At 39.2% G+C, this 72089-nt stretch overlaps 1 protein-coding gene across 1 annotated transcript; it reads left to right on the top strand.

Annotated features, from left to right (window-relative positions):
• Nucleotides 1–38877: 38877 nt before the first annotated feature.
• On the top strand, nucleotides 38878–71601 carry c1ql4.S (complement component 1, q subcomponent-like 4 S homeolog). Its single transcript, NM_001096911.1, is given in 2 exon segments — nucleotides 38878–39801; nucleotides 71158–71601. Coding segments are annotated over 2 exon segments (735 nt in total). The 5' UTR covers nucleotides 38878–39246; the 3' UTR covers nucleotides 71338–71601.
• The last annotated feature ends 488 nt before the right edge of the window (nucleotides 71602–72089 follow it).

Below are 72089 nucleotides of genomic sequence, written 5' to 3'. Positions count from 1 at the left end.
TATGACCTCTGACTGGTGTCACAAAATTGAAAGTGATGCCATCATAAATCAAGCAGTGACATCATCCAAGGATGGGAAGGAGTTGAGAATAGAAGAGAAAAGGCCTATTTTAGGTCCCATCCCATACCTGATTCATTTACTGGCATCTGTGGGTGTAGCACTCTGTATCCTGGTCTAAGATTTATGCATCTACAGTCTAGATGACAACATATATATATATATATATATATATCTATATATATATATATAATGCCAGTTCAGGTCCTAGTGATCGGTAAACAGTACTGCAAAGCAGAACAACTTCAACCACATCCCTGATGCTAAGGAGGACAATGTAAGACAAAATATGTCTTGTACAGGTATGGGAGCTGTTATCCAGAATGCTTGGAATCTGGCTTTTACAGATGATTCCATAATCAGAAACTGCATACATTAAATCTGCTAATAATAATTTAAACATTAAATAAACCCATCAGGGTTGTTTTCCCACCAATAAGGATTCATTTATTATTTTATTTGGGATCAAGTACAATGTACTGTTTTGTTATTGCAGAGAAAAAAGAAATAAAATGTTTTATTTAATTAAAATGGAGTCTTAATTTGGAGCTTTCTGGATAATGGATCCTATACCTGTGCAATCTTTAATTTTCTCCTTCCCAGTGGGTAAAGTGTAAATCTAAAATGGAATGTTACAATTATGCATATCTGGAATGGAAAAAAGAGGCTGTTAGAAATAAGGTTTTCATTTACTATTTATTGGTTCTGAATACCTGACCAGGCAGTACGTACTAGGGATGCACCAAATCCAGAAATGTGTACATTAGCATTTGCACAAAAGAATTCAATGTGTGTGTGCACTCATAGGATTCCCATGCCAAAGCACACACATATAAGGCATGACAGGCATCGGATCAGCTTTTTTACCCACTGGCCACAAAGGCCCAGGCCTAGGGCAGCATAATTTAAGGGATGGCATGTCATTCGGCTGCAAGAATAATTTGCTTGATTCAAATAGCACTTGTAAGTAGATGCTAGCAATTCAGTACAAAGTAGGGATGCACTGAATCCAGGATTCGGTTCGGGATTGGGCCAAGATTTGGCCTTTTTTAGCAGGAATCAGCCGAATCCTTCTGCCTGGCTGAACTGAATCCTAATTTGATATGCAAAGTAAAAAATCTTTCCCCTTAGGATTCAAATTCAGTTCAGTATTCGGCCAAATCTTTTGCGAAGGATTCGGGGGTTTGGCGGAATCCAAAATAGTGGATTTGGTGCATCTTTAGTACAAAGTAAGGATAACATCTGCATAATCCTGTGGGAGGGGGCAATGGAGGATGCCGGACTCCGAGCTCCCACAGCGTAAATATGGCCCTGGGAAAACAACCCAGGTATATATATAATTTTAACTATTATACAGCAGTCCTGTGAGTGCTGGATTCTTCTTGAATGCTTGTGATAAACTACAACTCCTCACCCAGGTTCTCTTCCCTCTGGAGTATATTATATAAACTACAGTACTATTCAGACTTTACAGAGAAAATAAGCCAATTGCATTGCATAGCATAATTGTGAATAGAACTGGTTGATTCTCTTGATGCAGTTGAGTTGTACCTAACATGCACACGTGCTTCTGCCCAAGCCTGTTGGGCGTTATTTGTGGTGTTCACCATGCAAGTGATGCCTGTGCCTGATTCATTAGGTGTAAGTAGTGATGAGTGAAGCATGGATATACAGCAAAATTCTATATTTCACCATCTGCAAATATTTTCGCAAAACAATTTTGACAGCTCAGCCCACAGTCCCTGAAATGAACCTAGTTACTTTTGATCTCCTGCACTGAACAGCCAGAAAAAGATACAAAGTTTCTGAAATCTATTTAAAGGGATTCTGTCATGATTTTTATGGTGTAGCTTTTATTTCTAAATTACTGTTTACACTGCATATAATTCACTCTACAATATAAAATTTCATTTCGAACCAGCAAGTGTATTTTTTTAGTAGTAATATTGGTGTGTAGGCAGCCATCTCAGGTCATTTTGCCTGGTCATGTGCTTTCAGAAAGAGCCAGCACTTTAGGATGGAACTGCTTTCTGGCAGGCTGTTGTTTCTCCTACTCAGTGTAAATGAATGTATCTCAGTGGGACCTGGATTTTACTATTGAGTGCTATTCTTATATCTACCAGGGAGATTTATTTATTTAATTTTTTTTTCCCGTACATTTGTCCGGTTTGTTTTTGTGTTACTCTGCCTATATACTGCACATTTCATGTTTACATATTTATTGTGTATTTTTTAAGTGCCTTTTTGTGATATATACTAGCTGGAGCCACGTCTCGTCTCACTGTATATTCGTATACTGCAGAGATAACAATAAAGTTTACTTTGACTTTATCATGTGTCAGGATGCTGCGATCTGGTTACCTTTCCATTGTTCTGTTGATGGGCTGCTGGGGGGGTGATATCACTCCAACTTGCAGTGTAGCAGTAACGAGTGACTGAAGTTTATCAGAGCACAAGTCACATGACTGGGGGCAGCTGGGAAACTGACAATATGTCTAGCTCCATGTCAGATTTCAAAATGAAATCTAAAAAAATCTGTTTGCTCTTTTAAGAAACAGAGTGCAGTACAGAATTCTGTTGTACAGCACTATTAACTGATGCATTTTGAAAAAAATGTTTTCCCATGACAGTATCCCTTTAAATAATAGGCTCTTGGCACATTTGTAACCATTTAAGATAAGCAAAAGTTACTGAGAAACTGAGACTAGCAGCTTAAAGGGCAATTTCACCTTCATTAGCAAAACTGTAATAACATAAAAAATGACACTAAAATCTCCAGAGATGTGTTCGAACATTCCATAACCTGACACATTTTGTAAAATCGACATGGTATTTATGGGGTGTGACCATAAAATGGGTGTGGTCAGAGTAATTTTCGCCGCACAAAGCATTTTGTCCTTATTTCCATTTTTGAATTGTTGGGAGGTATGGCTCCAGGGTTTCCCTGTGTCAATAGGAGCAGCAGCCCATGATATGGTACGGAAGGCAGGAAAGCCTGATCTATAGGGAAGTGCAAGGAGGACATTTTGGTGCAAGTACCTTTAGTGTATGAGGTTTTAGGGGCAACTCACTGCGGACATATATTAACCCTTATGTTAATCTGGACTGCGGCAAGCCTTTCCCCATATTACTATATTAGTTCCTGGTGCATAGTGGTGATGAGAAGGGGCAGATAATGCAAAGAAATCTGTTGCAACCAGTTTTACCAACAAATGTAAATCTGGAATATCTCACCCCAACCCCATCACCTAACAGATGCCATCTTAGATAGTTAGAATAATTTGAATTTTGAGAGGTTTTGTTTTTGCAAACAACTGCCAAAAAGAGAAAACAACAAAGAAGAAACCAACACATGACTCCTGGCAATAGTGATGCTTCTGTAGAGAATGTCAGCAGCAGGGCTATTCCTATAATCATAATATGTGTAAATAAAGCACAGTAAGGTCAAACAGTAAAGTTTAATGGTTCCGACTAACACAGGGGGCAGTGTGGGTATGAGAAAGCAGCTGTGCTATTCTACGGCAGAGTTAGAGGGAAGCTATGGCTGCACAGGCTGTACTAAGTTTTATATCTGGGATGAATACAAGAAATTGAAAATCACAAGAAGGAATACTGTATGTGGGAGAAAGAAAAGAGAAGCAATTGGCTGTAGTTGTTTGCCAGTCTGATCTTCCCAGCTCTCTCACTCCGGCTGCCTCCTAATTGCCTGTGGAAGAGAATTGCATCTCCTCCTCTCAGAATGTCTTATAAATGCTGCCTGTCCACAGGATGGATGGCTGGAGGTGAAGGGGGCTCTGAGATAGATATCTTGTTAGTTCAATGAGATATATTATATATATATATATATATATATATATATATATATATATATATATATATATATATATATATATATATATATGAGGAACTTTCAATTCATACCTGTCACTATGATAATGAAGCAGATCACTGCTGGGGAGGATTAGAGAGCAGTTCATATTAGCTAAGCCCCAACAACTGCCAATGAGGGCTACTATACATAGCCAGGAATACACCCGCCTTACTACTATCATACAGTCTAAATGAGAGAATTGTCTCTCATATATATCTATATATATCTCTAGCTATGTGTTCTATCATCTATTTATTTATATCACTTTATCATCTATCCATCTATCTATGCATTTCTATTGATGTATTTATGTATTTTATCTATCATTTCTTATATATGTATGTTATATCTATGATCTATCTATCTATCTATCTATCTTATTATCTTCTTCTATTATTATTATCTATTTACTATCTACTATCTATCTATCTTCTTATCTATCTATCTATCTATCTATCTATCTATCTATCTATCATCTATCTATCTATCTATCTATCTATCTATCTATCTATCTATCTATCTATCTATCTTCTATCTCTTCTATTCTCTTACTCTATCCTCTCTCTATCTTCTATCTGTCTATCATCTATCTATCTATCTATTATCTATCTATACTAATGCATATCTATCTATCTATCATATCTATCTATCTATACTACTAATCTGTCTCTCACTATCATTATAAAGCTATAGGTGCTGAAGTGACTGAAACTAACTTAGTAGCCTTAAAGTAAGAAACACTAGAAAAGAAATAGGATAAAGGATCCTTAATAACTAATTTAAAAGTTATTTTCCTGAAGAAAAAGAGGTATTGTTTACTCAACTGAGATTTATTAATTAAAGAAAAATAGTAAAAACGCCTTCTCTCCACCGCTTATCCCAATATTAGTGTTGGCCCTGGAAACCCACACGGGGAGAAAGTAGAACACTGGGGACTGTGGTCTCAAAATTACCTTTCTATCTCAAAGAAGAGCTACTTACCGGTATTCCTTAAAAAAACACAAATCACCCAGTGCCATGCAGTAAAACGAGGTTTGGAGAGTTAAATGCAATATCGCAAAAGGCTTGTAGGTTGGGTATCCAACAAACTGTTTAAAAACAACAAAATAGGAATCAATTCCGTTGATGAGAGTTTTGCAAACGCGCAATTCACCTGGGCTTTGTCAAGACAAAACTGTTTTATTCCTATTTTGTTGTTTACAACAGTTGTTTACAACAGTTTGTTGGATACCAAACCTACAAGCATTTTGCTATACCGCATTACCGAACTATATTTATTAGTACATGGTAATTTGGGAATGGAATAATAGTTGCTTTCCTGCAGTTGATCAGTGAGTAACACTAATATTGGGATAAACGGTGGCGAGAAGAGGTTTTTACTATTTTTCTTTAATTAATAAAAGTAAGAAACACTAATAAAGCCTGGATCGGTACTCAACTCCACTGGCTTCACTCAGTCTTTGTCATTGATGACTTCATTTTATAAATCAACCCCACAACTTTAATAGGCTAGTACAAAAGAAGAATTGGCTCTGGTTAATTAATAGAATGCCGCTGGTGAAACCAAATGGCAACATCATTTTAGTCAGTCAGCCCTGCTATATTCACTTTGTTAAAACAGTAAAAGGACTTATTGACTCAGTCCCACAAAATAAACAAAATCCAATTGTGTGTTCTTTTGACACATCAATCTGTCAGGAACTAAATTGGCTGCACCAGGAAAATATGTTGGCTGGAAAGTGCACTATAATAGAAGTATATTAGTAAACTATAAGAAAAGTTATTTATTGGCTTATTTCACAGCATTAATCAATATAGCTTTCAATATATATATATATATATATATATATATATATATATATATATATATATATATATATATATATATATATATATATATATATATATATATATATAAACAGTCTATAGTGGTGCACTCTCAATATAGGCAACCGCCTGGGTGCTGGTTATAGCATAGCATAACAATCCAAAATTACAAACCGCACTCCAAGGTCTTGAAATGGTGAAAAAAGTGAAAAGTTTATTTCAACGTTTCGGCCCACCAACTCGGGCCGTCTTCAGGAAGTGAAAACCATACAACACAGGTGCCAAATTTATACATGTAAAATGGCGCCACCCTTGTGGATGTGACATCATCAGTAAGTGCCCTTGTTAATATATTGGACTATATGCATTAACATTATTAGCCATCAGTGACATATGAGTGCACATGTAGTTTGCTAGTGAGGGTATAGTGACCAGTGAGTAATGTTAAAAGATTAAAAACACTCTCCAGAGCAACACCTCGTTGCACTCTATCTGTACTGTACTGTACGTTTAGACTTACCCCAGTCAGAGACAGAGGAGGGCAAGCCCTTCAAATTTTCGCCCAGATTATGCTGTTCGCATGTCAGGTACAGTGACCGGTCCGTGGTACATATATCCCTTACGATAGACCCATTGTCCGCTGCTATCTCGCTGCTGATGCGTCGGTTGCCATCCGTACGGAGTCCCAAGGAGACGCACATAGCCCAAGTAAAAGCGCAAAGACAGGGACCGATGGCTGCTACACACTCCCTAGACGATGCAATAAAGGAGTGAGTTCCGCGATCCGATGGGTCACCATGGCAACCGACGCATCAGCAGCGAGATAGCAGCGGACAATGGGTCTATCGTAAGGGATATATGTACCACGGACCGGTCACTGTACCTGACATGCGAACAGCATAATCTGGGCGAAAGTTTGAAGGGCTTGCCCTCCTCTGTCTCTGACTGGGGTAAGTCTAAACGTACAGTACAGTACAGATAGAGTGCAACGAGGTGTTGCTCTGGAGAGTGTTTTTAATCTTTTAACATTACTCACTGGTCACTATACCCTCACTAGCAAACTACATGTGCACTCATATGTCACTGATGGCTAATAATGTTAATGCATATAGTCCAATATATTAACAAGGGCACTTACTGATGACGTCACATCCACAAGGGTGGCGCCATTTTACATGTATAAATTTGGCACCTGTGTTGTATGGTTTTCACTTCCTGAAGACGGCCCGAGTTGGTGGGCCGAAACGTTGAAATAAACTTTTCACTTTTTTCACCATTTCAAGACCTTGGAGTGCGGTTTGTAATTTTGGATATATATATATATATATATATATATATATATATATATATATATCTTGTTGTAGTGGACAGCACTCCGTTCCAAGTCCTTTGCCTGGGTGCTCGGTAAGACAGTATATAAAAAAAAAAAAGACCAGCAACACCAGGTTTTTTGTAAGTAGAAAAGTGTTATTGCATATGTAACCGACGTTACGTAACGTCGGTTACATATGCAATAACACTTTTCTACTTACAAAAAACCTGGTGTTGCTGGTCTTTTTTTATTTTATATATATATATATATATATATATATATATATATATATATAATTCTCCAATGAGTATCCGCACTCCAAGGCAATGTAGGATAGAGAGGGGTGCACGGTAATTTTTGCATACACCAATAGTTTCCAAACCAGCACTCCCTTTAGTGAAAAAACGTAATTTTTATTATTACATGGTATCTATTTCCAACGTTTCGGTCCCTGTTGGGACCTTTTTCTTCCTTGAAAAAGGTCCCAACAGGGACCGAAACGTTGGAAATAGATACCATGTAATAATAAAAATTACATTTTTCACTAAAGGAGTGCTGGTTTGGAAACTATTGGTGTATATATATATATATATATATATATATATATATATATATATATATATATATATGTTATATGCTCTCCTTATCTGATTTGCATAGAGTACAGCCTGTGGATAAAACAGTTAGGAACTAGGAGTGCTTGGTGAGATATGAAAGCTCTTCCTGTGGCATGAAGAAGTGAGTGGCACGGCATGCTTTTCTTTCTGTGACCATGAAATAGGCAATAAAAAGCATTCTCCATGTCACTGCAAATGTGTATATGACTGATGTGTGTTCTTTTCATATGTGCACTTGATGAGAAAGGAAGAAATATGTGTGAGTCCCTGGTAAAGTTATTGAAATATAGCGGCATGTGGTTTGGATGCTCCCAAGCTCGGAATATGATGAAAACAAAGTGCAGCCGTACCATTAAACAGTCTGCCCAATGCAAGTGATGTATAGTTACTGTTCCTGTGGCGTCAGGGTGTGGATTGACCCTCTGGGTACCAGACAAGTTTTAACTCTGGAATTTCCTTGGGCAATGCTTCATAACTAATTTGTGTCTTTTTGTTTAAATATGAGGAATATTTGCCAGGGTTACATGCATGTCTTTACTTAGAGCTGAGCTATAATAGGGGCTGTCTAAACGTTTGCCTGGGGTAAAATAACAAATAAGAAATTTCGTGTATAATTGCTAGATTCACCTTTTTTAACTAATTAACCCAGGGACATGCAACCTTCTGCCTCAACTGTTGTCTAACTTCTACCCTCTGCCTCCCACTGATCCTTCACCCCCTCCTGTACAATTTAATATTTCCCCTAGCCCGGCAGCCTGTCTGTCATGCACACTTCATTATATCGCCCATTCCAGACTCGCCAGTTCTCCCCCCTCAGCCCACTATTTCCTCTAACTCTAATAGGAGAAACTGCTCTTTTTCAAGAATATAGGACCTGTCACCATCTCCTTCTTCATGTTTGTTAGTATCTACATGCTGCCAGGTGACAGGAAAGTAAAGGGGGTGAAAAGATGTGTTCCTTTAGGGAAATGATACCCTGTCTCTTAAATTCTCAGCCTCAAGAGAACCTTTAACCACTGCAGTATCTGAATTCCTAAGTTTCTTTCTAGGCTCAAAGGAGGTAATTTATAAAACGGCACAACATCACTTCCTTTGGGAGTAGCATTGCTGTATTCTGAATGGTTCCAGTCCAGTCATATGCCATGGCTTAGTACATATATAGGCATAGTATATCAACTTCTTTGCTTGTGCCAGTACTTGGGCATTTACCTGGGCTAAACAAACAAATATGAAACATCCTTTTAAATGACGGATTTCCCCTTTTTTTTACTAATTACCTTTGGGTAACCATCGCTCCAAGACTGTCTTTAGTTCCGGACCTAAAGCATTATTCTTGTTCACTTTCTGGGACTTTATAAATGGGGTAATACCCTTTGCAACAAATAGCATTCAGCACTTGTAGAGATTGATGCCATGCCAATATGGATTTATTTAGAGATTAATGTTTAAACATTCTGCATTAATTCTAGAAATTGGGATGTTTATAACTAGTTAAAAAAAAACAGTAGGTATGCAGGGAGTCATTTTGAAAGCTGATCTCTAGGAAAGTCTATCGTTTTCAAAATTTGACCTCCAAATCATATGAGCTGAAGATTAAATGAGTTGAAAATTAATTAAATATAAAAATTACATTCTATGATTGAATATGGAACCTGAAACACTAATATAACAAATGTAATTAATAAAGTCTGAAAGGGGACTTTATCTAAGTGATTGCTTAATATATTATAAATGAGACTGAGCTGACAACTGACACAATATTAGCTAGCCTCGCGCTGCGCTGTGTTACATCTTTAAATGTTCTCTGTTTTCATATGAGTTTGCTTTATCCATGTAGGACATAGTTTGGGAGAATGGGGTTTGTTTTTTTATCATGGTAAAAATGCATATGACATTTGTTTAATAACTGCCCTATAGTTCCATAGAATGTTATTTTGTTTCAGTTTATTCCTAGGGACAAATGCAGAACCCAAGAATAGCTCCAGAACTGGATTTATTTAAACCCCTTTCTACTATAGGTATGAGATCCATTATCCGGAAAACCCGTTATCCAGAAAGCTTCAAATTACTGAAAGACTTCTCCCAAAGAACCCATTTTATGCAAATGATTACAATTTTTAAAAACTATTTATTGTAATAATAAAACAGTATCAAAGATATAATTATTCCTCACTGGAAGCAATATTGCCTCAATTGATTAAGGTATTTACATTTAAGGTTGTCAGTGTATCTGTCATGCCTCTTTACCTGGTGCACAATTGTACCTATTGACACTGGAGAACTCTGGAGTGGCTGCCACCTTGTTGCCACCAGGCCCAGATTTGTGGCAAGGCCACAAATGTCCGTGCCTAGGCTGGCAAATTTTAAAGGGCCACATGCTGCCCAGCTGCACCTTAGGGTTGCACGGCACGGGTATGCAGATCTAGGCACCCAGGAGATTTCCTGTGCGTCCCCTGCCATGTTAAATCAAAGCATGCGCATGTATGTTATCGGGGGTGGGGTGTTGGTGGGGGGAGTCAGCAGGGGCGGCCTCTGGGCGCAATGGGTAGAAATCCAGCCCTGGTTGCCACCCTGCATTCCGCACGTGTGCACTGCATTGTAGCTTCAGGGTTCTCACAGGGGGTCACTTCAGTAGACACTTAGGGGCAAATTTACTAAAGGGCGAAGTGGCTAACGCTAGTGAAAATTCGCCAGTGTGACGTCATTTTGCCACCGCCGATTTACTAACGCGTGCTGGCATAAATTCGCTCGAGAAATGGACCTACTCTAGCGCTACTTTGCACCCTTACACCAGGCGGAGTTGCACTATGGCGAAGGGACGTAACTATGATAATTCACTAATTTGCGCATTTTACTGAAAGTTACCTCTTGCGCCAGACTTGCCTTCGCCACCTCAGACCAGGCGAAGTGCAATAGAGTAGATAGGACTTGCTTCAAAAAAAGTTGATATTTTTTCTAAGTCCCAAAAAACGCTGGCGTCTTTTTACTTTTTTAAGTGTGATAGGCTAAAAAAGATTGTAAATTTTTTTTGGGGTACCCTCCTTCCCCCCTACATTTCCTAACATATGGCACCTAAACTATACAGTGGGCACATGAATAGGGCAAAATAAATTGTACTTTAACTTGGCGCCGTATGCAAATTAGGCATCGCTAGCGTAACTTGCTTGACGAACTAACGCTAGAGCAACTTCGCTACCTTTCGCCTCCCTGAGCGCAACTTCGGATTTTAGTGAATTAGTGGTGCCCTGGCGAAACTTCGCCTGGCGAAGTGCAGGGAAGGCGTCGCTAGCTCATTTTCAGCGCTTAGTGAATGTGCCCCATAGACTTGTGGCCAGCGAATTGGAAGCAAACTCTGTTTGAAAGTGTATTCCAGAAAGTGATACAACTTCCACTCTACTACATGCAAATTGTACCCTGTCTGCATCAAACTGCAAGTGCCATGACTCATCAGCTGTGAAATGCAACACAGTATAGTAAGGTTTGTATCCAAAATTGCACTTTGCACATGTATCCATGATCGCTTATAACAAATTTAGCAATTTTGGAGGAGAGCTAGAGATTGAATAAGAAAATCATATTTACAGTATGCACTCATATTATTTAGAATATAATTAATGTGTTTTTTTATGATCTATATGTTTAGAAGTTAATAACCAGTTATCATATCTGTTTTACTGTAGGAGTGATAACTGAACTTCATATCATTTGGCCATGGGTGTAACTACAGAGGAAGCAGACCCTGCAGCTGCAGGGGGGCCCATAAGAAATAGGGGTCCCATTAAGACCCAATTAATGAGCAATTTCAACATATATTTGTAAATCTAAAAATACCTAAAAATGTATTTGCTGTGGGGCCCAGTAACATCTAGATACACCACTGCATTAGACCCTGCTGAGTTAATATCTCACAGCTTCAGAGTCTATTGCATCATAGAGCCTCCAAATGACCATTCTGTATTAGGACAAACGGAGAGTTAAACCTGCTAAAGTAAAGAGTCGTGTTCTGTCTCAAATACATTCTTACCTGACTTACCGTCCAAGGAAAGAAGCAACCAAATGTAGTCCTGGTGAGTGTGTAGAGTGTGCAGAGCCTAACTTTGGTTGGTACTTATCCCTCATTCAGGAGTGCCAACTGAGACTTGCTTCTCACCTCTTACCATGTTAGTTTAACCAGCCCTGTAAGTCAGTTTAAAGCAAATGAGGGATGGGATGGCTGAGTTAACTTCCTTGAGATCTCTACCTCATTACTGGTAAGTAATACTGACTGAAGTTCTTAGGGAAACCTACATGGATGAGACATGAACTCTTCTGATACCTACTCAGTCATTAAAGTGGAGCATTAATGCTGTAGGAGAAGCCCCCGATTCTCCTCTGGATTTTCCATGCAATTCATTGTATTTGCTTTATATTGTACAGTTCTGGTCCCAGCAGGTTAGCTGATAGATTGTGCTGATTCATTTCTGGCTTAGCATGTACAGAAAACCGTAAGGACCAAAGGTGAACTAATTGAATAAAACTTTCTTCAGCCCTCTTTGGTTGCTTTGTTTTCATTTTAAGGCATAACACTTTATAAATGTGTTGTAGTTTAGTAAAAAAAAGTCTACTACTCGTATAGGACAAAGTAGTTGAAGCTCTAATCTGTTAAATTCTTCTGTAAGTTTATAATAATGCAAGATATTGATGCTCTCTAGCTACTGATAGGAACAGAACAAACAGTTATGTACAATAATCAATGAAGTTCTTTCTCTGGCATGTTCCTAACTCTTTTATCATTTCAAGAAATGCTGTACAGCACTCTGCTAATGCTGCTCATACACGACGTTACCTAATACCCAGATCTTTCTACAAAGTTCCAATAATAGACTATTAGGTGATATGTAGCTAAAAAACAGTTTATGCAGGAGGAATTTATTCTGTTACAGAAATATTAGAATTTTATAATGTATTAAGGTCACTTTGAAAAAATGGTTTTAAAGAGAAGTCATGCAATACAGATGTACACAACCATGATGTATATGTACTCATCCATGATTCTGGGCAACTCACAGGAATTGGGGGATGGGCTTACAGTGTGTACAGAGTTTCCTAGAACAGACCATCAGGTTACTTATTATTGTAAATATCCAATTGGGAGGCCATGCATATGATCTGCTGCATATTCCTTAGATTAACATAAGGACTGAAATTTGGAATTGTTAACAGTAATGTAAAATATTGATATAAGATAGAGCTATACAGATTACTTTTCACAAAATATTGTTGTAATATGTGGATGTTTGAAACCCTTAAAATCATGTTCTTTCTGCTGGAATCTAAGTAGCCTTTATAAAAGGATAATCAGGCACCTTAATGAGTGCCAGTGGCACCTGTCAGCACCCCTTTATTTCACCAGGACAGAAATAAAGAGAGAGAATGAAAAGGGAGCTCATACGAGCAAATCTCCCCGGACTGCTAGAAATAAACAGCTCATTTTGTATCGTCTCAATAAGAAGTGCCAGTCTTCTTGCTGACTGACAAGAGAAATTACAGCAACAGGAAATGAAAACCAGCACAAACACCTGTCAAGTAAAGTGTCTCACTCTTACTCCCCTCCCTCCCGGGAGAAATCTTGGCTTTGGGAAGCCTCTTCTAACTGTATGGGAATGTGGGATGTGGAGGGGCTTGCAGTAGTTCTGTGAGAATACAGAGACAAACCAGGAGCCCATGGACTTCATGAACAGGTGGCAGGCCAGACACTACAGATATTCTCTTCTCTAGGAGCATATTAGCCTGGATTAGAAGAATAACATTTAGGGGCAAATTCATCAAGGGTCGAATTTCGAGGGTTAATTAACCCTCGATATTCGACTGGAAATGAAAATCCTTCGACTTCGAAAATCGAAGTCGAAGGATTTTGCGCAAATACTGCGATTGAGTGATCAAAGGAATAATCGTTCGATCAAACGATTAAATCCTTCTAATCGAACGATTCGAAGGATTTTAATCCAACGATCGAAGGATTATACTTCGACCAAAAAAACTTAGCCAAGCCTATGGGGACCTTCCCCATAGGCTAACATTGGGTTCTGTAGCTTTTAGGTGGCGAACTAGGGGGTCGAAGTTTTTTCTTAAAGAGACAGTACTTCGACTATCGAATGGTCGAATAGTCGAACAATTTTTAGTTCGAATCCTTCAAAGTCATAGTCGAAGTAGCCCATTCGATGGTCGAAGTAGCCAAAAAAACACTTTGAAATTCGAAGGTTTTTTTTCTTCTATTCCTTCACTCGAAGTTAATGAATTGGCCCCTTAGTAGTTAAGTCTTTTACCAGAGGAGTAAAGTAATGAAAAGAGATTACAAATGAAGCGATTCTGTAAGGATAAGAGATAAAATGGCCAGGGTGAAGGGGGCAAAGTAAAAGTTAGTTCCCAAAGCCAAATTACAAAAATAATTTTAAGTCACATAAGGTGCTGCCAATTTGGGTTCTTCAGACTGTTACAGCAGCTTGTGTATGAGGCCCTCAGACTGATATTTGTCTGAAAATCGTCTAGATGTTAATCGGGCAAGTTTAATTTTCCTGTTGGATCAAAGATCGTATATGATATGATACTGATGTGGTCCTCCTGCTGACAGCTCCTATTCCTGCCATTGTTATTCTATCGTTTAGCCTTAGGACCAACGATCAGATTAAGCCCATTATCGCCCACCTCAGGTGACTTTGACAAACGAGTGGATCTTATAGTGTGTGACCAGCTTTAATCTGATCTGAATCTAAATATGGTCTGTAAAGAAATACGTTTCAGATCAGGTATTATGCTATATTACAGAAGCATAAAAGGTGAAACATATGGAAATCCCAGGGATACTTCTTCAACTTACATCTACTCATTCGTTTTAGAGCTATGCTGCAGTTTGCAACCTTTGACCCATACCTATATAAGGGGCATCATTAACCTACAGTAAGTTCAGTAAGTGTTAAGTGTTATAGAGGTTAGAGCAGAGTGTTTTAACGCACCATCACGATATAGCATGTGACAAATAATACATGGTGCCTGGTTTAAATTTGGGCTAAACATTATTGTCATGACAAATTTATTGGAGCTCCTCTCTGGTCTATATCTGTGGTATATATCAGTGGTAGGATGTCCTACCTGTCCCCATAAACACAAGAGAATGTGGATCTGTGATAGGATTGTCACCTGGAATACAATGGAAAGCAACTTTGTCTAACTTGTTTTCTAAATGTGTAATTGAAAAGGGGAAAACTCTGTTTTACAATGTATTCTTCTCCATAATTAGATCTTACATTACTTGAAAGTAGGGATGCAACAAATCCATTATTTTGGAATTCAGCCAAATCCCAAATCATTTGTAAAAGATTCTGCTGAATCCCGATCCAGAGCGCGTTATGGGCAAGATAGGCCAAAAACCCACATGTGTGGATAAAATTTTTTTTACTTTTACAGATTCGGATTTGGTTGGCCAGGCACTTGGTTGCGGTTGAATAATGCTTTCAAAATGGGAATCCAAATGACTAATTTTAGTAGACTTTGGGTAGATGGGCAAGGGCACTAAGGGGCACAGAGCATTTGTGGGGGACAGCTGTGTTCAAAGTACACAAAGTAAAAAAAATGACAGCACCCATTTCATGTAGTTTGCACACTGCCTTTCCATACAAGTATTATTAATGCTTCTTCAGCAGATAAACTACAAGGTATTTTTTGCAGCAACATTTTTATTTTGTGTAAGAAAGATTTTTAATTCTATATGGAGCAAATTCATGAAAGTTTCCTGCAAGATTCCAAGGCAATCTAACATTAATGGAATTTGTAGGGATCAATCCAGTGGGCCAGTTAAAGCCAATTGATATATATTATTTTTTATCATTGTTAGCAATGCCAGGCGAAACAAGATAATTGTATTGATATTAGTATCCACGAACAAAACACCAATGGCACATCCGATGCTGTTTAAACCAGTTATGTATTGATATTAGGGCTGTATTTCCCAACAGTCAAGGCTGGGGCCCAGCAATGTATTAAACTGAATTTGTACATCTGTAAACTGAATTTGTACTTTCTTCCTCTTCTGACTCCAACGCCTTTTATATAGACCTTCTCTGACCCTTGTAACTGCACAATTCTGCCGACTTTAAGACACTGTTCTACACTTCATGTCACCAGCCTGCCCCCTTTGTATCATCATCCCATCTCCCTGCATCATTGACCCACTCCCTTGCATCACTGGCCTGCTCCATATTGAATCCCATCCAAGGCTACAGCATTTATATTCCTTTTCTTTTTTTTAACATTCCAGTTCAAGATATATCAATATTTATTTATCTGATGAGTTTTGTGATGATTGGTCACAATTAGAAAAATTGAGAACAACTTGTTGCTGATCAACCTGACAATGACTGAATTCGTAAGTCCCAAATCAATATGGCTCAGTTAACATGGATATTGTTCCACTAATTCTTGATAAATTGGCCCAATTTGTGCAGCGATCCATGAATATTTAACCACTATTTCATTGAAGTCTATACTGCTTATCTGATTTCTGCTAAACAAAGTGAGTGTTACAGCCATGCATGGCTGCCTATATAGTATATGTATAAGATTTTAGAACTTCTAATACAGAACATTATTTTAACAAATAAATATGCACATTAATACACATTAATAACACATAGTTACATAGTACTCATTTGACATATATGAAGCCTTTCATTTTTTATTTTGTTTATTTTTTGTATTCCTGTTTTTTTTTAGAATTCTCGAAGTCCATATAATTTTCTCAAAGAGAGAGAACTTTTTTGGAGCAATCAATCTTTCTGGAGTAATACCTGAGAATTTGCATTGTTTTGAAGCATTCAAGACTTTCTTTTTGGACAATACAAGAATGCAGCTTCTAGGGAAGAGAACCATTGTACCTTCTCTGTTGAAGGCCAATGTAAGCATACTTGTCATGGGAATACATGTTCTTGATAATTGTGTAGAAGTTTAAAGAATCATACAGTGGTTACATGTGCAGTTTATTGATTTTTGTTGCATCACATATTGAAAGGGTTAAGCTGCCTTGCTGGCCTCCTGTGTTTGTTATCGACCTGGCTTTGGCGGGCTGGGGCTCGTTTATCAAGCAGCAGTTCAGACACCCTTAGTGGGGGGACTCAGCCCCTGCCCTGACACTGTTTAAATTGCTTTCTGCTGAGCCCAATTTAAGTGGCGTGATAAGAATGCAAAGTTCTTCATACTGACAGCTCAGAGACTGCTGCGCTCCCAGGGATAGATCTAATAAATAGGAACCTCCCCAAAAATAGCAGCTTTTACTTTAGAAGAAGGCAGTCCCTGGTCTTTAGCAGGTAGGAATGAGCAGCAGTGTCTTGCGTAATTAGAGCTGGATCCAGTATGGTTACACAGAGATTATCCCCAATTATGAACAGAACGTTAATTGATATTGTTTGCACACACTGGGACTGGGGAATACAGCGCGTTGATCAGAGACGCTAGAAAGATGTACTGCAACTGACACAGCCTACAGCATGCTTTCTCCTACCCACAGGCCTTGTATGCCATGTATGTGCTTGCCTGTGCTGTATATTTATGTCTCTGCATCACTACATGTAAAAACATTCTAACCTATGTACAAAGATGACCTGTGGAAAATAAATACATTTATTGTTTTTTATAAAAAATGACAAAGAGCTACAAATGAATCTTTTGTCAGGCCTGGATTTGCGTCAAGGCCACAAAGGGCAGCACAAGCTCAGGTTGCGGAATGCTGCCCAGCCGCACTTTTTTAGTAGTATGTGCCATTGGGTAATCATTAATAGAAAATGTAAAAAAATAAGGGCCGCCCCCTGGGATCCTAGGATTCACGGTGCACACAAACAAACCAAACATGTTAGGTCACATGAGCCCAATTAACAGACAGATTTCGGTCTTTTGCTTCCACAGTTCTTCCTGTTACAGTTAGAGTTGTAATATTTCTGGTCAGGTGATCAATGCAAGAGATGTAAAATGGCAAAATTTACCTACATATATATACCAGTTTGGTAGTGAGTCTATAATATGACACTTAGTTTGATATAAACTATCTATTGCTTAAATATTCATTTTTGGGGTATAGTTTTCCTCTAAATGAATGAATCCAGTAGCAGAGGGCAAGAGGAATAGTGGTTGGGCTAGTGATCATCTCACATTGCACATATCCTCGGAATCCATGGCAGCTAAATTTTCATTCCTGGAAATTCTTCACTGATGCTTTTGCTTTCTAATTGTCTTTAGAAATCCGTTATTTTCTTACACTGTAAACACCTCTGAGTTATTCCCCTTATGTGATATATATATCTACAGAATTAAATACATCTACTATCCATACACAGTATTGCTATAGAAATTGTGGGAATAGCCTGAAGGGGATTGGGGAAAAGCAGGAAAAAAATTGTTAAATTAACCACTATTTATTCTGTCAATTTTGAAAGTTGAAACACTGTGTGTGTGCTTTGCTCATTCTAATAGTGTTGCATTTCATTTCTAAGTTGTATAAGCTGCGAGGGGAATTAAGTTTTGCAAGAGAATGGTACAGACAAACAACACAAGCCATTATTCATAATTAATAATTATATCATCATTATCTTCTGATAATATAGCATCAACCTATTCTGTAACACTTTACATAGATTATATCGTACATAATTTCTTGTTCCAAAAGGAGTTTACAATCCAGAAATAACTAACACACTATGTTCAGTGTTATAACCGAATATACAAACCAATGCATTTGCCATTTCAGAATGGTTCTTCCCCTCCTTTGGTCTTACACAGGTAAGAGATCCCCAAGACCTGGAGAGCAACACATAGGCATAAAACCACCACGGGACAAGCCCTGCCCAATACATACTTACTTTATTAAATATTCACATTACTCTACTCTTTCACATCAGTGCATATGGCTTCTCTATTTGTAGGTACTAGAAAAAATAACTATTAAATGTAATTTATATATTTTCACTTTAAGGTGTTACTGATCCTTTAATATGAGCTGTATAACATATGCTATGTTAAACGTGGCAGGACAATTAGCTGAATGTGTGCATTATAGGGAATAAGCAGAGACCCAAACACATTTTCATTAACCAGGAATGCCATTGCCACCAGTTTATAGCACTGTGGAATATGATGACCCTTTACAGATATATGATTATAATAACAGGTATAGTATTGTAAAGGAAGAAATGCAGCTGATTGAGCTGCTGGATGAGTGATTGAAAAGTTGCAATCCAAGCAAGTGGGCAGTAGTTTATAGAACAGCAATAACAATGAAACACTACTCATATTATTATTAACATGTATTTATATAGCGCCAACATATTGCTGTCACGGCCGGCACCCGATACCAGAACAAATGCCAAGCACCCTGGTCTCGGCTCGGCTTCACCAGTAGTGTGACCACCGTTGGGCTTCGGGAGGAGCCCTCAGCTTACTTGGGTGCCACCTGGACTTAACGAGGGGTGCAAGGCAAGATGTTCTGGCTGGCGAAGGGGCACGGCTGTTAGCAGAGTCTTTAGGCCTAAGGTCACGGTACAAAGGTCAATGCAAACGGATGGTCAGACAGGCTGGATCGAGGCAGGCGGATATCAGAATCGTCAGGCAGGCAAGGGTCAAAACCGGGTAATCAATCAGATGGGATCAGGCAAGAGAGTGGTCAAAGTTCAGGCTGGGTCAATATTCAGAGTAGTCAGTATACAAGCAGGGTCAAACACGGGTAATCAAACAAGAATCAAGGTCAGGATCAGCAAGCACAAACACAGGAAGCACCAGGATATCAATCCTATCACGGGCAATCTACAATTACAAACTGACCCTTTAAATATATTCAAAACTTGCGCCATTGCGTGTGTGACGTGTGACGTCAGCGCGCCTGCGCCTTTAAGACGCGGACAGAAGCGGGGCGCGCGCCCTAGGCGCAGAAGATCCCTGCGGGCGTCCCCGCTTGGAGTGCGACGGGCGTCCCCGCCGAACTCCACAACCCCTACCGGGGTAAGTTATTACAATTGCGTAGTACTCATAGGTCATAGTCTGTGTCAAAAGCTGGAGAAAAGTTGAGATAAATGGATATTTAGAAGCAGCTATTGGAATTCTATATAAGCAAAATATAGCACCTGTCTTCTGATGAATTAACAGCATTGTACAGTATGTTACTGTATGCATTGCATTTTTATAGGTACAATTAGGAATTAACAGCATTGTACATTATGTTACTTTATGCATTGCATTTTTATAACTAGTTTAGCTAGTTACATGTAGGGTCCTCCCCGCCAACGCTCCTTGCTTGTGCCTCCTACGCACATGCAAGTTAGGGAGTGGAAAAAGGTGCAGCATTGGGGCCCTGGCCCCAATGCTTTGAGTCATCACTCGTGTGTCCGATGTTTCGGCCCTCGTTGGGGCCTTTATCAAGGTAAAGGCCCCAACAAGAGCTGAAACATTGGATACACGCATGGAAACTTGATTTTAAGTACCCTGATTTTAAGTTTTCCTGCATTTTACATTTTTTATTTGTGGTCCCACCAATTAATAGTGCATTTTCCTGATTTAAGTAATGTTTTCCCGGATTTTACATCAAAAGTTTGTCCTGATGTACACAAAAACTGCTTTTATTTCCTTTTTTAGTTTCCTCATGAGGCAACTTCGGGCGACTTCGGGAAAAATGAAGCGATCCGAGTGCCACCCTGCCGCCGATTTACATTCTAGTCGGTGGGAAAGCATTTAGGTGAGATTAGTCGCCCGAGGAAGAGGGTATTTGTTGCTGGCCGACTAATCTCCCCCAGAAGCCATGTGTGCCACCACCCTTACACAGTCCTGTACCAATCACTTATTGCTTTGTGTTGTGTATGTGACTGACAGAGAGGCCTTGCACATGCCCCCCATAGTGTAACATTAAAACTGCAATGTTTAACCCTTGTTATTAACACAGTAAATATTCTATCTCAAAGTAAAATGGACTCCTGTGCGTATATCCTTTCTGTACTTGAAGAAAAAGTTACTTTAACAAATTTTCCGGATTTTACATGATTTTGTCCTGGTCCCCTTGAAAATGTAAAATGGTGGTTCTACTGTACAATATATATTATATATATATATATATATATATATATATATATATAATATCATTTTTAAAATCGCGTTGGCTTATGCATGCTTTCTAGGTCAGTAATAAGCCAGTAGATGGAAAAATAGAGGATTTGTAAACCATTTCTGCACATGCCAAACAATACAATTCAGTATGAGAACTGGCATAGCTTGCACGGGGAAAATGAACCATGTACTTGGGCATTTAAAGTACTTAGAGCAAAATGAATGAATAGCAATAGTAAAGCAATACAGTTGACAACAGAACATTAGTATCTACATGCAGTAACATTTGTATCTACACATGGTATCTACAAGGGGAACATTTGTATCTAGGCAGCAGTTTGTGAGACATAATTTGTTATAAGCCCCCCCCCCCAATTCCTTGGAATCTTTTACTGTGCCTTATACTGTAGATGTGAGCACTAACAAGGGCATGATTCAAGTTGAGTATTTGTTTTATGTAATGACAAGGACATTAAAGCCCTGTGGCACAATTTCAGGATTGTAATTACTAACTGTGACAAAGCGCGAGGCGTCAGTGAACTGTTACACTTTGGATGCTCAACTCGTTGCCACAGGTTATTTCCTATGACTCAGTAAATGCAGGGCCAGCCTAAGACTAAAGCACAAAGAGCATTTTCCTGTGCCCTAACAAGTTGGGGACATGACATGAAAACATTCTTAAAAATTACACTGCGACTAGTGAAAAACTGTATCCATAAAGCTGTTGTTGAACTAAAAATCTATCTTAACCACCCCTTCACCCTTGAGTGTGTTTTGGCTTACAGGTAAACAGAGAAGTTCTTTAATTCACGGGGCTGCACTACTAGACAAGGGGGGATAGTGCACTTTAATCTGTTCTCCATATTGGATTGCCACTTGGCCTGTATTTGACTGACCTAGCCAGTAAATCACCAGCTAGCGCCAGCACCAGTATTACAGATTTAGCAGTGATATAGTTCTGGGTAAATTTGTAATGCCCTATAAATTCCTCTTTTCCCCTCTACACTGACGATCTCCTCTTCTAATCAAAGGCCTGCCTCTGTCCTTGCTATTTCCCTACCCTATTTCCCCGGCTTTTGCCCAACAATTTCCTGCCTCATATACTTCATAAACCCATCCCAAGACATCACGGCCCGTCCCTAACCTGAAGGCTGGTGTTATGCGGGAAAAATGTGGCAACCCTATCTCTGCAGTATGTTGAGCTGGAAAAAACTGCCCCTTGCCTCCCACATCAACCAATGGAATGGGTGCCCTACCCAGCTATTCTGAAAGAATGGGAAAGCAGAATGGGGGAAAGCAAAACCAGCATAATGAAAGGAAATTAAAGAAGCAGAGAAACACATGGTATATAGAATAGCATATTGGGAAAAAAGGGGTAGATGGAAGTTGTAATGTGAAAAGAACAAAGGTAACAGTAAATAAGAAGGGGTTGGTATAAAATATTAAAGTGAAGAGGAAAATATAACACATTTGTTAGTCAACTCTAACTTTCCTCTTTGATTTGCTCAGTTGCCCACATTGTATCCAAATAACCTTTTGAACATCATTAATGTGAGCAATATGGAGCCTGCCACTCATAAATGCAAATATTTAAGGATTGAAATCTCTATGCATAAATTAAACTGTTCTTTTATATTTACTGTATATATATGGAATATGAAAACAAATCTGTACTTCTATTTTCCTTTAACTTCCCTTTAATTTCCAACCATTTGCGGACCTATGCAAACAGACACTGCCGATGAATAATTCATTTCTATGTTACTTTCCCTTTACTTAGCATTACATAGCAGATACTTTATGTGGGATTGGGGTGTTTTTCATCTCTAAATATCTATGTGACGGGTCCCATTTTCCAGATACAATTCATTGATCTTCACACTGGCTGAGTCTACCTTAATTGCCATCCTACACTGCCAGTTTATCAAATCTGTATCTTCAGAGATGACCGTGTCATTTTGTGTATATGAAGGCGCCTGCATGAAAAATTGATCTCTTTTTAGGTTCAGAGGAAGAAGTCCCATGACTATTGGTGGCTGCGGTGTCATTTCGTGTCCATGTCTGAGCAATGACTGTGAGGCACACTGGGAGATAATAGTGCTTGTTGTCAGCTGGGGAAAAGACTATGAATAAAGTAATTGGTAGCAAGAGTGAAAATCAGAGAAACACGTCTGCTTCATTCATTTTTATTTTTACGTCGTCAAAATTGGGAGGTTTATTGCTACAATTACTCACCAAAATGTTGCAAACAATTGTTGCTTCTTGGGCAGAAAGGGCATTGATTAATATATAAGGTTATGTTCTAAGTGTTTCCATTAATGGCAGTTGGGCTTTAAATCACTAATTGCCTATTGCATGAAAAAACTGCCTGCATAGTGCTAATGTGGAGCTTGTATTTACCCTTCCCATGGAACCAAACCCCATTTTTCTTGCTGTTGCAAATGTGTTAACTGTCACCCCCACTGATATGTACTTGGCACAGATACCAGCTTAAGGGTAAGGCAGCATGCACATATCCAATGGCACGGGCAGTGGCATGACTATAAGGTACTAACCTCCACCCACAAAACGTGTATAAGAGTGTACAGGGCCCTCAGCAAATTCTGTTTAAAGCCCTGTTCCACAAAGCTTAAGGAAATGACCTGCTACGTACTTATATATGCAAATCAGTCGCCCCTAAAATATTAATAGGTCAAGTCTCTCTTACTACCCCACCAGGAATGCACATGGTACGGGCAGCTTTAGGAGAGATTTTGCAAGTATCAATTAACAGTATTTTATATGCCTCTGATCTGGTCAGAATCTGGTCACCCATTCGGATTAGAAGAAAAGAGGTTCCGTCTAAATATTCAGAAGGGGTTTTTTTTACAGTGAGAGCTGTGAAGATGTGGAATTCTCTCCCTGAATCAGTTGTACAGGCTGATACATTAGATAGCTTTAAGAAGGGATTGGGTTGCTTTTTAATGAGGGAATACAGGGTTATGGGAGATATCTTATAGTACAAGTTGATCCAGGGACTAGTCCCAGGCCCAGATATGTGGTAAGGCCACAAAGGCCCAGGCCTAGGGCGGCACATTTGTAGGGACAGCATGCCACCCAGCCACATCGATACGCCTCACTGCGAGCAGAGCTGGGAGCAGAAGAAAACTGTGTGTATGTGCAGCTGGTCTCGGATCGCATATTTGAGAAATCCGGCGATGTGCATATGCGTGGGGAGAAGGAGAAAGTGCTTGTGAGACGGGAAGGGAGCGCTCACAAGGGGAGGGGGGCGGGTATTTGACCCTCTGGCCTAGGGCCGGTCCAAAAAGAAATCCGGCCCTGACTAGTCCGGAGTCAGGATGGAATTTTTCCCCCTCTGAGGCAAATCAGAGAGGCTTCAATGATAAATATATAGGAAGGCCGCTATTTTTTTCTGGAAAAGTTGGCAACCCCATGTACAACCCCCACTGAAAATAACATACTTTTAAGGTCTGCAATAAGGTAGTGTTTTCTTTTGTCACCAGAATTAGTTGTTTTTCAGTAAAAAGTTCTACTACATGCACTGCACGTAGATGCTAACTATAACATTCACATTCTTGTAGGTGGTGTTGCTAAATAGTTTCCCAGTTTGCAAATGCGATATTAAATATGAGCACAGGAAAGCTTGTTTACCCATTCAGGCTGATTTACTACATATTTTAGGCAATTCAGATTTGCATATAAATGACCTTTATTTACAAGTATGATCATTTTTCTTATTTATGAAATCTTGAGTTTGGACAACACAACAGTATTAAGTCATAGAATATAATATGAAATTCTTGCACAGGACAGAATATATTTTTGTGTGTTTTGACATGGGAGCAAATTATATAATTGAGCAATTGAAATTGTAGCAAATCACAACAGTCCCTGTCCCAGTGGAGCTTACAATCTAAGATCCATCTTACATTCACACACACACTATGCTCAATCTTATCAGGATCAGGAACAAATGAATTAAAACTTGCTAACTAATTTTGCATTTCATGCATCATACCCTGCACTAGTAGCAATATGTGCATTAGCTCTTTGGAAGATTGATGTGGGAACCTTTGAGATTGTTCAATTTTATCTAGGGATAAGCAGTCTTCCACATAATCTTCCACTTATTTTTTGGTAGTGTGCGTTCTAATTGACCAATATCTGCCTGATAAGCAAATGTGGATAGATGTATAGAGCTGAACTTCCCAGACTTGTATTTCAGTATCTGAGAGGAGAGAGAAAGCTCTAGAGCTAACCAGCAGGTCCATGCAACACGTCTGATATGTTTATGTCATGGACATCGGGATCTCATCTATGTGGGGCTCACAGCCTCTCCTGATCTCCACTGATTATGCTAACAAACCCCTGTGCTCCACAGCCCTCTGCACGCTTCGCTAACACTCAAGTCAATTTTCATGTTGCCAGTAGTGAATTGCTTCCCTTTCACAGCTTGTTTTGCTTACACTTCCAGTGGAGGATTTTGTCTTCCCCTGTGCCCTGGGGGACATCCCATCCTCTGGCAGCAGAAATGTTCCCGGTGCATGAGAATCTGCTAATAATAGGATGACAGATCTGCTGCAAAGAGCACCAGAAAAGCAACTCCTCTTTACCCATTCAGCCTAACTCCATTCTTATTCTCCATCATGCAACAGGCATTTATCATTGTTCCCATTCCTAGGCTCACCCATGTTAATGTACTTGTTCTGTACATGTGTTTCAGCTATAGTGTTGACTTTCTAGATATCAGCAGTGCAGCTTCATCTGTGGCAACTCTTAGGGAGCCACATACTATGAGGACCAGATGAAACCTTGATGGAGGGACAGCTTGGGAACCAGTGTTGAGAACCAGCATTCAATCCTACTGCACAGTTTGTTCTTGATATGTACAGTATATTGAGCCATCCATTCTCTCTTCTCATAAAACAGTCAAGTAGACAAATTCAGTGTTACAATATTATATTATTCTTCCACACATCTCCACTATGCATAAAACATGTAAAAAGGTAATGTTACTCCTTAAACCCATAACAAACAATATATATATATATATATATATATATATATATAAAATATATATATATATAAAATATATAGTGTCGTTTATTCACCAAAATTACATTAAAAAGAGTACTTCCCCACCATAAAAACAAGAGCAGCCAGTATTTGGGGCTCCCTCCACAAGAAAAATACATGTGGTACAAGTGCACTTCAATAGATAAATGCAGCAATGTAATTTCCTTTAAGATGTATATATGCACATTTAGTGTATCCCTTTAAGAGAGTAGATGAGCTTGCACTTTGTTTCTTAAAATGATACTGACACAAAAAATTTTCTTTTCAAAATATTAATCTACATTAATAAATACACTATAGGTCATGTTGATTGTTTTTCGCTGATAGTTCTGCTTTTGTAAGTTATTGTCACTTGAAGTTCCTAAACCTGACCTGTTTTTGCCAACCTGACTGTCCCAAAATTCAGCCAGTGGAGAAGTGGCCAAATCTACTCCTGCCATCTCCTTTTCAGTTTGCAGCCTGAAAACAATTACTATAGTCAATGGCAGCTAAAGTGGTGATTTTACGTGTCATAGGAGTAAATAGTATAGTATGCAGACATTCACAAGTGCAAAGTAGTCTAAATATGAATTAAATAATTGTCTGGTTTTATAGTCAAAACTTAATGTATAACAAACAGCTGGGTGTGATTTCTATGTACATCTGTATCTGTTAATATGTAGAAGCATCAGTGGGCTCTGTCTGTCTGTGTGCAAACATTTGTCCTTATGTATATTCAATTCCAGCTCCTCCTATCAGTATTCACAATCTATTCCTGCCACTTTGGTATTTACTGTTTTGTAAAGGCTAAGCAGACCTCGTTGGTAACCTTGATTTTTAATGTAATCTCTTAAATGATCCTTCTCCACAATACCCGTTTCTTGAGTCTTCTATTTGTTCCACCCAAATCTAACCTCTACCCCAAAGTCTTTTTATTATCATACTAATATCCTATTCCTAATCTCACCATAATCCTACACTCCTTCACGTCTCTTGTCTGGTTATCCTGCAGTATAAGTGATAAATGATATTCTGACTGCGTCCTGGTGTCAGCCTCGTGGCATATCAAACTGTCAGTTTACCCCTCCTCCCTCTCCGATTCTAAATTATACACAAGGAGAGGCTATAGCTACTGCTCAGGTCCATTTTACCATTTCCTTGTTCATAAGGGGTTAAACATGTGAAACAGACTTTTTGTTTCGCTTAACTGCTTCCCTGCTGGTTGTACAATTAACTCATATTCATCCACAGAACACCTGAATAATAATGATGGGCTAGTACCTATTTATATTCAGAACCAGGTAGTGTGGATTTATAATATTATTTTCCCCAACATAATTATTTATAATAGCCTCTGTCCTAGGGAGGGGCTACTGCATTAAGTTCTATGCATTGGGCTCCTGCTGCCCCAAAATGTACGGCACAGACAGTGATTTCCTTTCTTTTTTCCAGGTTATATCCCCTGGTTGTTGTACATTAAATTCGTTTTTTATTTATTGTTTGTATGGGAACTGGAGACTTAAAGGGATACTGTCATGGGAAAAAAATTTTTTTTCAAAATGAATCAGTTAATAGTGCTGCTCCAGCAGAATTCTGCACTGAAATCCATTTCTCAAAAGAGCAAACAGATTTTTTTTATATTAAATTTTGAAATCTGACATGGGGCTAGACATTTTGTCAATTTCCCAGCTGCCCCAAGTCATGTGACTTGTGCTCTGATAAACTTCAATCACTCTTTACTGCTGTACTGCAAGTTGGAGTGATATCACCCCCCTCCATTTCCTCCCCAGCAGCCAAACAAAAGAACAATGGGAAGGTAACCAGATAGCAGCTCCCTAACACAAGATAACAGCTGCCTGGTAGATCTAAGAACAACACTCAATAGTAAAAACCCATGTCCCACTGAGACACATTCAGTTACATTGAGAAGGAAAAACAGCAGCCTGCCAGAAAGCATTTCTCTCCTAAAGTGCAGGCACAAGTCACATGACCAGGGGCAGCTGGGAAATTGACAAAATGTCTAGCCCCATGTCAGATTTCAAAATTGAATATAAAAAAATCTGTTTGCTCTTTTGAGAAATGGATTTCAGTGCAGAAGTCTGCTGGAGTAGCACTATTAACTGATGCATTTTGAAAAAAAACGTGTTTTCCGATGACAGGATCCCTTTAATTTCTTGGCAGGGATCCCATTCATAATGCTTGATATTTAAGGAATTATCATGAACCCACTATTGTAAGATATAAATATGTCATCAAGAACTTCCATAACCATATGTAAGTATATTTTTATTTATATAGCACTACATGAGAATGCAGCACTGTACCTCAATAAGTACAATAAATTAGTAGAACAAACAGGGGTTATTACAATAATAAGTACAAAGTACAGTTACAATAAAGAGAGCTAAGTGTCAAAGAGACAAGAGGATGGAGGTCCCTGCCCCATAGAGCTCCCAATCTAAATATAACTGTATAGAAAACCATAAAGAGATAAGGAGCCACAGGGAATATGCAAATCATAGAATGTAATGGTTATTTCTTTCACTATATATATATATATCCCTAAATTGTTTACTGTCTAGCTATTAACCCATGGCAATCCAGGGCCCTAAGTCCCTTTTGCGTATGAAAAGTACTGGGAAATGGGATTTATAGCGCAGTGCCTCCACACTGAGGAGCACACCTCAGGGCATTTTCACTAGGAAAAATAAAACACGCACAGTTTGCAATAAAAAAAAATATAAACTTATGTAAACTGTATTAAGTAACTGTAAATGCAAACCACACAATATAGGTTTTACTCTGGGGAACCTGTGTGGATTATCAACCACTGGCACAGTCTCTCAAAGCCACAGTCTCACACCGGGTGGATAAATGTAGAATAAGTCCAGTCAGTTCAATGTCCCTTCCCCAAGAGCTCTTATGTGCCTAGGTAGCGCTACTTGCCTCAAGGTAACTTTCCCTTTGAAAGTAGTAGCCGCTCCCATGTGGCAGGTACACGAGCAAGACCTGTCCTCATCCTGGGGAAACAGACACCGGCCAAAGTATCCACAGATAAATGCTGGTGCACACAGGGAATTTTTCTTCAAAGGTCCCCTGAGATATTTATCAAGATAATATATATATATATATATATATATATATATATATATATATATATATATATATATATATATATATATATATATATATATATATATATATATATATATATATATATAAATGCAGGGATTGACAGCACTCCAAGGAAATACATCAGGAAATTTTGTCTACATACTTCTCAGACTAGCACCCAGGTTTCTGCATACTAATGGTTGTGCATTCCATTCTGTTTGATTATATATATATATAATATAAATAAATAAAATAAAAAATATAATTTCAATGAGACAGGTGACATGTGACATATAACCAATGATATTTTTATAAGATAAACATGTATGCTTATAATCCACTTATCAGGGGTGCACCAAATCCAGGATTCTGTCAAATCCAACACTTTTTAAAGTATTTTGATTTGTTAGTGTACAACTGAATGCCACCCTAAAAATAATGTGACTTCAAAGCTTTGGAGTGGTGCAGCACCTAGCGAGGTGCACCAAGACTACAGGAAGAAACGCAGCTCCTTTACCTCCCTCCTCGCCTTCTGTCCAAACAGCCTGTGTCATTGATTCGTGACCACTTGCACAACTTCTACACTGGTCGGGTGGGTTGGGAGTGTGATGCCACTTCCTTCCTCGTAGGCAATGGGTGCCAGAACAGCTTGGGGTACACATTATTTCATATTGTACTGTATTTCTATGTTCACTGTTTGTAAAGTGATCACAGCAGAAAGTTTTGATCTTTGCCATTTTATTATATGGATAAATAATGGTTCTCACATGCCCATTGCTCTTGTAATGGCTGGCATTGGTTTTTTGGTTTGGTCTGAAATGGGTATATAATAAATGGTTAATTGTGTGTTTACAAGGGTGCAATTATCACTGAATAAAACAGCATAATAAAGCTTCATCCACAAGTTAGCCTTTGAGTCTTTCATTGGCTATTTGTTGGAAAGGGGAGGGGATTCAGTTATTTCTTACCTGCAGTCACTGACAGTTGACATTTTTCTCCTATGTGATGCCATTTTTTAGACATCTGCTCAAATTTAAATGTACAAATTAGGACTTAGATTCAGTTCCTTATTTTGCTAAATGTTTTTTTATATGTATGTATTTATAATTTTTTTTAAATTTACAATTGTACTATGTAGGAAACTACACATGGGAAGGAAAATATGCAGTGATAACCTTAAGTAAACATTAAACACCATAGGCTGGTTTTATCTCCCATAAAGATTAATTTAGTTTGGATCAAGTTTAGTTTGCATCATTAATCTTAATTTGGATCAAGTACATGCCACTGTTCAATTATTACAGAGAAAGAGTATATATTTTTAAAAAATGTGGATTATTTGGATAAAATGTAGCCTATGAGAGATAATTCAGAGCTTTCTGGATAACGGATCTCATACCAGTAATAATAGTAATACTGCTGCATCTGTGTTTCAGACAAGGCATTTCTGAGTCTAAGCAACTAGAATAACCCTTGCTCTGAGTGTGTGACTTCATTGGCTGAAATATCTCTACATAAGAATTATTAGAAAGATGTAGACTGCACCTCCATTAAAAAAGTATCCTTTATTGTTTGACTAAAAGAAACATAAGATCAAAGGATGCATCACTGCCTGACGCGTTTCAGACTACACTAGTCCTTAATCATAGGCTAAATGATGTCTTTTACAAAAACATTTAAATACACAATGATAAAATCACATGACATTTTCTGTCCCATAGCAAAATAGCAGAAAACACGTATACTCAAGTATTCCCTTTAGAGGGATCAAAGGAAAGGGCAAGGCGACTTTATAGATTCAAGGGAAAGGCCAAAGGCTCAATTAAGTTTGGATCTAAATATTACTCAGATGAAACTATTTATATCCCATCGTTTATTTAGTCCTTTGGGACTCCTTGTCCCCAATTTAAAGATCCAGAAAGCTGCACGGCGATTAATAGCCGTTATTAGATCACCCTGTCAAATTGAAGGAATTACTTGCACACATAAATACTTTTTATTGCTATTACAACAATGTAGAAAATGTTTTCCCACCGGAGTATCTTTATTGGCATTCTCAATGGAGTATATATGCTCCCTAAAGCTGGCCATAGATGCAAAGATCCCATCATTCGAATCCTCGAACGATCGGACTTCCACATCTCCCGACCTGCCATTAACCATTTAGATCAAATAAAGAAGAAAGGAACAGATCAGCCGATGTTCTGCCCCTGTCAGCAATTGTATGAAAGTTATGGCACGATCGTCAATACATGCAGAGAAATTATCGGCAGTGCTTATGATTAAGGGCAGCTGTGCCCGAAACGCGTCAAGCTACCATGCAGCGTGCTTTTAAAATGGATTAACAAAGATTGTTGGCTTTTACCCTACTATCCGGTATGTGGAGTTTCATCCTACCTTCTCCTTCACTAATCTGTACGGCACGGGACGCCGAGAATTTCCAGCATCCGGACACGTGCTGATTGCTGCCGGCTTTAGATTACAGAAGTGAATGGTAAGTTCTAACTATGGGTTTTGTGATTGAAGAGAGTTACAGTATGTATGTCCATTGCTTATGTCACATGAAGCATTTTGATCACACTCAGGTTTATTTCCATTTGGTCCAAATGATGGCCCAGCTGGCTAACCTAACTATTGAAACAAATGTGAATCCAAAACTAACCCTATGTGGATTGGTAGCCTACAGGAGTCTCTGTTTGGCAGTACACCTTGATTTTATGCAACCAAAACTTGCCTCCAAGCCAAGAATTCAAAAATAAGCAGTTTCTTTGGGGCCACTGGGAGTAACATCCAAAAGGTTGGGTACCACTGGTTTGGCTCACTAATAAACCTAGTCCATACAGTACAGTCCTAGCCCGACCATATTCTTTGCAGAAGAAGATAAACCCACTCTATGCAATACAGTCCTAGCCTGATCCTATTCTATACAGAACAGTATACACCTACTCAATTTAGTACACTCTTAGCCTGACCTTATTCATAGAAACAATATGAAGCTACTCTATGCATTACAGTCTAGCCTGGCCCAATACCCTGTAGGACAATATAAAACTCCATCCAATACTGCATCCAGAACACTGATATACTCATCCAGGCAGGTCCGGACTGAGAATTAAAATAGGCCCTGGCATTTCAGGTACAATCAGCCCACACAGAGGTCCAAACAGCTCCCACCAGCCCACTAAATACTGACTTTCTATGGCACCTTATAGCAGCGCCTCTGGCATTTGCCAAAACCCACAGATTGCCAGTCCGGGCCTGCATCCAGGCAGAACAGTGTTAGGATACTATTTTTGGAAACATTTAACTGTTCTCTCTATGCATCTTCTAAAATTAATTTAATTCTATTATATTTAAAAAAAAAACAAAAAAAAGTTCATGTACAGCTATCCGTTATCCTGAAACCCGTTGCAGAAAGCTCCGAATTACGGAAATGCCCATAGACTCCATTTTATTCAAATAATCAAAAACTTTTAAATTATTTCCTTTTTCTTTGTAATAATAAAACAGTACCTTGTACTCAATCCAAACTAAGATATAATTATCCCTTATTGGAAGCAAAACCAGCCTATAGGGTTAATTCAACCTTTACCACTTTCTACTAGACTTTAAAGTATGAAGATCCAAATGACAGAAGGATTCGTTATCCAGAATACCCCAGGTCCAAGCATTTTGGATAACATGTCCCATACCTGTAAATATGTATATGATGTGAATATGATAGTTTTCCCTTTGGCGTGAAAGGGAGATTTCTATTGTTGTCACAGATTCACTGGGTGGGAACAATAGGAGGAGAAACATGACTTGGTTTTGTAGATTTCTATTGATCTGGAGCACATGCAGCCATAAATCTGCCTGAATTGCATTCCTCATAGATTAATGTCACTTTAATGGTCTGAGTTACCACAGAGTAACCCCATGGCTCAGAGTGGAACAAAGTCCCCTAGGAACACATTAAGGGCAGAAATGAATGCTATTGCAATATTATAAAGCTAGTTCAAATTTAAGAAGCTACGGGTTCCTGCCCCCCTACGCCTTATTATGCCCCTGTCTTTTGTTAGACTGGTAACTCTCTGGGTCATTAGAATCCTCTAGCAAGGGGAGCAGAACATTTCATAGTTTTGTTTCCTTCACTGGAAATATTGCACTGGTCTCTTTACCTGATTACATCTAATTAATATTTATGTTTTCCTATTTATATAAAGCAAACCAGGCCCACTGGAAAGTCATCTTGGAGGAGACTGCAATGTTTACCGACCTGATAGCTATAGTCAATAGCTATTAGCAGAGACAAAGAACAACAGAGGAGATGGTCAGCACAGTTCAGAGGGACGGACAGATTGCAGTGAGCTGTGTGTGAATGTAGAAGAGATAACTGGAGCAATCTGGATATAAGGCACTGTCCCACAGCATGGAACTGGTTAATTTTTAGCCTTAATTAAAACCCACTGTCACCTTATTAAACCCTTTCCTTCAGGGCTTTGGAAAGTAGAACTAGAGGTACGGGCAGATTGGGGTAGGAGACAAGTTCTATGTTCCCTCCCATTCAAATGGCAGTAGTTGGGAACAAGTATTTTAGTTGAGTTCTGTTATAGATACTGTATATAAATGTCCTCAGATCCTGACTCAGTCCCCTAACTTTGTCTTTAGTTACAACCAATGGCACTACGATTGATAAATATTGATCTGGAAACACTGAGGACAATGTCTGAACTTGGATCTGCTGGTGCAGGTGGCCTAGCGCTGTAACTGATACCCCAACTGGAGTGCCGGCTCTATTATCCCGCACCTTTGGTTGGGGAAATTTTTTTTCTAACGTGTACAAGTTTCTGTTTGTACATATTAACCTGTGTCAGATGTTACTCTAAGAAGCCTGCAACTGGTCTTTGACAGTCTCAAGGGATCCCTAAGAAATAAGTGAGAATGGTGACTCACTGCAAAAGCTTCCCAAGCAAATGCAATTTTTTTACAGAAACCCCAGCCTGGGCTAATAAGTATCTGTTGTATTCAATATGTATAATATAATTTTGGATGATTTCTAGACAATGGGCGATTTCTAAGAAATCATATAACTCTTAATTTTAAAATAAAAATAATATGGGTATTATAAATCAATTTCTGCATGGTTATGCAACTCATCAATAATGACTAAACTATAACAGGGAGTTCCTTGCTCATTATAACATCCATCCAGCAGGTACATATCACTGCACTCTGTAGTTCATGCTAAGAACTGCTAAATGCATTTGCAGTAAAGCAAGTTTGCCACAGCCAGTTGCACATATCCACCAAAACATACTTGCATTTAAAGATGGTCCTTGTACTTCTACATCATTTTACTGGGCATTGCTCCCCCTGTCCCAGACTTCTTGTGAATCGTATGCAGTGCACCTATTGATGGATGGGAACCTCTGAAGTTGGTGATAGCACTAGGGTTTCTGATTAGCCTGCATCAATAAATGCATCGCACTTGCATCTTAGGGTTCTTACAAGCTGGCATTTTACCATACAAGCCTTTGCAGTCAGTTTAAATTTGTTTTACATCAGGGGAATGCAGGACAAAACAAAATCTATTGTCTGGGCACCTACGTCCTATTTGTTGTGTGCCCTTTACAGGATCTCATTGTTGGTGTCAGGTTTGAATCTCACTCTGCTGTTTGTGGCAGTTGTTTGCACATAGATTACTGTGGGAAATGGTTTAGAGAGAAAAGTCCTCCTCCAGTGTTTTTAAAACAAAACTCAAAGACTACCTCTGGGAGCACCTGGATAACACCTGAACTGGCACTTATATAACAGTGTAACGAACTGTAACCTGTAGCACCTTAATACCCCTCTGAATTGTGCCTGTATGTTACCCTTCCATTTAGACTGTAAGCCCTACGGGGTAGGGTCCTCTAGCCTTTTGTTTCCTTGACACTGAGCACTTAATCTGTATTGTAATTATATTTTTTATATTTATGTGAATTGTATTTCTAATAATGCACTTATTGTTACTTTTTATTCCAATGACACCTTATTTGTTACTACTAATTTGTGCTTTGCCCTCAAGGAGCGCTTTACAAATAAAAATATACATACATACATACAAAAGTCCTATGTAAATCAAGCATTGTTAGAAGAACTCAGTCCCCAGTCAAAGGAAATAAATTATTTACCCCTAGTTTATGCTTTGTGCATATTTACACATATAATGTCTGCCGGCATGCCTTTCCTTTTCTTCTTGCAACAATCTGCTCCTTCAATCCACTACAGTCACCTTTCCCCAGAATTGCTGAACTGTTGAATCTTCCTTGAAACTTCCTGCTGTGTCTGATCTACACTCTCTTTATTTATATATTTTCTGCCTTCATTCTCCTTGCATGTACGTGGTTATAGAAGGAGAATAGCCTGACATGCCAATACAGTCTAATGTATGACAATCTCTGAATGGAGCCGCATACATGGAAAGCGCAGGAGACTAAGGTCTCCAGTATACACAAGGAGAACAGAAGAACACACAGAGGGGTGATTAATCAAGCTCTGTTAGGGATAACGAGGATGTTCTTGCTCTATCTCCCCTTCAAGTTAATAATACATCCAATGCTGCCAAATGGCCTCTTATACTTCTAAATAAGCGTGATAAATAACCAGCAGAGTGAGAGATCATGGGGCAGAAGGTATGGCTTGCAGAGAGGGGGTTGCTTGCGGCCCCAACACTCATTCATTATACTATATTGTCTCATTGTCCTCCTGCACAAGCAATCCAGTCAGCCCCTCTTGTTCCACCCTATTGTCTTTTTTTGTCTGGTTTTGTCAGTTCAAAAGTTGTATCTCTGAGTAACGCTGAGTAAATAATGCTGACCATCAAAGTCTTATCACACAAAGATCACTAGGTACTCCTGTCCTGTGGGCATTTGCACAATTTATTAAGCAGAACCCAGAGAGACAGAACGAGAAGACACCAGAAGAAAATAATGAGTCTGATGAACAAGATAAAGAGTTAGGGTGGCAAAGTAACGAATACCAATGAACAGAGAATAAGAGATAATAACAACAAAAGGGGTAAGTCTGTATCAAGTCAGTGATGTACATGAAAGAGTCTAAATCCAAACACAGAGAATGGCAAGCCTTGCCTTGATTTAGATAAATAGACCCCCCACTGGTGATATAACAGTGTGCCACGGAGAGACTAGGAATTTGATTTCAAAGCCAATCACGTTTGGTGATCATACTGTATAATTGCTCTGACAAAAGTGTTTAATCCCAGTGGTTATGTAAAATAAAACCGCAGTTATGCACCAATAAATAAATCATTAAAGCCTTCCAATGGATAAATATTTGCCTTTGGTTGTTGCATCTGATTTCTATAGAAATTAGACTGCAAGCTTTTTGGTACTAAATGGTCCATAACAGAATCAAATTTAAAAATTGTCCAAAAATGGTCCATTTAACAATGGGTTACAGTGCTTTGCTATTTATTTTTCTATTCTGATATTTAATGTTTGTTCTGCCTTACCTTCGGCCTGCCCAAATACTTCAGTGCAGAGACAAAGGAGTCTTGTGAATTTCTGGGCACTGTATATTATGGAAAAGGTTAAGGAGAGAGCTTACAGGAGTGCTTCCCCTTTAAGGTAACTTTTATTATGTTATAGAAGGGCCAATTCTAAGCAACTTTTTAATTGGTTTTCATTATTTATTTTTATAGATTATAGTTATTTGCCTTTTTCTTCTGACTCTTTGCAGCTTTCAAATAGGCGTCTCCCTTCTAAAAAACAAATGCTCTGTAAGGCTACACATGTATTGTTATTGTTACTTTTTATTACTGATTCTTCTAGTCAGGCCTCTCCTATTCATATTCCAGTCTCTTATTCAAATCAATGCATGGTTGCTAGGGGAATTTGGACCATAGTTACCAGATTGGTTAAGATGCAAATTGAAGAGCTGCTGAATAAAAAGCTAAAAAAACTCAAAAACCTTCAATAATGAAAAATTAAAGCAAATTGCAAATTGTCTCAGAATGTTACTCTCTACATCATATTAAAAGTTATCTCAAAGGTGAACAACCCCTTTAAGAACACATTATGCCAATTCAATGGAAACAAGTGATCACATTCCTATTATTATTGTTTGGAGACACTAATCAAAGAAGAGCTGAGCAAATGCACTTTGCATGTGAGTGGCCGATCTTAGATACACAACAGCTGTACTTCCTGAACACATACATTTCCATGGGTACATTGTTGTCATGAATGTGTTATTGATACCATATATATAGTTCTTGTTTGTTATTTAAAAAATGCCAGTATGCTAATGCACACGCGGCAATGCGTTTTCAATAGTCGCCCAAAATTTCCGCACAGCAGGCCTGGCACACAGTAATACCTACCTGGTATCGCTTTTTCCAAATAAGGAAAACTGGGCAGGATCCCCTTGGTTAACATGCCAATCGCTGATCGCCATGACGTCTCTCGCCCTGTTACATCACCATCCATCACGTACCCTGCCCAGATCGTGGGTGTGGCAATCTACCTTCAATAATATTTACACCTCTTGTTAGAATGAATGAAAATGTGTAACTAATGCATTTTGTAGTGTTTAACAAAAATACAATTTTCTTTGCTATACACTAAGTGTTTTTGGTGGAGGGTCCCTTGAATGGAGTTCTGGTGACTTTTGGCCGACTCATTTTTTCAGGACATAAGGTACTTAGCGGTATATTCCCAGGTTTCATCATCATTCCGTGAGTTATTCTGGTGCAGCTGGCTGGCCAGATATTAGAAAGCAATGGAAAAATAATCTCCCTGTACCTGCACAACAAAGAAAGATATACAAAAGAAAGTCATTGCTGCTTCACAGGCCAGAGACAGGCTCCCAGAGTGCACCTGGTGGATGGAACTCACATAAAGATCAGAGCTTTCTGGAGGTGGCTAAATGAGAGACCTTCTGACCCATCTCATGGAACCCTGGGAGACACATCTGTCCACAGAAGCCTTTTTAATTGATTAATTGCTGATCAGTCTGGAATGAGATGGGGTTTATGATCTTTTGCTGCACCCCTAGGTGGTTCCCACTGGAACTGTCAGCTCTTAATCAATCCTAATGCAGAGGCAGAGAGCCACAGAAAGTACTTAATTGCTTTGAGGGAATACAATCCTAGCATATAAAACATATCTCAAACATCTCTAGGCTTGCAGGCTTTCCTTAGTGCAAGTACAGGGAGGAATAAAAAGATGCAATAAAATATACATATCATTGAGATAAAATACACCACAATCTGGCCTGATCAGTAGTATTTGTATGCTTTTTTTATTGTATAGATTTATACAGAAGATACGGCTAAATCAACAAAATATATGGCAAAAGCAAAACTTGGGCCACCACCAGAAATGTGTAACTGAAAAAGATATAGTCTATGCATGCACTCAGTTTAACCATAATGAGCACTGAATAAAACACACATACAAGTATGATCACTGTCCTTTGTTTTGTCTTCCCCGTTGCACAGATATTCAGAGAGCTTATTAGGATACAGGGGAAACAGTTAAGACAAATTGCTTAACAGCCACACATTAAACTCCTGTTCCATGTCTCTGGTGGTCTTAGCTGTTTGTGGTGATTGTAAAAGAGAGCTGTGAATATCTTTACTATGGGATAGACAAACTTTTCCACTCCCCCCCCCTCCTCATATTTGCCCTGAAAAGATCCCTGTCTATGCCAATCTGCTTTTCTCCCATGTAAATGAAGAGAGAACTGCTTTGCATAGGATGGGATGGGAGAAGACAGTGTGCCTGCAGGCAGCAGAGCTCTCCTCCTCCCTAATAGCACCAGAGGTCGCTCTGATTCCCTTAAAGACAGTTCACACATCTTTTCCTCCTCAGACCTCCCTTATCGTTCGCATCTAAGCAGAGTTGCACAAGCGCCTGGAGGAGAGTCGCACATTATACCCATATGAAGTAGCATGAAGAAAGGAGCCCTGGAGCTACATATCTGCATTATAGGCTGTGGACAAGGGATACATCGCTCTACACACAGGACAAGCCCCATCATCTCCACTCAGTGCTCAGGTGCCAAGTGGGACAGGACTGAGCGCCGCCTGTCAAAGTGGGCAACAGGTGCAATTCCCTAACGCTTCTCTTGGGAAACTCTGTGCTAGAGGGACTTGCTCCAGCAGCTTTCTCTTTGTGTTTGGCACAAAATAAGCTGCCACCATTACTTCCAAAAGTGAAGAGGACTTTCTAGCCCTGGCAGCGTCCAGGCTGAGCCGAAGGAAACGAGTGATTGGTGCTGCCATAGGGGTGGCCATGGTACTGATCCTGCTTGTTGCCATCCCTTTGCTGGTTAGTAGCTCTAAGAGTAGCACCCACTATGAGATGTTGGGCAGCTGCAAGATGGTGTGTGACCCTTACACTCCTCAGACACATGGGGCAGATTCCAGCCAAGAATTAGCTCTAATTTCACCACCACCCAACCTTCAGGTAGGTAAGGATGACCAAGGCAAGAAAGGCAAATCAGGAATCAGGGGACTTCCAGGGCCACAAGGACCACCAGGACCTAGAGGACCACCTGGAGAACCGGGCAGACCTGGACCCCCAGGCCCACCAGGTCCTGGGCCAGGAGGATATGTCTCTTCCTATTACAGCCCCAAGATTGCCTTCTATGCTGGGCTAAGGAAGCCACATGAGGGCTATGAGGTGTTGCGATTCGATGATGTTGTGACCAATGTTGGAAACTATTATGAGCCATCAACTGGCAAATTCACCTGCCCCTTGCCTGGGATCTACTTCTTTGCCTACCATGTGCTCATGAGAGGAGGGGATGGGACCAGCATGTGGGCAGATCTCATGAAAAACTCACAGGTAAGTCTTTTGGCCTGGCACTGCCTGCACTACCCATCCCTGGGAACTGGCAAATTATTCTTATGATCAATGCCCTGTCCTGTTCCAGCCCTGCCAACCGCCCATGAAATCCACATGATGTATGGGAATGCTGTTGTAGCTCCTAATAGCATGATATATGTGCCCTCTTGTGCCAACTCTGTGCAATGACCCTGCGAGCCTGTGCCAAGGTGATGTATGAGGTAGCTACAGAGTTGCCGGGCTTGCTAAGTTATGTGTCATGAAGTAAACAGTGCTAGTTACTACCATCTATCTGCTTCATTAACACAGGTACTGGATACTTAGTGGGACTGTGGAACCAGAGATGGCTGCATGCTGTCCTGACCTGTAGTCACATATAGGTCTCATGGAGTTCTAGGTAGAATCATGCTTGGCATTATAGGCAGCACTAACACTGTCTGGAGACCAGATATGACAGGCAGGACAATGGATTTACTGGGCTTGGGAAGTTGGAATAGAAAGCAAAGTCCCTTCAGCAACAGGTGCAAGTACACTAAGCACTTTGTGTCTCTCTTCAACTTCATTCTTCTGTGTGTGTTCCTCTCCCTGGCTTGCATCTGTCTGTCTGTACTTCTTTATCTGTCTGTCTCTCTAGCTGATTGCAGACAGAATCAGCTCTCATGTCCTTTGCACTTTGGGGTCTATCATAATCTTACCTGACTCTCTCTCTCTCTCTCTCTCTCTCTCTCTCTCTCTCTCTCTCTCTCTCTCTCTCTCTCTCTCTCTCTCTCTCATCTATCTACATTGTCATAGTAATGAGAATTTATAGCATCTTTACAAAGTGTGCTAATGTATGTAAAGTATATGAATATGTGTGTGTGTTTGTACACACGAGTTAGTGTGTATGAGTTAGTGTTGCGCTATGTAGCAATTATAAGAAAGGGATCAGATTCAGCAAGTCTTTGCATGGTTCACACATACAGAGGGTCAGAACCAGGGAATGAATCATCTCTAACCAGCACCAAGGTAGCTGCTTCTCCCCACTGGCACCAGTATAAAAATTGTACTTCCCCAAGAGCAGCCAGGATTTGGTGCTCCCTCCACAAGAAAAATATATGTGATACCAGTGCACTTCAAAAGATAAATGCAGCAATGTAATTGCCTTGAAGACAAATATATGCACATTTAGGGTATCCCTTTAGGGTCTGCACACAAGCAGATCTCCTCTGCCTCACGAGGAAACTTCGGGCGACTTCAGAAAACAAAGCGCCGCGAGTGCCATCCCGCTGGCGATTTTTCATTATAGCTGGTGAGAAGTCAGGGGAAGGCAGTTCGGGAGATTGTCGCCCCGAAGAATAGGGGATTTGTCGCTGGGGCGACTAATCTCCCTGAATCTGCACGTGTGCCCTTACTCTTGAGGGAATAGTTGGGATTGCACAGATAAAAAGCCTTGTTGCTTAAGTGTTTTGAGCTAATGCTTTTAAGAAGATATTTAAACAGTCAGCATAGCAATATTTAATCTTTTTTAATCATTTGCAAATTTAATGTTACACGTGTATATATATATAAAACAGGCTATCCCATATCAACACTTTCCGTTAAATACACATATGGGACTTTGGCACCAGCAATTATTTTCGTTAAAGGATAGATCCTACCAACATTAGGGGGCCGATTCACTAAATTCGAGTGAAGGATTCAAAGTAAAAAAAACTTCGAATTTCGAAGTATTTTTTGGGCTACTTCGACCATCGAATGGGCTACTTCGACCTTCGACTACGACTTTGAATCGAAGGATTCGAACTAAAAATTGTTCGACTATTCGACCATTCGATAGTCGAAGTACTGTCTCTTTAAAAAAAACTTCGACCCCCTAGTTCGGCAGCTAAAGTCAATGTTACCGAAGTCAATGTTAGCCTATGGGGAAAGTCCCCATAGGCTTTCCTAAGTTTTTTTGATCGAAGGATATTCCTTCGATCATTGGATTAAAATCCTTCGAATCGTTCGATTCGAAGGATTTAATCATTCGATCGAAGGAATAATCCTTCGATCGTACGATCGCAATATTTGCGCTAAATCCTTCGACTTCGATATTCGAAGTCGAAGGATTTCAATTCCTAATCGAATATCGAGGGTTAATTAACCCTCGATATTCGACCCTTAATGAATCAGCCCCTAGATGTTGTTTAAAGTAACATTCCTCTTTAGAAAATAAAGAACATGACAATATTAAAAAATAAAATGAGATATTTGATGCTGAATTAAATGCACAGACAAGACAGATATAAAGCTGGGCACTGCCTGGTCTGTAGTGTCAGTTTTATAACTAACGAATAAATGAGAGAGAGGCCAGGATAGGGTTCCAGGGACAAGCAGGAAACTCAAAGTATCCCCTCTTGGCTGTCTAAAGGTGGCCATAGATGCAAAGATCTGCTCGTTTGGCAACATCGCCAAACGAGCGGATCTTTCCCCGATATGCCATTAACAAACATGGCTATATCGGGTGTAATCTGATTGTTCGGCCGCATGGCCGAACGATCCGATTACGATGTGCCCTGGGTTCCGGCGGGATCGGTCGGGTCAAAATCAAACCTGACCGATCGACCAAACGACCGATCTCCGCCGGACGAAAGATGTCGGCACACGCCATACACGATCCGAAAATCGTACGAATCCTCGATTCGTACGATAGGATCTGTGTGTCTATGGCCACCTTAAGGGGGTGATCCACTCTTGCCTTGCTTCTACTTTCCTCCTCTTTCTTTTTCTCCCCTTTGTTTTGCCCTGTAGCAGGTACTTGCCTTTATTTGTTCCTTTTATAGCATATTTGCTTATCACTCTGTCTATCCTATAGTAAAGATATTCACAGAGCAAACAGCTGCGAGAAACCAGAGACAGAACAAGTGGCAGGAGTTTAAAGCGTGGAGGTTAAGAAATCCTCTGTGTCTCAGCTGTTTCCCCGTATCTAAAGGAGCGCCTTGAATATCTATGCGATAGGGAAGACAATTGAAGAACAGATAGACAAGTTTCCTTGCACTGAAAGGAGAGAGGCAAACTCACGTTGGGCAGAGAAAAAAGAAAGCTTAAGGTAAATGGAAAAAGATGCTATCAAATTAAGAGTGAAACATTAAAAAATAGGAAAGGTGAGAGCAGACTTTGTTTGGGAGAGAATAGGTGATTAGAAGAGGATGGGAAGGATAGTTCCTGCACTCATTGGTGGTAGGGGCCTCATGCATTTTATTGGATAGGGTCCCTAAGGTTAATACTGTGCTCATTATCCATTTTTAGTTACAGGCAAGTTTAGGGTTTATTGGATGAAGTAATCTCATGTGACTGGTACAACACCTTTATCTGAGTGCTGAAAAGCACTGCAGAAATCCTATTGACATGTCTGGGATTAATCCAGTAAAGAAAAACTACCAGAATAGTGGAATAGCAGATGCAAGTTTTAAATAAAGAAAAAAACATGATGGAATGGTCCAGAAATGTGTTATGGAGCTCCTAGCAATGAATCAATAAAATTGGGGGGGAAACTGTAAAAATGCACAAAAGTAGGGCTGACAAGTATGGTTTAATATAAACACATTTCATCAATCCATTGTAAAATATGGAGAAAAATTGCAAAAATAGGGACCAATAATCAGAAATCAATGCAACACCATCTATGTAAGTACATGCAGTTATTTCAACTTTCTTAGGGTTTTAAATAAATATTCACCTGCTATCAAATAAGCTGTAAAAATTTCTCAAGTGAACTACACAAACACACAAAATAGGGAAAGCAGGATGTATAATGACAGTAACATGTTTAGAGCAATTACCTATGAAGATCCCAAGGCACAAACATTCAAACCCACGAGCCCCCACTTAAATGCCCCAAAAGTGCATTTAACTAAACAGATTCTTCATGAGAATTGAATAAAAAAGTCCTACCAAAGTGCACAATATACGCCATATCCCAATTCATCAGATTTAAGATGCATCTGATTGCACCACCCTTTGATTAATGCAGTTCTCTGAATCCATTTTCTGCAATGAATTTATTGGCATGTCTGGGGTTAATGCGCTACTCCTTATGCATTTTCTGCAGTAATCTTACAGGAATGTCTGGGATTAATACAATTCTCGGAATACATTTTCTGCAGTGATTTTACTGGCAAGTGTGGGGTTAATGTGGTGCTCATCGTCTATATTTTGCAGTGATCTTAGCATGTGTAGGGTTAGAGCTCTGAATACATTTCTGCAGTGACCTTAATGGCACGTGAGGGGTTAATGCAATTCTTTTAATACATATTCTGCACTGGCATGCCTCAAGTTAATACACGGCTTATTATCCATCATGTTACTTGTATGTGAGGGCTTCATTTGATGCTCTAACGCCATTTTCTACAGTGATCTTTCTGACATGTGTGTAGTTAATACAATGCTCATCCAGTGATCTTAATGGCATGTCAGGATTATCCTGTATTCCCTTATGGCCAAATTGAGTACCAAATTGGACAAGGGACAGGGATGTAATTCTGTGCTACACATTTATTTGTGGGTCCAAAGTTTTGCTTTTGCCTTAGGCCCCATGTGTTGTTGAGACGAGCCCTGGTCTGCAGCTACACACTCTGAGTAGGGACAGCTGGGCTGGCACAAAGACAGATGGATGGCTGGAGATAGACAGGGGGACATAGACAGGTGTCTAAATGGATAGACAGGTACATACTGTATATAAAATAAGATAGATGGTTGTTTGAGACAGATGGAAGGATAGATAGATGATGTAGCTAGATTACATAGATTACATAGATAGATTGTATACACACAAACCAGATAAATGGTATGAAAGTTCTATATAATTTGTTAGGAATTAGCGTGGTATATAAATGCATATGTCATGTGCAATATTTTCATCCTTTAGAAACCCGGCATTTCCTGGACAAAGCTGGGCGTTCTCATTGAATTAAATGTTATACGTTAAAATAAAACATATTAAAGAGGGTTCATTTCTTATGAATCTTGTTTTTATTTATCTCTGTTTAAATAATATTATGATACAGAAAAATCCTACTACAAAAAGTCCCCCTTAATTTATATCCCTAGAAGGCGATGTGGACGTGCCTATTTGATTGTTTTATTTGCATGATATTTGTGTGAGAGTTGCTACTAAATGTGTTACATTGATTGGAGTGGGAGGAGGGAACAGATGTTGTCTCCCCCTTGTTTCTCATTATGCTGCATCCGTTATTTATTAGACACCTTATCAACATGTGTATATGCACCCTCAACACCCGTCTAGTACATGAAATGGATATAACCAAATCCTCCACTCAGGGTCTAATGTGCAAATAGCCCATTACACCTAATAATATTCTTCAATTTAATACGCCAGAGAGATGAGAGACTCTAATTATAAGCAGAAAGGGGCACAAAGAAAGGCAGATTTGGGTTCAGAATCAGAGGGATATAGACACTGATGCAAAAAAGATCTTTTAGGTGATGATATTTTATTGGAAAAGAAAGATTTGTATCGTTGCATCTTCTTTCCTTTTGCAGCTCTTTTGTCTTCTCACTGCCAAACTTTGTTGTGTTTCCACTTTGATTGCAATTTTTAAGTTTAAGTGCCAACCTCCGTGCTGTTTATTATTGGGCTTCCATGCCAGGAAGTATTGTATAAAGCTCCAGCAATTTATCATAGACGTGTTCTCCCAAAAACACAACGTGCCTGGGTGATAGTAAAATATATGCATGTGAATAAAACCACTCTCAGGTTCTTCTTCAAAAGTCAATGCAAATGAGGTTCTGTGTGATTAATATCCAAGGTATCATTGGAGACTGATGTTCTGTTATTATATCATAATTATTGTGCATTATTGTTTAAAAACAGGCAGGATTGCCTTCTGCCTATATGAATAGAGGGAGAGAGAAGGAGAACAAAAAGGGACAGATAGATAGATAGATAGATAGATAGATAGTAGACAGACAGATAGACAGATGTTGCCTCTTGCTTACAGCACTGGCCAACACAGGCATTTTTAAGATTATATGAGGTTAAAATTGAATTCAATTAAAGATATATAATACACATTTGAAAAGATAATGAGAGTTATACTGTGGGGGGATTTAAATTAAGGGAAATCAGGACAGAAAACATGTAAATAAATAATATTGGTTATTGGTTTTATGTTTTGATTTTTTAAAACAATAAAAAATGGCCACCAGAAATAAGTTTAACAAGACATCTCTTTTAACTATTGAACGTAAAGGATTGTGCCACAAAACCCACCCTCTCTATTAGTGCCAAGCTACACTGAAAGCGACAGCAGATCTTTCCATCGAAGGATAAATGCAGAGAGCAGAAAGGAGCCAGCAGGGAAAGGGTTGAATTCCTCTGCAAACTGAGAGGTCAAATCTGCAGGTGGAGAGATATAAAGCACAAGGCAAGGGATCATTTATCAAGGGCCTGAAGGGGCACCAGTGACAAAAGAAGGACAAACCACTTGATTTTGCTGCTTGTTTGTCTAAGCTTACATTAACTCGCATACCTAACGCATTTATTGTCTCTCACCAGGCTACAACTATAAGTCATTCCCACTAAATAGGTGTCTTTCTGTTACATTTTGGCTATCTTTTAATTTATTTCTATAAATCTATATTATACCTGGCCCAATCTGTTTTTTTTTCTTTATTGGTCTCCAGCACATGCAATGGAACACTACCCCATGAAGGTAATCACATCTTCAGAGAGCACTTTTTAATTTTACCTTCCTCTCTCCAACAGAGAAAGACTAGAAATTGTCATACTATTCTTCTAAAAAATGTTTTACATTAACTCTATTCATTGATAGGTTGATATATCTTATATCTCTATATGGTTTATGTCTTTATATATTTCTGTTTGGCTTTTACACTATAGATACCTTTAGAACTCAATTTAATTCAAAGTAAGGTCTCATTAGCAACCCACAAAGTGTCATATAATCTTCCTAATTAGTGGGCTGCTACAGGTTTCAATTAGTGCCCATTACACTGCAACCTTTTAACTGGCAGGTTACTGTAATCTTGGCAGATGGGTCTCAAGGGGCAATAATAACTGTGACTGGCACAGTAATCATGCCCAACATATACAGGTAGATACTGGCTGCAGACGTGGCCAGACTATTAACCTGCATATTGGCCCAAAATGTTCTTGATCAATATCTAGAACCACAACTGATATAGCTGTGTAGATCTGAGCTGATGGCTCTCCATGAGATCACATTGTAAGCCCAAATTCTGATCTGCCTGACCCTTAAACCCATTTAATTATTGCAAGTTATATCCATCCTAGTTTTTAGCTGCTTCTGGTGAACTGAAGTTTCAGCTTAGTCCAGTTTTGTTGTATGTTCCCATTGGCAAGTAGCTTGTTGAGACAGTAACTGTTATGACTCTGGCTAGTCAGCAGCCCTTGCACAGGCTTGAATCATCATTCGTTGAAAAGGTTACTACAATGCAAGAAAGAACGTGTCTCTTGGCAGCCATTTGTAGATATATTGGCCTGGTATATATATGGAAATACACACTGCGTAAGGCACCTTGCTCATCTGTAATGGCAGCTAGCTCTTTCTAGGGAGGAGGTCGAGTATGAGCATTTATTTCATTCTCTTGCGACCTATTAATATAGAAAGAAAGAATGAGTACAGGGTGTGAAGGAACAGACAAGCATTCAGGGGCAGAGCAAAGACAGAAAAACTGCACAAAATCAGAAACAGGATCCCAGAGGTTACAATGTTTGTTGACTGAGCGGTAACAAGGAAATAGCACAACAGGCCTGCAGCTCAATCTATCCAAAGAACAAGAGCAAAGTTAGACAGCAAATGATGTAACCCTGTTTGTAGTATGGATTACCCAAACATATATTAAAAACATATTACTGGGCAAGGTATCAAAGTATATCCTTCTTAGAATGATAAAAGCAGCAAAATCAAATGAATTCATAAGACATTGTTTTGCGCTGGTGCCTTACAGACAGTAAGCATCACTTGCAAGTTTGAACAAACAAAAGTTGATGTATGTCTACTTTAGTCCCTTTATTCAGTAGCTAGGGTGATGTCATCCTTGTTCTCCAGAGTTCTGGCCAGTATTAGTACAGAGAAACAGCACCAATAATCACTAACCCAACAACAGGACAGTTTTGCTAGTGCATATACTATGGGTAGAATATAGCGCCATTGGTTGTTCAGCAATGAGAGCCTTCATGTTTTCTTTTATTCCTACGTGTTTGTTCTGCCATCTTCTTCTTTAGGGCAATTGTGAATTACTGTTTGTTGAGTAAGTAAGGCTACGCTCAGGTGCAACTTTGTTTATATAACACTTTGAATTGGCTTATTGCTGTCTCTCTAACTGCTGTACTGCAGTAAGTCTCACAGTTCCTGAACCCTTTTGTCTTGTCTTCATTGTCCTTGATTTCCTTAACCCCCCCCCAGGTCCGGACTGAGAATCAAAATAGGCCCTGGCATTTCAGGTACATAGAGGCCCACTCAGAGGCCCAAACAGCCACCACCAGCCCACTAAATACAGACTTTCTATGGCACCTTATAGCAGCCCCTCTGGCATTTGCCAGAATCCACAGATTGCCAGTCCGCGCCTGCCCCCCCCCCCTCAGAAAGTGGTTATTGGGTTTCTGGGTTCTTTCTTTTTTAAAAATCCACAGTCAATCCATTGTCTTTTTGGTTCATGGTCCTTCTGGTTCTTCTCCTACTAACCACTTTCCTTGGGATTTAACTTTATTTATCAGATATACACTACTATATTAAGCTGGCCATTCACAGGCTGATTTAAGCTGATGGTTTTTAGATGCCAGCTTATCTGCCATTTTTGTGCCCTCCCCAAATGCCTCGCTGATAAGGCATAAATCTATTAGTCAGTTCTGAAAATCCCTTTCTGTGAGGGACACATCACACCTCTTATGATTCATCATCATATCAGCTCGATATGGCCCAGAATGTCAATGGCCAAATCCAACAAGGACTTTAATATGTATGACCAGCTTTACTCACTGCTTTTCTCTTTTTTTGGTTGACCTGCGTCTCTCTAACTCTAGGGAAAGGCCACATAAATGAACTTTTTATAAGCAGCACTGTTTTTAGTCTTTAAGTGTTGTGTGTCTGTTTCATAAACATAATAGGTTTCTTGCCTGCCTCCCCTGGCTTGTCTTTTGCTACTGTTAATAGTCCAGGAGAACAAACAGCTGCTTAAAAGCCAAGAATTGCAAAATAAAATATAAATTAATTGTAAAAATTGTAAAATATAAAATACCAGTCATTTTAAGGTGACATGAAAGCTAAGAAATATGGGAAAGGGTTTTATGCCTCATTAAATTCAGGTCCTATAACTTTTCCCTCCATATCTTCATTTATTAAGCACCAGCAATAAACATGATAAAATAATGTACTGTACTGTATACTATATAACAAGTAAGGATAACAATAATATATAGGATCAGAGAACCCTGCTCAAAAGAGCTTACAATCTAAAGGGAGAGGAAATAACCTATGTACACGGTTTTTTTAAAACAATTGGTGATTCCTTGTACGCTGTGGTCTTCTGATCAATTTGGGTGCATTAAACAGTGTTCTCTAAATATATTTAGGGACTGTTTGACGGTTTGGTGGAAAAGGGAGCATACAGAGACAAGCAGAAACTTCATAGAAGGTTTTCGGTTGGGAAAGGGATGAAATGATAAAAGAAGAGTGTTGAAGGTCAGAAACAGAGTATAGGGAACATGTTTTTGAGATCAGAGGTGAGTGTGACGTCAGTTGTCAGAATTTAATTCCAGAGGAAATTAGGAGCCAGTAAAGGGATTTACACAGGAAAGCATCTGATATTGACTACTGAGGTAAGTGGATGAGTCATATGAGTCATTGAGTCATGAGTCATAACTGTTGATGGCATGAATATGAGCTGGATGAATTAGGACAATTGACTATCCTGTTTTTCTTCTCTATCCACATTAACACCATTGGCAAAACCAGGCTCTTTTCCTTAACCACATTATTGCTAAAAATTGATTCTGTTGATTTGGTCATATTTGTTAAGCACATATTCAGTTACTCCTGTGCCCCCTCATCCTACTTGTAAATCATGGAGGTCTAATATCACCTTTTTTCTTTCATCATCCTTTCAGCATCTCACCTTTTCCCCCGTTTAGTCTGTTATCAAGTCTACTGTCAGTATCTCCTCATTCTATCTTCTACTCTATTCTACAACTCACCTCACTCTTTCACTAGCCCAGTCTGTTTCATGGCTACACTATAAACAACATTTTTTAAACCATTTGTTCTAATGTACCATTAAAATATCTTTATTGCTGTACCCAAGGGATTCCAGGCCAGATTCAAGTATCTGCTGAAAGCAACAAGAGAAGTATAGGTGCCTACAAGGCAAGGCAATTTCTGTTCTTCTCAGTTCTTTCTACCATTCTTAGCTGTTTCCTTGTTTTTCTCCTGTGGCTACACTTGAAAGTCTATTCCAATCTGCCTTCACCCAAAACCCCCATGCAACTTCAAATAAACACAAATCCTGCCTCTGAATTTTTTAGCCAAGTATATTGCTTGTACACACGGGGTCATTTACACAAGGGGTTATTTATTGCAGTGGAATGTGCAAAGTTAGAATTTTTGGGCACAAGTTGTTATTTTTTTACGCCAATGCAATGTTTTACTATAACTACAGCTGCCATGAGGCAACGTGACTCATGCAACTGCAGCCTGTGCATCAAGACACCATTGTACATGAACTTCAATAAAAATTGGACACAATTGCAGTGAAAAATGTGGATGTTGAGAATATTTCTGGCACTTCTGGTATGTGATGGCCAGAAGTCTGCAATAAAGGCTTTTTTTTATCTTACAAAGATTGAGTGGTGCTGTTCAATTACTATTTCTTCAATATTGACCAGTGATAAGTGGCCACTGGGGAACCTGCACTACAACTTAAAAAGAAAAAGGTGTAAGAAGTCGTGCTGACTGCTCCTTTTACACTGGCACTTCTGGTATATAAATGACATTTGTGGCCAATTCTTTAGGCACAAGTATGTTATGTCTGGTGATAGTAAGGAATCCTGGACCTACTGCCATCTTTAAGGTAGTGGTAACTCCAGGGATCCCCTGCATCCCACTGTGTACAATTCACAAAGAAGGTGTGATGGATGGGTGGCTTAGATCAGGGGTGTAACTACAAAGGAAGCAGACCCTGTGGCTGCAGGGGGCCCAGGAGGTATAAGAGCCCCATAAAGCCCTAATTCATATACAATTTCAATAAATATTGGTAAAACAGATCAACTTCTAGACATGTTGGGGACCTGAAAAATTATTTGCTGTGGGGTCCAGTAATATCTAGTTAAGCCACTTGCTTAGATCACAGGTACCTTTAATGTATGGCATTTTGATATGAAAGTAATGCAGCTGCACTTGGTAAACATAACTGTTCTTTCTGCTCCAGCAGTATCAATAAAGGTGGCCATACATGGGCAGATAAAGCTGCCGATATCGGTCGTTTGGACCAATTTGACAGCTTATCTGCCCGTGTATGGGAGCCCCTTGGCGTATCGTAATTTGATCGTTCAGCCTTACGGCTGAACGTTCGAATTACCCCCGATATAGCCATGCCGTTAGTGGCATATCGGGGAAAGATCCACTCGTTTGGCGATATCGCCAAACGAGCGAATCTTTGAGTCTATGGCCAGCTTAAGTGATGCCATCCAATGGTGAGGGAAGACTAATTTGAACCTACACCACCTGCCTGTATTCACACTTGCTTATCCCAAACTGCCCATTACCCACATTTTTGTGACCTGCTGCAGGACTCTATACTCAGTAGCAAGAAATTTAAATAGTGTTTTCTCCCCATTGGGAAACATTTCCATTTATCCTTGAATTTGTTACATCTGAGGAAGCATGCCTTCTGGCATGAATACTTCAATGAATAAAGGATCAGACGTATATTGTCCCTTGGAGTAAAATATTTGTAAAATAAGTTATTTATAGAAACTTTAAGGCTTAAAGGCTTTGTTAGTCAATGTTTCTCCTTATACTGAATTTTGTACTAATGTTGTTATTTGCCACATTCCCTAATCAATTCTTTACTTCAGGATCACATTCTTTTTTATTTCACCACCACATGGTTATTTGGTGTACTGTACTGCAATGCTGTTTTTATATTTGATATTTTTATACAATCTTCATTCACTGTCACTTATGTAAATAGTATGTAGTATGTAGTAGTATTTAACTAGTATGTTTTATCTTTGCACAGTCTAAAAAAGTGGATAAGGATGAATTTCACTGCATGTTGTACTTGTATAACTATGCGTGTGACAAATAAAGAATTATCTTATCTTTTGCTTTTCACCTCACACCATTACAAAGCTCTAATATAATAAGGTTCAGATTTACTCTCTGCAAGTACAGTGTGCATAGAAAAAGTTTGCCAGCATTTGCACAAATATATAGAATGCCATTCATTGAAGCAGTGATCCCCAAGCAATGGCTCATGAGCAACATGTTGCTCTCCAACCCTTTGGGAGTTGCTCCCAGTGTCCTCAAATCAGCTCCTTTTTTCTAATTCCTGGCTCGGAGGCAAGTTCTGGTTGCATAAAAACCAGGTTAAGTGCCAAACAGAGCCTCCTATAGGCTAGGAGTCGCCAATCATAGACCTTATTTAGCACCACAGGAACTTTTTTCAAGTTTGTGTTGCTCCCCAACTCTTTTTACATTTCAATGTGGCTCTTGGGTAATAAAAAGTTGGGGACCCCTGCATTAAAGGTACTAAATGGCAATATTGCAACAAAAGGTGCATGAGTGTGAGAAAAGTTGCATACATTTTACTGAATCAGCTGAAATTCAATCATGCACTTCTTTTCCTGGTTAGTGTCCTGTAATTATGGGGGAAATGCTGCATTGTGGGGTAAAACACATGGGGACTTGCTCCTGACATTACACTTTGCACACTGCATTTCCTGACATAAATGAACCCCTATATCTTTGGTGTTCTCCATATAAATCAGAAACTTTGCCAGGTGCTAACAAAATAAACAATGAACACTAGTTGATAGTAGTAATATATATATAGAAAATTCTCAGGTCTCAGTAGAACTCACCAATTGTGAGAAGAGGTCCACCGCCCTAAATCTTCAGCTAGGAGAGCGGACCACCATGTAGAGAAAAAGAGCAGGCACTTCCAAAGAGCAACCCTCCAGGCAGGTTTGTCAAATCATAAGTAGTTTTATTTTGGTACACATGGATACAGCCTTAGGATGTATCCTTGTGTACCGAAATAAAACTATTTATGATTTGACAAGTCTGCCTGGAAGATTTGTCTTTGGAAGTGTCTGCTTTTTTTCTCTACACAGGTGCTAACAAACTCCACCAAATTACAGATATGCCATATATATATCAGTAGTTTATTAACATGGAACCTTGCTCTAATCAACATCTACATTCCATAAATAATACCTGTCTAGAGCATGTTGGTGACAAAATTCCCATGTGATATCACAATCCATATTATATTTTATCATCATATCATGTTAACAAAGTTCTTGAAATAAAGTATAGGAGAGCAAAAAAAGAGGCCAATCATTTATTTTTCAGTTTATTTGAATAGTGCTTAGTCAATAATTTCAAATACCAAAAGAGAAACATTGTGCACTATTGGGTGATGAAAGACACCCTGGCGCTATATAATAATATAACACAAATGTTCATAGTATCATCAGCTAAACCAACAAGGAGATAAAGAGATCCAGAAGTAGACTAGGGACCTGTTAAGAACATCAGACCCCATATATCACACCAAGGATCACCTTTGCACAAGGCTCTGGAGGCATTAGAAGCAAATGAAACAGATGCTACCTCTGGGAGGGGTGGGCTCTTTGCTCTTCTCTTCTGTGCATTTCAGTTATATTTGGATGACATGAAGTTTTTGATATAATTGTGATGTCTTAACTATTATTTATACAAATATAACAACACCCATTTTTCATCTTTTATCTTTAATCTGACTTGAGGGGCAGAGCTCAGCTATGCCCTGTCTCAAGTCGAATGTGAATGAGCACTAAGGGATGTGATTTTGCACCCTTAATGCCCCTACACCAATGTTTTATAGGTCTAAGATATTATTTACATACATGCAAAAAAATGCAATATTTTCACTTGGATGGATTTTGTATGCATGTATGTATATTTTTATTTGCATAGGGCAAAGCACTGCACAGCTGAAAAATAAATCAATAGAACAAACAGGTCATTGCAAAAATAAATTCAAATAAGTACAAAAGTACTATACACTTAAATAAAAAGTACAGTTACAATACATCAATAACGCCAAATAATGGAGTGAGGAGTAAGCCATTAGCTAACCAGAAAGAATGCACCATAAAGATGCCACCGAATTCGGCAGTATAATGGTAAACGATGACCAGGGATTCTTGAGCTTCTGAGGCCATTGGATAATCCTGAAGAGCGGTGCAGCTAACAGTAACTAAAACAGTAATTCATGTGAAGTAAGGACACTGCACATTAAAAGGACGGGCATTGTGAGTGTGTAAGCTCTGAAGAACAATGCGGTAATGTATGCCTCTATGTTTGTATTGACGTGATATAAGGACATTGCACATTTATTCACCGCAAGTGCTCACTACACGGAGCCAATAAGTAACAGCTGTAATACCACATCTTTACCAGCTTACCTTGTTTCAATGTGAATCACTTGTCTATAGTCACCATAAGGGTCAGGGCACACAGCCCAGCGCCCGGCCTGGAAGTCGTTGCTCTGTGAAGAGCGAAGGATTTGGCCAGGAGCATATAGAGAGACAAGGAATGAGATGTAGTTAGGTGCAGAGGAGTGAAGTGCTTTGAAGGTTATGTGGAGGAGTTATTTTTTGTTTTATGGGAAGCCATGATAAGGACTTCAGCAGGGGAAATGTCTGTACCCTTTTAGATGAGAATTGGATAATTCTGGAAGCAGTATTTAAGAGAGAGGAGAGATGGGAGTTAGGGAGGCCAGTTAGTAGAAGGTTCCAGTAATCTAGTCAGGATAGGATGAGACCACATGTTGATGGGGTTAATGAGCATGTCCTCAACAAAGATAGTAAATGGGGGAGTAGGCTAGGCTTAGGTGGGAAGATGTTTAGTTCAGTGTTTGTTAGGTTGAGGAGGTAATGCTAGTTCATCCAGTTAGAGATTGCTAGGAGGCATTTAGAGATTTGAGCCTCAGTTTCAGCTGTTAATGAAGAGGTGGATAAATATATTTGGCTATCATGAGCATACAGATGATAATTAAAGCCAAATGAACAGATGAGATCTCCCAATGAGTGTACAGGGAGAACAACAATGGGCCAAGTACAGAGCCTTGTGGCACCCCTACATTGAGGTGATGTAAAGGCAAAAAAATAAAATCCCATTTTTACTTTCTTTAATGAAAAAGAAATCTATCTCCAATATACTTTAATTAAAAAAATGTGTACTGTTTTTATAATAAACTTGACTGTATGCAGTGATATTCCCCCTTCGTTTAACTTCAGACGGTCCCTAACTGCTCTGCAGGGAAACAATCATACTTTCAAACGGAAGGAGGAGCTCCCCCAACTTCTCAAAACTCGAGCAGCTTTGTTTGTTTTTCTGTAGAGCAGTCGGTGACAGTATAGAGATTTTTACCCTCAGATCCAGTGCAGTCTGCATATTTTGATAATTAATCAGTCTTGCTGTATCAGCGTCTATAGCAGATATTATATGACTTGTGCTGTTTTGATAATTTATAACGATCCCTAAGCTTAACCTCCCAACAGCAGCCCAGACCACACTGAGCATGTGCATGGTCTTGGTCTTGCAAAGATGGTTAACATAGTTACAAGTTGATGACCCCCTGTGGGCAACTTTGATAACATAAATCATTTGTTTAATTAGGATTTGGCTGCAGTAAGTTCATGTTTGTGTTTAATATACAAAAACAGTCAGGATGGGATAAGCTTTGCTTTTTTAAGAAAAGGCTTAACATAGGCCTGATTGAAATGAGAGGGGAAGGTTCCAGAAGCCAGAGAAAAATGAAGTTATCAGTAAGTGCTGGAGTAAGCTCAGCAGCACAGTTTTTAAACAGAGAAGAAGGTATAGGGTCAAGAAAGCAAGTTGAGAGTGGGGAGGACAAGAGAAGCTTGGAGACTTCAGACATTGTGACTGGAGATATTGTATCTATTTGTATAAAAGATAATATAATGAAAGCAGTTTCAGCAAAATGTTTTGCCAATAAAAAAACAAAACAGTGTTGGCTATTTGTTTTGGGATTGTAGTGATGGTATGTAAGGTGTGTTACTAGTTAATCACATGATTACCTATCAGTATAACTATGTATAAAGTGATCTACAGCTGCATTTATGGGCTGAGCATTTCAGTACCATGGACAGGGACAGGTGTGCTTGGGCTGAGAACTGTCAGGATGATGTATGGAGTGGAGGAAGGGCTATGCAGGTAGGCTCAGGGAAAGGTGATGCAGGTAGGCTCAGGGTAATGGCTATGTGAGTAAGCTTGCAGTAAAGGCTATGTGGGTAGTTTCAGGATGAAGGCTATGCAGGTACGCTCATTGTAAATGCTATGCAGGTAGACTCGGGGAAAGGCTATGCGGGTAACATAGTAACATAGTACCATAGTAAGTAAGGTTGAAAAAAGACACATGTCCATCAAGTTCAACCTTTTAGTTTTTTTTTGTTATATTTTTTTTAATCTGCCTAACTCCTAGTTGATCCAGAGGAAGGCAAAAAACCCCATCTGAAGCCTCTCCAATTTGCCTCAGAGGGGGGAAAAATTCCTTCCTGACTCCAAAATGGCAATCGGACTAGTCCCTGGATCAACTTGTACTATGAACTATCTCCCATAACCCTGTAAAAAGCCATCCAACCCCTTCTTAAAGCTATCTAATGTATCAGCCTGTACAACTGATTCAGGGAGACAATTCCACATCTTCACAGCTCTCACTGTAAAAAACCCCTTCCAAATATTTAGGTGGAACCTCTTTTCTTCTAATCAGAATGGGTGACCTTGTGTCAGCTGGAAAGACCTACTGGTAAATAAAGCATTAGAGCGATTATTATATGATCCCCTTATATATGTATACATAGTTATCATATAACGCCTCTTCTTCAGCGTGAACATCTCCAATTTGGCCAGTCATTCCTCATAGCTAAGATTTTCAATACCTTTTACCAGCTTAGTTACCCTTCTTTGTACCCTCTTTAATAGAATAATGTCCTATTTGAGTGATGGAGACCAAAACTGGCCTATAATTGTCAGGCTGAGATCGTAATCGCTTTTTTAATATATTGGAATAACATCAGCTTTTCTCCAATCCATAGGCACCATACTAGATGAAAGTGAATCTGAGAAAATCAGAAATAGGGGCTGGTCTAAAACTGAACTAAGCTCTCTTAGAACCCTGGGTGTATGCCATCAGGCCCTGGAGCCTTGTTTACATTAATTTGTATTAAACTTTATGAATCATATCCTGAGTCAGCCACTGACTAGATTGAGCTGAGCCATTAGTGCAGCTATGAAGTGAGCCTGGGAACTCAGACTCCTCTATTGTATACACTGAAGAAAAGAACTGATTTAACACATTTGCCTTTTCTGTATCTGTTACAACCATACTGGTACCATTATTTAATGGAGCAACACTCTCAACATGCATCTTTTTACTATTAATATATTTAAAAAACTTTATGGGTTAGTTTTCACCTCCACCGCAATTAACTCTTCATTTCCTTTCTTTGCCTTCCGGATTGCTGATTTACAACATTTATTACAGTGTTTATATTCATTAAATGCAGCTTCAGTCCCAACAGATTTGTAGTTTTTAAATGCCTTTCTCTTCTTTCCTATTAACTTCTTTACTTCTGTATTAAGCCACATAGGAAGATTCTTAGAGCTTCTACATTTACTCCTTAAGGGAATAAATTGAGAACAGTAATGATTTAATATAATTTTAAAATGACAACCATTTCTGTTCTGTGTTTTTAGCTGAAAACTTAATGCCCCAATCAATACTCTGTAGGGTAGGGTCAGGGGAAAAGGCTATGCCGTTTGGCTTGGGCTAAAGGCTATGGGGGTAGGCTCAGAGTAAAGGCTATGCGGGTAGGCTCGGGGTAAAGGCTATGCAGGTAGGCTCGGGGTACAGACTATGCTGGTAGGATCATGATTAAAATATGAGGAAGGAAATGACTTAAACAAGAGATGCCCAGCAACTGAAAGCCAACTGTCACATTATCAAATAGAGATTGATTGTACACTACAGCTAAATGGGTCAAGTAACAACTAAATACTAATACATATAACTACCTCTTACAGGTATGGGATCTGTTATCCAGAAACCTAGTATTCAGAAAGCTCCGAATTACGTAGACACCATTTTATTCAAATAATCCAAATTACTGATGATCCAAATGATTGCCTTTTTCTCTGTAAAAATATGTCAGTACCCTGTACTTATTCAAAACTAAGATATAATTGAGTTTATGTAATGTTTACATGATTTTCAAGTAGACTTAAGGTATAAAAATCTAAATTATGGAAAGATCCATTGTCCAGAAAATCCAGGTTCCAAGCATTCTACGTAACGTCCCATACCTTTACAAATAAATATATAATGATTATGACTGTGAATTATTTCTGGCCAATTAACTAATAAATTCTGTATTGCCAGCAGGTGGGTTTACAGCCTGCATACAATCTATGGGGCAGATTCACTAAAGGACGAATTGTCGCCAGCAACTGCTTCGCATACATCACACCATTTCATCAGGCACAAATTCACTACCGCTACGCTGATTCACCAATATCCAAAGTTGCGCTCTGGGCACGGAATGCTGGCGACTTTTTGCTAGCGTTACTTCTGCAGTGTCGAGTATTTTATAGTGAAGATGCGCCAGCGTTCGTTTGTGCCTAGTGAAAATTCTCTAGCGACCATGCACTTACTGTAGGTCAATTTGCATACGGTGAGTAACTTAAAGTTGTATTGAGGTCTTTAAAATAAATGTTAGTGCAAATGCTTGAAGATACCACTTTTTATTACAAATGTCCAGGGAACCGTAATAAAAGAGAGCTCATATAATGCCCTACACATGAGCCCACCGTAAAATGAATGTTCCTTATGTTAGGAAATGTCTGGAAAAAAACGGTTCCCCAAAAAAGTTTGTTAGGATTTTGCAGGCAATCCCGCTTCAAAAAAGGAAAAGTCGCCAGCGGTTTTGTAACTTTAATGCATTTTCAGCACACAGGATATACTGTAAGTGACAGAAGTTTGAGAAAGATCTAACTTCTTTTTAGCACTTCGCCTGGTCTGAGGTGGCAAAGTCAACTCTGGCAAAAGAGGTAACGTTCAGTAAAATCCACACTTAAGTGAATTTGAGGAGTAATGACCTTTTGCCAGAGCGAAAATTCGCCTGGCGACAGAGTCCGAACTAACGCTAGCAACGATCTCCTTCACTAGCGAATTGGCGCCTGCGCCTGCTAGTGAATTGGCAATGTCACTGCGGGTGGCAATGCTGGTGATCTGTCGCTAGTGTTAGCCACTTCGTCCTTTAGTGAATTTGCCCCTAAGTTTCCAGGTCACATTAAAGTCAATTGAAGAGGCATATTAAAGGCAATGCAGTGTTACCATGGTTAAGGTTTTGTGTGACAGGGAAGGAGGGAAATTAACTTTTAGTATGATGTAGTCAATAGAGCTATTGGTCTGTATTATTTTATTTTCTTAGTTATTTACCAATTTGTTCTTAAATATTTGGGATATTCCAAATACAGGCAGTCCCTGAGTTATGTATGATATAGGGTCTGTAGGTTTGTTCTTAAGTTGAATTTGTATGTAAGTTATACTTTTATATTATTTATACTTGTTAAATTACTTATAGTTATTAAATGCAACAAGGAAATGTTTGTCTTAACATAGTATTTATTTTTACCTTTCTGTGCTCTGCAGTAGACAACACATGCCAGAGGGGATTGGGGGAGGTGGTTTATTAAAGCTAAATGCTAATCAAAGTTAAGCAAACCACAGTATGTTACTGTAATAGCCTCTGTATGTAAGTGTGAGTTGTATGTAAGTAGGGTGTATGTAACTTAAGGACTCCCTGTATTGCGTTATATGCCTATACCGTGGCCAATCCACATTTCTATATGAGAACAAAGAGGAGAAATGGAAGGAAGAAGGATAGATGATAGTATAGAAAGAGAAGCAAGAGAATTAAAAAAGTCAGTGAACAGGGAAAGAAAAATTGATTGGATTGAGTGGATCTGTAGTCTAAAGCTGGCCATAGATGTTGAGATTTTTAAAAGATCAGATCCTCATCGTGAGACCACGATCTTCTTGGAACGATCGTACGATCATACGAATTGATCATCAACTGAAAAGACCAATTTGCCAGGAAAACAAAGGGTATCTGCCTGCTTGACCCTGCAAACATAGATAGATTGCACTGGGACCGACAAAGATTTTTTGACCTTGCCGATCAATTTCCTGACAGATGTCGGCCGAAAAATCGTAAGATGTACGATCGTTCGAATCCCACTAACCGCACCATAATTTCGAAGGATTGGTCGGACTTCCCTAAAATCGGTCGTTCGGCAAGAAGAATCTTCGCGTCTATGAGGAGCTTAAGGTTTTCTGGTGGGACCCTGGCCAACCATAAACTTTTAGTGGGTGCTGTAATCCAGGCAGACAATGTAACTGAGTTGTGAAAGATTAGAAGTCCAGTAATAGCCATAGAAGAAGTTCACTGAATGCGTGCAAAAAATATGCTGCAATTGGGTGCAATGACTCTATTACACACAGCTGGCAGAGAATTTCAGTGCACAAGGATAAATAAGGATAAATAAACCCTTCTTTTGTAAGTTTAACTAAAATGTCTGCTCTCATTACATTCTAAACCTTCCGCACGCTGCCTGGGCTGGAACATCTGCCTTTTATCTCATTGCTGTGTGCATTGGAGCCGCTAGAATATTCTTCCAGGCGCCCTTCATAAGAACTTAGCACCTTGTTATTATAAGGTGAGATACAGATGGGCAAGGTGTTGGCATCTGCCTTTCGGCCTCACGTGTCCTGGCAGAAGGATGTTACAAGGTGAGGAGCTACTATGCTCCAAGGCAGAGATATAAACAAGCAGGTAGAACACTTTATGAGTACAAGGATTTTTATGGAATATCATTAGTGGTGCTTGCGAAGCAAAGCATCACTACTGTTATCTTGCAAACTTATTAGTGGTGCTTGCGAAGCAAAGCATCACTACTGTTATCTTGCAAACTTATTTTTATTAGTGGTGCTTGCGAAGCAAAGCATCACTACTGTTATCTTGCAAACTTATTTTTATTCTTCTTCCGTATGAAAGTTTGGCGCGTAACTAGTCCCGCACCGTTTGTCCTAGACCCATGAATGAGGTGTCAAATCGTGCGGCTTAATCGGGAATGGGGTGGTATGACTTTTCTAAGGGGTGGGTGGTTAATTGCCCCTTGTTAGTGGTGCTTGCGAAGCAAAGCATCACTACTGTTATCTTGCAAACTTATTTTTATTCTTCTTCCGTATGAAAGTTTGGCGCGTAACTAGTCCCGCACCGTTTGTCCTAGACCCATGAATGAGGTGTCAAATCGTGCGGCTTAATCGGGAATGGGGTGGTATGACTTTTCTAAGGGGTGGGTGGTTAATTGCCCCTTGCGGGGGCAATTAACCACCCCGAAAAGTCCCATAGATTAACATTGAGGCCAACTTTTGACGGATTCTAGCGCAGAGAGGGAATCTTGTAGAAACGTTAAATTTACCACATTTGAAGAGGTTTGCGACCTGTGTCAGATGATACCCCACACGAGGGTATAAGTTTTACCCCCGGGGCAGGAGAGGTCCCCAAATTTGCCCCATTGACTTATAATGGGGAATTTATCGAATAATTAGTTTGTCGCAGACCCATGAATGAGGTGTCAAACCGTTCAGCTTATTCGGGAACGGGGTGTTGTGACTTTTCTGTCCTATTTTGGGGACCCAAAAAAGTGAGCGGAGCCGCAAACAACCAATCAGATTTTCCCTATTGACTTCAATGAGAAAATGTAAACAGCTGTAATTCTCACAGTAATAAAGCCAGAGCTCCCAAACTTGGCACTGTGGGTCACTGGGTGACTGCAGCCAAAATTTACAAAAAGTGGGCGGAGTCTATAACAGCCAATCAAATTTCAGCCATTCAATTAAATAGGAAAATTTTAAACTGCTGCCGCTCTTAGACGGTTAATGGCAGCCTCCTCAAAGTTGGCACAGTTGGTCACTGGGGGACTGGGATTAAAATTAAGAAAAGTGGGTGGAGCCAAAACCAATCAGATTTCTTTGATTGGTTTTAATGGGAAAAATTAAGAAGGCTGCCATTCTCTCAGTATTGATGTCAGGGACCTTGAATATCACAAATGTGGTCGCTGGGGGTTTCCACTTCAAGTTTAGAAAAAGTGGGCGGAGCCACCAACAACCAATCAAATTTCATTCATTGATTTTCAATAGAAAAAAATAGAAATGCTGCCATTTTTACACATTAAATGACAGCATTCCCAAACTTTGGTATGTTAGTCACTGAGTGACTGTGGTTCACAATTAGGAAAAAAAGGGGCGGGGCAACAACAGCCAATCAGATTTGGGCCTGAGTTTTGCCACGGCAAGCACCACTCACATTTTCTTCAGGAAATGTACCTCTCTAGTTTTCTCTATTATTCCCTGCTACGGACATTCACAATAGTCACATCATATCACCACTTGTGGGCATCGTACTTCAGTGTGTCTGTGTGGTATTATGCGTCATTATTCCATATCTTTTATTCATCTTTCACAACAGCTTTTCATTTTGGGTATATGTCAGAAAGGCTTTCCCTGCAACTTTTGCACCGATTGCACATTCGTTTTATGCTGCAAATGAAACTAACATACAACAAGTCACATACAGTATGTGGCGTATGTCATTAAATTAGTGGAGCCAACGTTTTACATTTTGTAGCAAATAAAAAAACAGTTGTGACATAAACAATACTCTCCCCTTCTAGCCTTTGTATTTGTTTTCTTAAACTTGTGTCTAATAGAAATCATCCAGCTGTTTGACCACCCCTTGTCCCTTTGGTGTAGTTTTGCTATAGTGAAGGTAGTTATTCATACAATAACATATACCTGCTCATGTTCAGCAAAAGAAGATATTTTGGATAGATATATTTAAGTACCTTTCTGTGACAATGTACATATGATTGCAAAGGCCACACATTCCCCGCTGATAGATATCTGGAAGGTGCATGTGTAAAATAGAGAATAATTGAGAATAGAGTATAATTGGTGGGGGTTGTACAACATATTATGATCTTGTACTGACCCAAGTCATTATGGAAAATGATGTCCCCGGTCTAAGTGAAATATTTAGTTCTAATTGCATTCTTAAACTGCTGTAGTAAAAGGAAGGTTACACAGCTATAGTAAAGAAGAGATAACACTGTTATAGTAAAGAAGAGGTAACATTGTAATTGTAAAGAAGAGGCAACTCTGCTATAGTAAAGGGGATATAAAAACTGCTATAGTAAAGATAACATGCTATATTAAAGGGGTGATAACATGCTATATTAAAGGGGTGATAACACTGCTATAGTAAAGGGGAGATAACATGCTATAATAAAGGGGAGATAACACTGCTATAGTAAAGGGGAGATAACATGCTATAGTAAAGGGGAGATAACACTGCTATAGTAAAGGGGAGATAACATGCTATATTAAAGGGGAGATAACACTGCTATAGTAAAGGGGAGATAACATGCTATATTAAAGGGGAGATAACACTGCTATAGTAAAGGGGAGATAACATGCTATATTAAAGGGGAGATAACACTGCTATAGTAAAGGGGAGATTACATGCTATATTAAAGGGGAGATAACACTGCTATAGTAAAGAGGAGATAACACTGCTATAGTAAAGGGGATATAACACTGTTATAGTAAAAGGGAGGTAACGCTGCTATAGTAAAGGGGAGGAAACACTGCTATAGTAAAGGGGAGATTACATGCTATAGTAAAGGGGAGATAACATGCTATATTAAAGGGGAGATAACACTGCTATAGTAAAGGGGAGATAACATGCTATATTAAAGGGGAGATAACACTGCTATAGTAAAGGGGAGATTACATGCTATATTAAAGGGGAGATAACACTGCTATAGTAAAGGGGAGATAACACTGTTATAGTAAAAGGGAGATAACACTGCTATAGTAAAGGGGAGGTAACACTGTTAGGGTAAGGGCACACCTGGAGATTCGGGGAGATATAGTCACCCAGTGACTAATCGCCTCTTCTTTGGGGCGTCTAATCTCCCCAAATCTCCAGGTGTGCCCTTACCCTGATAAAGAAGAGGCAAAACTGCTATAGAAAAGGGAAGTTACACTGCTATAGTAAAAGGGAGTTAACACCTATAGTAAAGGGTAGATAACACTGCTATAGTAAATGGTATATAACACAGCTATAGTAAGAGGGAGGTTACACTGCGATAGTAAAGGGGAGGTAATACTGTAATAGTAAAGGGGAGATAACACTGCTATAGTAAAAGGGAGGTAACACTGCTATAGAAAAGGTATTGATGCTGTAGGAAGGTAAATGCTGATGTAGGAAAAGGGAGGTAAGGAGGAAATAATATTTTCTATTTCACAAGAAATCTCTGACTTTCCATAGAGTTAAGGGCACTTATGCCTCATGCTCAAAGGAATTTCCATGATGAAGATTTTTCAAGGTAAATACAAAAGCAAGATGAGGTATCAGGAAAATAAAAACAGTGCTGATGTGAGCTGGACTGTAAAGGTGTTGCTGTCATACATACACAATGCAGCCGGTACGGGCCCTCATCTGACCATCTGGCAGGGCACAAAAGTCCCAGTCGGCTGGTTTCCAGGGCAACCATTCGTTACTGTCGAGGGATGGGAGAGGGGTCACCTGCATGGGACCTCTCATGGAATAGGTCAGGGGTTCAAATCTGGGCTCAGCCCTAGGAACATAGAGAGGGAGACTACTAAATATGATTCTTTGCATATTAAACTGCACCGTGGCTCTTATATATTGTAATAGAGAATTACAGAGTTTTGCTGGCAAATCAACATCAAACTGACAAGAGTATGCACATCTGCTGATGTCAGAAATATAGTGTTTGTGGGATCTCATATTTAAGAGTTTATGTCTGAACTTCCTTATTGTACAGACATTCTCCATACTAGGAGATACAGCAACTTCAGATTAGGATGTGAAATATCAAATTAAACTCTCCTTATTCATTTTATATAGCAGAGTAATAGAGAGTAATGGTACTGTATATACGTAGATTGTACAGTATGACAACACATTATAAAACTAAGACCAGGTGGAAAATGATTTATCTATGTTAATTTTACCCAGAATTTTATTATAGTGAACACAGCATCACAGGTACTTAGCGAGTTTAGCTCTGTGATTGCCAAACCTCTTTACATAATTTTTCAGGATTCATTGAGATCTGGCATAGTGCAGAGAGACTGGGAATTGCTAATGTGGTGCCTCTATTCAAAAAAGGATACCGTTCTCAGCCTCAAAACTATAGGCCAGTTAGTCTGACATCAGTGGTAGGAAAGCTTTTCGAAGGGTTAATAAAGGATATGATACTGGACTTTACAGTAAATCATAATACTATGAGTGTGTGCCAGCATGGTTTTATGCGTAATAGATCTTGCCAGACTAACTTAATTTCTTTTGAGTTTCAAACGTTTTATTAGATATTTAACAATAAACAACAAGAGGATAATAACATGACTGTTGCTTTCCTGCAGATTCAAAATCATATAACAAGTAACACACAAGTGTTCTAGTTCAAAATGAACTCCAATATGAGATAAAGATTTAGAAAAAAAACCCAGTAAATTTCCAGTAGTTATCCAACAGAGTAGTAATTATGAGAATAAATGAACAAAAAAAATACAATACAAAAATAAGCAATAACATTAAGAATACTATATCAATAATATCTTAATTTCTTTTTATGAGAAGGTAAGCAGGGACCTCAATTCTGGGATGGCAGTGGATGTGATTTACTTAGACTTTGCTAAAGCATTTGATACAGTGCCACACAAAAGGTTACTGGTTAAATTAAGGAATGTTGGTCTGGAACATAGTATTGTACCTGGATAGAGAACTGGCTAAAAGATAGACTACAAAGAGTGAATGGAACATTTTCTAATTGGACCAGTGTTGTTAGTGGAGTACCGTAGGGCTCTGTACTAGGTCCCTTGCTTTTCAACTTGTTTATTAATGATCTGGAGGTGGGCATTGAAAGTACTGTTTCTATTTTTGCAGATGATACTAAATTGTGCAGAACTATAGGTTCCATGCAGGATGCTGCCACTTTGCCGAGTGATTTGACTCAGTTGGGAAACTGGCAGCAAACTGGAAAATGAGGTTCAATGTTGATAAATGTTTCCTTAAATGAGAAGGATCTAGGGTTTTTTGTAGATAACAAGTTGTCTAATTCTGGGCAGTGTCATTCTGTGGCTCCTAAAGCAAATAAAGTTCTTGCATAAAAAAGGGCATTAACTCAAGGGATGAAAACATAATTATGCCTCTTTATAGGTCCCTGGTGAGGCCTCATCTGGAGTATGCAGTGCAGTTTTGGACACCAGTCCTTAAGAGGGATATAAATGAGCTGGAGAGAGTGCAGAGACGTGCAACTAAATTGGTTAGAGGGAGGGAAGACTTAAATTATGAAGGTAGACTGTCAAGGTTGGGGTTGTTTTCTCTAGAAAAAAGGCACTTGCGAGGGGACATGATTACACTTTACTAGTACATTAGAGGACATTATAGACAAATAGCAGGAGACCTTTTTACCCATAAAGAGGATCACCGAACCAGAGGCCACCCCTGCAGACTAGAAGAAAAGAACTTTCATTTGAAGCAACGTAGGGGGTTCTTCACAGTCAGGACAGTGAGGTTGTGGAATGCACTGCCGGCTGATGTTGTGATGGCTGATTCAGTTAATGCCTTTAAGAATGGCTTGGATGATTTCTTGGACAGACAAAATATCAAAGGCTATTGTGATACTAAACTCTATAGTTAGTATAGATATCGGTATATAGAATTTATGTGAAGGTATGGAAGGGTGTGTGTATGGATACTGGGTTTTCATTTGGAGGGCTTTTTCAACCCAATTTAACTATGTAACTATATAACCATAATAGATAAGAGCTTGATTATAACTGCTGAGGCCACACAAGATTGTTGCAGAGGCTGCTACCTGCCTGCAAGTCAATTCTCTTGTTGTCAAGAATATTTTTCCATCTCTAACAATTATTTGCATGATATCCCATTTGGCCATTGATTCTAATTCGCTTCTCAGCCATTACATGACATATACATGTCAATATTGTAAATTCAGAAATCAAGATAGCTCCAAAACTGCATTTATGTTGGCTATTTTTTCAAGTAGCTACTTGAAACTGAACACGGTTTCATGCAAAGGAAGCAACTCTGGGGTCTACAACTATCTGGGTGGCCAATGTGCACAATGGTTGCTCTCATTGCTCATTTCTTATTGGATTCTTTACACAAATTTAATCAGATATTCATTGTACAGGTGAGACATTTGGGGAATAGCTCCCAGTACTCACTGTTGGCCAATATGATAGAAAAGATCAAAGCAACAAGAACTGAATATACTGGATGAATACATTATGGGATAAATTTTCTTAAAAATCCCTGAAAAGTTTGCCAGATGCCATTTTGTGTTTTCAATGCTGTTTCTGCAGGATTGCTGTTCATATTAGTATATATGGGAAGTTTCTGGCTCTTTTAACCTATAGAATGTGGAGGTGCTTTTAAAGATGGATTCCGTGTAAATTTCCTCCAAGAATTCTGTTCTCTGATGTGCATTTTCTGGTTCAAAAGAGAACCTCAATCTATATAACAATTTGTTTACAAAATGTTGCAGTCATCTACAGAGCCAGATTTACATAGCGGGTGCCCCTAGGCCCACTGCCGTTCATCAACCCTGTCCCATCCCCTTCATTTGTGCACATGCACAAATTTTCATCATCAGGTTGGGAGCACTGGGGATTGGCGCATGGGAGATTTAAAAAAAACTATTGTATCTCATGATCAGCCCCAGAGCTTCCAAACCAATGTGGATGTGGTCGGGCTTCATGCCGCCCCCTAAAATCCTGCTGCCCTAGGCTGCCTTGGTGGCCTTTCCACAAATCTGGGCCTGGTCATCTATGACTCCAAAGTGTGTGTGTGGGGGGTGAAAGGAGATTGTTGTCAATAGGGGGAATCTGATAAAGAAGGCTTCTGATTGGAAGAGCATTATGCATGGAAAAATAGAGGAGATAATTGTTCAGAGAGGGAGAACTATCTTTACCCCTGTTTTCAGACCAAAAATATTTAAGGCTGTGCTTAGCTCCCTGTGTTAAGCCCTGTAGTTATAACATGATTTCAGCCAACCACCTAGGTTTTTTTTGGGGGGCCAGAAACAGTAGAAACAGTTGAATACCCTCCAATAAAGATACTTTTAAAAGAAGTTTTGGAGTTACTACTATATCAGGCCACTATCAAGGGATACCCTTTTGTAGTAAAACACATTTTTTTCTGGTACTCTATTCTTTCTTTTATTAGCACTGAATACATTGTATATATGTGTAAAAGTGTTTATATTCTCAACAGAGAACAAAAAAGATATTTTTCTACTACTACTAGGCCAAACTTAACTTAGACCTCATTATAACTGTAAATCTAGGTATATCTTTTCCTTTTCATTTCGGCAGCATCTCTACCATGTATCTGCAGCCACATCTATAATTTTTATATATATAGTTTGAGATATATATAAGGCTGTGGATTTTCAGCAGCCACCATCGGTACTATATCTCCCATGCTTAGAAAAAGCAAGAATCATAATGATTGTGCCCAATCGTTCACTGTATACGTCTCTGCCTCCCTGCGGCTAAAAGCGAATCACACGGGGACGGGACAAGCCCTAGTATATTTTATTATTGCCCATTACAGATTCACAGCCACATGTCTTTGAGCTTTATAAATAAACTCTACAAATAGTCACAAATGGGAGCCTCCTACTGAAAGAAATGGAAAGATTTAGGCCATGAATTAATGTGCCTCATATACTCTTTTTCAAGGGAGGTCGTGTCACTGAATAATAACTAGGAGCATAAATATCTGAAATATGTACAGCCGAACTTTAAGGCATAGTAAATAAAATACAGCAGTTTATATATTGTGTCTTATTATTTGGCCATTACCAGGCGATTAGAGCTAGGACACACTAGCGCACCTGCCTCTGGAAATTAATGTTTTTGGAATGTTCCCTGTGGTTTGCTGATGACAGGAGGATTTAAATAGAGAGAGAAGCAGGAAATCTAGAGACATGAGACTTTAATGAAATGTATGACATAATAACTTTAATGCAACACATTTAAATCCTAAAAATATGTGCAATCCAGCTTTCAGGAAGGAGTTACTGTGCGTGGGGGGTGGCGTGGTGTTGCGTTGTTACACCACTGAAGTGCAATGTGTTTGGGTCAGCAGGAAGGCAGGTAGAACTGAGTGGCGCACACCTCACCTCCTTGTTGCATTTTATAAGTCCTATTTAGCCACTCAATAATACCTATTCCATGACTGATAAAGTTGACAGGGACCTGTAAGAGTACAGGATTAATGGCATGACAAAAGAGTGGCGAGCGATTATTGCACATTCTCTAATAAATAGGAACATTTATCAGTGATATAGTTGTAGAGCTGAAGGAAATAGTGTGGGAACCAAGGCATCAGACATGAGCTCTCTTGGCACCCAGCCCCCCCCCCCCCATATGCTGTTATTGGGAAGTTTTATCAAATAATGTTTCCTTTTTATATGCTTTATCTACAATACATACTGAGTCAAGTAACACTCCCACTGTACCTGTAGTTCATCCATTCTATTGTGTAGGAACTCCAAACATGTTATAAAGTAGAATATAAATAAACACAGAAACATATAAATTGGGTAGGAGTTGTGCTATTTATTTTAGCTGACCTTTCAAGGAAATAACATTTAGCATGTTATCTGCATCAGGGGAATAAGGCAGTGTGTTCTTTTCAGCCTAAGCCTCAGATCTACACTGTCTCCACTGTAATGACTGACCTATTGCTGCTCATCAGTCTGTAACATTTGCTTAGACATCGGCATGTACAAAGCCAGATCCTGACCAGAACTGGGGCCAATCTTATCCCTACGGCCATTTAATTAGCAGTGCTGTTGCCCTTATTTATATGGCTAGTGGGAATTTGATTATACTTTTTCACAGGGTGAATTGTCTTTTATTGCCAAGGTTTTAAGAGCAAGCAGCTACATAGGACCTCCACAAGAGAAAGGCCCCACATACAGTAAAATATAATGTTGTAAAATGTATAAAATGTGTATTTCCTAATGATTGTTGGATGTTTTCAGAATATACATCAGGGATATCCTACTTACAACTAGGGTTGCTACCTGATTGGTATTTTACCGGCCTGGCCGGTAAAAATGATGGCTGATCCCAATGTTATTAATAAATATATAGGAAGGCCGGTATTTTTTTCCAGAAAAGTTGACAACCCTACTTACAACAGTTCAAAGAGGATTTGAGGGGCACACACCTGGTTAATTTTTTCAATTGCTTGGGTGTACCTTCCCCACTGGAACACAGGAATCAGAGACCAAATGGGCAGCACTCAGGATAAAGTAAAAAATTGCCTTTATTTACCAACAGCAGGGCAGCATAGCAACGTTTCGAGCCTCGCACGGCTCTTTTTCAAGCTAGATGGCCCCTTCTTGGAATTACACAAGAAGTTAACTTTTTTGTAGAACATGTACAACAAACATATGTAAAAAGCTGGTAGGTATTCTGGTAAACAGAATGGGCTGTAACTTCCATTATTTTTCCATTAATTTCCATTTATTTTTTGACTCATCTCCCATCTGGAGTGGGCCATTTTGTCCATCAATTACAACTATTCTCATTTATCCATTTCTTTTTGATGCCCTTAGTTACCATCAATTCCATTACCTTGGCATGTCTTGGTGCCATTGGAGCTTTAACTTAACTGGCTCTAATAATAATCCATCATTAATCTGTAACAAAACCTTCACTGCACCATTTGTCTAGTGAAAGAGGTTTGTGTTTGCTGATCTCTATAAAGACACTTGGCTTTACCTGTTATGTCAGAAGATGTCCCAAATGTAAAATAATGTTGCCATACCTAGTGACAACTAAATGTGAATGCTAAACAAGAAATGGCTTCATTTATATCATTAATATTCCATTTCTTTCCCTTTTTAGGTACGTGCCAGTGCTATTGCTCAAGATGCAGATCAGAACTACGACTATGCCAGCAACAGTGTCATCCTGCATCTAGATGTCGGGGATGAGGTTTACGTTAAACTGGATGGGGGCAAAGTTCATGGTGGCAACACTAACAAATACAGCACTTTCTCTGGTTTTATCATCTACCCAGACTGAATGGGCAGTCCATTTTCCCTACCCCACCAGAGACTTGCAGAGCATTGCTCCACGTCCTTGATCCATTTATCTCTTACCTTACAGGACACTGCAGGACATATCTTCATTATCCCCCTTCCATGTTAGGAATAGCCAGCATGCTTACCGATGCTGGCAGTTCCTCTGGCATACAGGAGATTTAAGGAACTCTCATTACAGTGTGATCTAATGCTGGACCTTTCAGAATAAAAGAGTTTAAAGTCAGGGCTCCCCTGATGCACAGAAGCTTCTCATGTTCATTGTTTATTGGCTATTTTATTTGGGAGATGATGGATACTCAATGTGACATTGGGGCTTTGGCAGAACATTGTAGTATGAGGAACATTTGAAAAGGTGATCTGTCTGCATGTGTGTAATTCATTGTGTGTGTGCGTGCGTATGTTTGCGTGTGTGTGATTGTTAGAACATGGTGACAGAAACCACAGCCAGGCTACTATGGAAACATGTAGGAATCACACAACATTTTGGACAACCCCCTGCCCAATACTATATGTTGGATTCTGAGTTTACAGCTTGGAATGTGACTGATGAAATTCTGAAATGAGGTTTGGGACTCTGCTCTGCTTATTCCAAAATGGTGAAAATAAGCCTCACAGTATATCGCACTGCTACTGTAGAATATTAGTTCAGAGCGACCTCTTGCCAAATGACAAATCCCACACTCGCTTGGTATAACATTGCCATGGATTTTTGTGGATATGTCAAACGCATCT

Source organism: Xenopus laevis, chromosome 2S, assembly GCF_017654675.1.
Source record: "Xenopus laevis strain J_2021 chromosome 2S, Xenopus_laevis_v10.1, whole genome shotgun sequence".
Taxonomy (NCBI): Eukaryota; Metazoa; Chordata; class Amphibia; order Anura; family Pipidae; genus Xenopus; species Xenopus laevis.
Note: the sequence above shows the minus strand (reverse complement) of the source record. Positions and strands in the feature narration are given on the sequence as shown.